This window comes from Copadichromis virginalis, linkage group LG7, assembly GCF_057382275.1.
Source record: "Copadichromis virginalis isolate Kocher_CV1m ecotype Utaka linkage group LG7, C_Virginalis_male_GT1.1, whole genome shotgun sequence".
Classification (NCBI taxonomy): Eukaryota; Metazoa; Chordata; class Actinopteri; order Cichliformes; family Cichlidae; genus Copadichromis; species Copadichromis virginalis.
In genome coordinates this window covers 31558609-31629866 of record NC_140624.1, presented here as the reverse complement: position 1 = coordinate 31629866, position 71258 = coordinate 31558609, and the positions used below count along the sequence as shown (strand labels likewise).

Below are 71258 nucleotides of genomic sequence, written 5' to 3'. Positions count from 1 at the left end.
GCTTTGAGGTAGGAGCCAAAAAGGGTGTAGTTTGTGGGTGTGATCACCCGTGTGTACACCTGTGAGCATGGACGCGCTTGTTTTTAAAAGGTTCCTTCATGTAATGATCTGCTAGAGGGTGTGGTGGGGCCACAGCCCCGTCCTTCAGGGCATGAAGCAGGTATGGAGGAGATCAAAACTCCAGACATCCAGAGGCCCCCAGAACACAAGAGACCAAGGAAGACCAACAGAGGGGCAGCCGCGCCACTGTCCCAGAAAGAGCTGAGGAGAGTCCCAGATGAGGGCTCACTCAGCAGCCGCGGAGCAGAAGCCAGGGGGAGTTGCAGTGACGTGCCCGTGAGCTCCGCCGGCAGCCAGCCGTGCCTGAGTGACTGAGCCCCAGGCCGAGAGGCCGGGGGCACCCCACCTCCGAAGTGGCCCGAGCGAGCCCCAGGCTCCAGGCCCCGATAAGCGGCCGCCAAGGAGTGAGCCGGTGTGTACCTGGACGCCCATCCCCAGACACAAAGAACCACCAACGCACCGATGTCTGAGGGAGTCCGCCATTGGCAGGGCAAGTGGTGGTGGGGGGAGATAGGCCTCCAAACCTTGGAGGGCCTGAGATGTCCCCAGAGAGGTGGCGTCTGATACCCAACCTGACATATAGACACAGACATACAGGCACACACAGACACAAACATCCATTCCCACCCTCATGCTCTCATATGCACTTACTCCACACTCAACCAACGTGGAGACAGATATAAAGAGACGCTGTACACACGATCACACTCCCCAAGCGTACTCTACGAACCGGGTCTAGGTACCCTTGCCCCTGGAGGGGGGAACTGCACCCAGACCCAGGTGGTGTTACCCTTTTCCCTGCTACCTGCCAGAAAGCAGCCGGTAAGCGCATAGTCCCTCCTGCTAGCCCTCAATGTCTACGTGTATTTAACATTGAGAGGTGGGCAACGACGCCAGGGGTGGGGTGTACACCCTGATGGTACTTTGGATTCCGTGTATCGTGCCCACCCCCAAGATCCTATATGTATGCGTAATGAGAGTGTGAGTAATGTGAATGTCTAAGTTGTGGGATAAAATTGAGGCAGAGGCAGCCAGAAGGGGACAGAGGGGGGAGTGGCCTCCTCTGCACCCTGGTGACATACCCTTACTCCAAGGTCCTGCATGTGTGGGTGGTTGTGGTGGAGCGGGAAGAGGGAGGCAGCTGGAGATGGGGAGGGAAGGAAGGGAGGGGCAAGTGACCCCTCCCTGGGGCCAGCTCCCCCGCTGACCCCAGTAGGCACCCCCATACTCTGCGACCCGCCAGGGAAAGGGGGCCCAGGCCCATCCAGACCGGGGCCCAGTGCAGCAGCGCCTCCCAGCCCCACAGAGCCCGGGACAGTCCACCCAACCCCACCACAGAGAAAACTGCACCCACCCCACCATCCACTTATCTTCCAGACTACATAAGACAATAGACGCCCAGGCTGAGATCTTCCTCCACCTCTCCTGTATCTCCCCCTCCTGCAGAGAGAGTTCCTGAGGAGAGGAAAGCTCCTGCAAGGTGTGACAATTTCCCCCACCAGTTGAAGAGCCCCCCAGGTGGCTCGATGCACCGGCGGCACCCTGCGCCAGGGCTGGGCCCCATGCACCCACCCGCCCACAACCCCGGCAACACACCAACCAGGACCCAAGCCCCGGAGGCCCGGCCAGGGCCCCAGCCCAGAGACGGAGCGCCCCCAGAACCTCACGCCCATCCCGGACCCACCCAGGGGCAGCCAGGCTACCAGGTCAGTAACCCACGTCCGTCAGCACAGACCCTCCCCTAGCCCCGCTGCACGCAGCCGCGAGGAAACAGTCACCTGAGAGCCAACAGAGCCAACAGTACTCAACTGTATCGAGTACTGTGAAATTAATATTTTTATGTATTAAAATTGCTACTCCCCTTTGTCTAGAATTATAACAAGCTGAGAACACATTAGGAAACTCAGGTGTTTTAAGTTCATTCGAACCTCTAAGAGGTCTGTGGGTCTCTTGTAAAAGGACAACATCTGCCTGTAGTTTTTTGAGTTGGTTAAATATTTTTAACCTCTTTTCTCTGGAGCCAGCTCCATTTATATTCCATGTAATGAACCTCAGTGTACCCATAGATGTTTGTGTATAACTAGGGATGTATGCTGTGTGCGTCGCTTAGACAGGTGGAGAGAATACGTCACTTGTTCATAAATAAAGAGAAGGAGAGAGAGAAAAAATGTGTGGCGAGATGCTCCCTGAGTCTGACTTTGTGTATGCATAGTTACTAATATAAGTAGGCTTGGCTTAAGTGTGTGTGTCCTAAACGACTGTGTGCGCTGTCTGACTGAAGTAAATGTGCTGCCGTTGAGCGCATGGTGCGTATGTGTCGAAATAAAGGATGTTTGTGGATGAGTGTCGAAGCAGGGCCCTGTTTCAGGAAGCCGGTTTAGTGGAAAAACTGAGTAAGTATACCCTGAGTTAACGAAAACTCTGGGTTTTCGGTTTCACAAAGCGAGTTCAGCTGAAGCCTCAGTGAGTCACTATGACGACACACTCCGTGAAGCTAACCTGCCCCCTAGCAGGTTTCCTACAACTAACCCTGACTGTCTCCGCCCCTTTGTCGGAAACCTGACAGTAGGAAGTGTCGGACATGGCGTGCCACTTCCTTGAAGAGCCAGTAGATCGTGAAGCCCAAATTCTCCGCAGAGCTCTCCGCCGGGAGAGAGTGATCAGAGCGCGTTTGGACATTTTATCATTTCCTGATGATTTTCTGTGCGAACGTTACCGTTTCTCAGCACAATCTATAATTTATTTGGATAACATCCTCAGGCCATATATTACGCATGTGACACATCGCGGACATGCTCTCAGTTCTGTACATATTATTTGTATTGCACTTCGGTTTCTTGCAAACGGGAGCTTTCTGTATAATATTGGTGACGCTGAGCACGTTTCCAAGGCTACCGTCTGTCGGGCAGTCAGGAATGTTACAGTTGCACTGAAACGTCTCCTGTACTCGTTTGTGGTGTTCCCCGGTCACAGACCCACAAGATTTATCAAAGAGGGATGCCACAAAATTGCAGGTATCAGGATGACCAAAACTTAATTCATGATGTGGTGATACTTGAACTACTACTTAAATTTTACATTTATTTTCAGGATTCCCAGGCGTGTATAGATGGCACTCACATTCCAGTCATTGCTCCTTTAGTAAATGAAGGAGACTATGTGAACAGGAAGTCTTTCCACAGCATTAATGTACAGGTACATAGTTCCCTGTAGCATTTCAAACTAACAAATTATTTTATCATAGTAATGGATGCTAATTTGTGTTCTCTGCACTGTGAAGATCATATATGATGCTGCCAACATTATCACAAATGTGGAAGCCAAGTGGCCAGGCTCTGTCCATGACTCACAAATATTCCGTGAATGTACACTGAGCACAAAATTTGGACATGGTGAGTTGAGAATACTTTAAAATATATAAAGACCAATTGCTTCAGGGACATTTGAACTGAAGTGTACCCTTCTGTCTTAGGAGAGTTCACTGGCTACTTGCTTGGTGATAGGGGGTATCCATGTTTACCCTATTTGCTTACCCCTTACTCTGACCCTGAACCGGGCCCACAGCAGCGATATAATCTGGCTAATTGCAGGACAAGAGCCAGAATTGAAATGACTATCGGAATGCTTAAGGCCCGGTTCCAGTGCCTGCAAGGACTCAGGGTCACCCCAGAAAGGGCATGTGACATTATTGTGGCATGTGTGATTCTTCACAACATTGCCACAATTAGAGGAGAACACTGTCCTTCTGAACCAAACATCAGCAGTGATCCAAACCATGAACATCCTGACCCTCCCACGGACATACAAGATGGAAGAGCAGTCAGAGACACCATATGTCACAATCATTTCTTTTGACCCATCACCTCAACATGTTGAAAGAAGAATAAACAGATTTTTTGTTCAACTGGCTTTATTGGTCGCCTGTATTTCCTGTACACAAAGTATTAAAAGATGTAAACCTCATAAAGTGTCTCTGTTGCTTCCTCCTCTGTAACAGCTGTCAATGTTTCTTCATTATTTTCCTGCAGTAAAGAAATAAACAACATTGCTGTTCTACTGTAAACTCATATAATCTGTGGAGTATTACTCACAACTGCATGTTGGTCTGGCTCAACAGGAGGCTGCACCAGATGCAGTACACCATCACCATCAACTGATAGAATATGAGGTTTATACAGGTCACTTATAACTTACAAGGGACCAAATGGCAATTAACAAACATACCAATCACCTTACACTTCATTGTCATTATGCTCTCAAAGACAACCAAGCCTGAGGGAAGGCAAAATCAGTAGGAAAATAACTTCACTACAAAATAATCCATTATGGTAAAGAGTTTATCAAATGAATGAGTAGCACTGCAAAGGTGACTGTGAAGAAAGGATGTATGCACATCATGTATTATTTTGAATTTACCCCCTATGTAGGCACTTGTGTCTTGCGGGGTTATTGACTCAGAGGATGTCCCCGCAGAGATGCCTTCGGCCACAGGGCGCCCACTGTTTTGGCTGAGGGCCAACTGCTCAGCCTCTGTGAGTGGTGGTGGTGGAGGACCCCCACCTGTTTTTCGGGCCTCCGCTTTTTTTCTGTTGGCTATAACGGGCCACATTTGAGCATACAGAGTAAGCAAATATGTACTTGTAATGTGCTCAGATAATTTCAATAAGTGCTTACAGAAAGAAAATTAATGTAGCCTCTAACTGCAATTGATTTACATGGGACAAACAGACCAAGCACTATGGCTCATAATACAATTACACCTTACCTGTTTGGACTATATTTTTAAATTTCATTTTTACTTGCTGCCAGGAACGTTTGGGGCCTGTTGGGTTGCACCTGCGCTCACATCACATCACAAAATAAAATGTATAAAATAACAAATAAAATAACATATGATAAAATAACGTGTTAAATGGGTGGAAATCCCTCGATCAATGTTTATATTAACACTCACGCATTGACTCTGTCGGCTATGTTTTGCCATGCATGCTCCCTGTCTTTCGCAGCTGTGGCTGTGTTACTTTTTTCCGCGGAATTTGCGTGTTATCGGCATATGCTGCCATCAGAATTTCGGCCGCAAGCGCTGTAAAATACATTGATCACGCCTTCTTTCCCTCCGTCTCCATGGTGACTCGCTTAATCTGTGCTCCGCTTATCAGGGCTTTATGTATCCTCGTCCGCGCGCTTCACTTGGGGTTAAAGCAACTCCGCGTTGACTGAACTAATTGTTATCAGCCTTTCTGAAACCGAATATTCCGAGTTGGACAGTTCGGGATTACTCAACCGTGAGTGTCGTTTTTCACTCTGAGTTTTCTAAACCGGCTTCCTGAAACAGGGCCCAGGTGATCGAGGCAGTGAAAGGAATAAAGAAAGAAACCAAGGACAGGGGTGAGCAGCATAAAACCAAGAGGGGGAAAAGAGAGAAAAAAAATGAGAAGAAAAAAAAAAAACAGAAACAAAACGTAAACATTCCAATTAAATCACTGACGGAGAGTGACGGTGTTAATTCTGCTATGAAATCACACTTTAAGATGCGATTTGATACTGGTAAGTTAAACAGATGTTAATGCAAGTTAGTGTGAGTGGATAGGGAAAGGGTGCAGCTGATTCTTATCTGGTGTGAGGTTAATACAGCCACGGAGTGATGTTGGGGTCGCGGTGGAGCTGTCCGTCCGCGTACAGCCGGTCCACAGCGATGACAGCGCGGGAGCCCTTCTGGATGAAGCCGCGTCGGATTGGGAAGAGGACCCTGCGTCGTTCCAAGATCTCTTTGGGGAACTGGTCGTTCACACTGAAGTCCGTTCCTTTTAATTCCCTGCCGCGGCTTTTCACATGTTGCTTTTGTTTGAAGTGGCCGAATTTGGCCACGATAGGACGTGGCCTCCCGGCCGTAGCCCGAATGGGGCCGAGGCGATGTACCCAATCAAAGACGATGTTCTTCACAGTGTCCTCCGGCAGCTTCAGGTGGGTTTTGATGAAGCTTTTTACCGTGGTCTCCGCGTCCTCTCCAGCGGCTTCTGGAATACCAGAAAATACCAGATTATCACGCATGCTACGAGCTTGTAGATCGATAACTGTTTCTTTTATTTTTTTATTTTCGTTATTGAGCTGGGTAACATTATCTGTGAGACATTTCACCGACTCCCTTAGCGTGGCATTTTCAGCAGCAAGCGTTTCCACCTGCTGCTGGCTGTACTCCAGGGATTCTCGCAAGCATTTAAATTCTCGGTGAAGAATCTCCACCAAGGACAGCCTTGCGTCGAAACTGGACAATCACTTGTCGATTGACTCCAGTATGTCGGCAATATCTTTGCCGGCTGGCGATGTTGAGCCGGGGGAATCTGCTGGGCGTTGTCTTTTCGACGACGGCGTCTCAGGTTTGGCCGGGGAAGCTGCACACTGGGTCTTCTTCATCACGAGATCCTGAAAGCACTGATCAATATAATCTTGGAGAGTCTCTAAACTCTCCCCGTTGTTATCCAGGGTGTTGGAGATTATTTACACAAATATTGTTAGTTATAAGACAGTTGATAAGTGTATTTGGTAATACTGAAGCTTAAATGAATTTGTTCAAATCTAAACTACCATTTGCTTTAATTTTCCGCCAAAATCTCCGGCGTCTGACGTCAGTTATAACATGAGTCGCTTACCTTGTCCGTCACTTACCTCTCCCTTCCGTCCTCTTACCTTGTCGCTCCTTTGTTTATTGTGCATAAATAGTGAATTGTCCTGACACAATATTGCGTTTCGCTTCTGTTATTACCATGGTACATTGACAAAAACATATACTTTTATTCACAGGATAAAACAGTTGCTTTGTATCACCAATTGTCCAGTGCGATTACAACATACAATATTATTGGCACTGCTACATTTCTGTTATGCTACCAGATATTATTTCCACTGCTAATTAATTACCGTTAAGCTCAAAGGTTATATTAATAAACGGTTAACGAATGTGTATTTATGACGACGATTTGTGAGACTGGTAAACTTATGATACGTACGATGGTCTTTCGTTCTACACGGTGCATTTCAAGGTCCTGCACCTGTCCGTCGGTAAACTGTACCTGGGCTTGTTGCAGTGACCTGAAGTTACTAAACTTCACGAGTGTATGCACTCACTCCAAGAACCGTATGATTATAAATATGAGCGTGGTGAAAGTTGGGCAGCACGCTAACGTCTTTTGTCCACTCTGTGTGCTCGTAAGGGTCTAAACCTTTCACTCCTTTGATTTTTTCCTTGTATCTTTTCTTTGTCTTTTCGTCGAGTCTGTCTTTGTACGGACCGGCATTGTTCTCCTTTTGTTTTGTACATTATTTTTTTGTGCGGCAAAGAAAAAACAAGAAGGTATTGGAACCGGAGAATGAACATTTTGCGGTGCCTCAAATGTTTGCATTTGATGCGGTACTTGGATTCAAAGGAGCTTGCCACTTCACAGACACTTCACATGCGAATGGCACAACATAGAAGAGCTACCTCCACAGGACAAGACTCAGCAGTCCATCTGCATCTTAAGGATAAAGGTCACTCTTTCGAGGATGCCAATGTTCACATTTTGGACAGAGAGGACATGGTTTGAAAGAGGAGTGAAAGAAGCCATCTATGTCCACTGTGAGCGACCATCTTTGAACAGAGGCGGGGGTTTACGACACCAACTCTCTGCCATCTATAATCCAGTTTTGAGATCCCTTCCCAGACACCTTAACGCCCACTCACATCCTGGGCCATCTGACCTCAGGAATTCGCATGATAAGGTGGGGCCAGGTTTCACAATGAACACACCAGAAACTCTGGCTGATTGGGACCCACACCCAGTTTCACACCTTGGCTCAGGCGATTAGAGGATCATCAGGGGGTCCTTTTGTCCCTCTGTGGGGGGATACTCCCACTAGGTTTATATCTGGGACTCTCCACCATTTGACCTTAGAACTGAAGAAGCTTCTCAGATGAGAGGTGAAACGTCTTCAAGTAACTTAAAGAAGTCCAGATGCTTTTCTTTGCAAGCTCCTTTGACTACGATGACCTGGATGACAGAACCTTCACAGGTACTTGGATTGTTTTGCCACGAGTTCCCGGCATGCAATGCGTGAAAATCACGTGATTGCTAAACAAGGGGGAGGGTGCATCTGGCCTCCTCGGCTGTAATTGGTCCAGCCCAGAGTTGATCATTTCCAATTGGCCAATCCAACACCTTTCATTATATATACCCTTCCTAAAATAAAAATAAAAATCCATCGGCCCATAAAAACAAAAAATCGCCAGCGACCCACCGGGCAAATGCCCGGTGGGTCGCTGGCCAGTCCAGCTATGATAGCTGTGTAAATGCACTTTACACTCCTGGCATGCAACGTGTGACAGCTCATCATTAATGCAGAGCTGGCTCCCTCTAGTGTTCATTACTCATGCCAAAATCAACACCGCAGGTCACACAGTCTTCATGGTGCTTTACTGTTTCTCTGGAAACCAACAACCAAGTTTCTGGCAGTAACCAGACACAATCAAAGCATCACATAAAGCACTTTGGAAGCTTATTGTTTTACTGGTTTACAGCATTGAATCAAAGGTAAGTTCTTGGTTCTTATAAACACAGATCAAAGGAAAATATCTCTCATCAAATTTTTCACTAACATAGGCTAAACATTAATGATCAGTCAGTCGGTTCTAAGGTCACTCTGGTGTGCAATACTTGTTCAATTCAATTCAGTTTTATTTACTCAGCACCAAATCACAACAACAGTCGCCTCAATGCTCTTATTAATGTAAGGCAGACCCTATAATAATACAGAGAAAAGCCCAACAATCATATGACCCCCTATGAGTAAGCACTTTGGCGACAGTGGGAAGGAAAAACTCCCTTTCAACAGGAAGAAACTTCCGGCAGAACCAGGCTCAGGGAGGGTGGGCATCTGTTGCGACCAGGTGGGGTGAGAGAAGGAAGACAGGATAAGACATGCTGTGGAAGCTCCAACATGACCAGTTTAGTTTCTGTAGTGATGGCAGAGCCAGTCTGACACATGAACTGAAATCAGCTGATCATAGTGACAGTGCAAGAACCAATAAACAGGATCGATAGGCAGGCAGACTAGTGATTCCAAGGAATCGTTAGTACTGGATCCAATTCCCATCGCTACGGTTGACTGTAGTTTCCATGGAAAATTCTCTGTAAACACTTTCCATTTAGTTTCCGAGTAAGGGCACTAAAACCGTAAACACAGAAGATTCCTTTCAGAGTAAAAGCTGCATCGTTTAAATGTATTGGTTGCAATGGTAAGGCAAAGCTTTTACTGTGAAGGTGAACACTACCAGTTTCTGGTTTCTGTCACACTCTTCACAATTTCACAACTGCTCAAAGAGGAGTTATCAAGTGTTTTTTAGAGACCTGCTAGTAACCAAAGCACTACATCAGTTTCAAACGAACGACTTCCGGAGCCCATTTGAAGCCAGTCAGGAAACACACATTTTTACATGGCAACCAGTGGTCGCCAGATGATCTCTGACGAGTCTCTAGGGTTGGGCGACTGAGGTGTTAGAAAATAAGGTAACTTGAGGGATACGTTTTGTCATAGGAGCAGTAACCTTTCCTCTTTGTGTCCTAAAGAGAAGCAGGAATGACTGGCCAGTAGTCTGTGTAATGAACAGACCACAAAGGTACAACAGTGCCTTAGAGGAGTGGTTTTCAAATATGAAGGGATTCAAATCTCATAGAAAAAATAATATTTTGCCAAATTTTTCCTTTTCTGTGTGGATAATACGTAGGGCTTGCATGATTTTTTTTTTTAAAAAGAGAGGCCTCTGTCTGCAGAGATGCAGTTGAATAATAAAGTATGAATAGTTTGAGCAAGGGGGAAAATCATGTGAAACTATGGCTCATGTGAAACTGTGGGGATAGACAACATAGGAAGAGAGGCGCCAGAATGTGTCCATATGTATCTGCACTGTGACCGCTTTCTGACCTGGCCTTAAGCAGGAAACAGGGAAATAAACAGGGCAATGTGACATTTTTCATTTCTGAGAATAGCAGGAGGAATGTGGAGCCAGGATATATGTAGGTAAGAGACAAGACAGCTGCACATACCAACGGTCATAGGATAGTGTGTATGGATTCAGTGATATAGTCACATGTGGGGGTCAGGTCAAAGGTGTTCTAAATTTATTGTGGGCTTAGAGTATAAATGTAACAGACTGAAGGAGCGTCCTTCAGATCTGCAGGAGCACTGTGCACATCTCCCCATGCGCATGTGTAAATAAGGAGGAACATGGGAAGTGAAGTATTCTGTCTCGTGTCTTACCAGGTCAGAATCAAAGGATCGGGAGCAACAGCTGGTCGCAACAGTCTGTTTAACCACATACAACCTTTTGATTTTGCACCTAAACAAATAAAAGAACGGGTGCTAATGTATACCTTTTACAGGTTTTGAACAAGTATGTGCCTCTTTGGTCCTCAGAAGGTACAAATCAATTCAGTTCAGAATCAGAAACCTTTATTGTCATTGAGCATCAGCTGTTAGAAGCAGCTCTTGGTAGCAGCATTTATAATACATAACAATAAAACCAATAAAAGGTAACAATAAAAACAAATTTAAAGAATACAAACTATCTAATCAATAAATTCAATTTTATTTATATGGAGCCAAATCAGAACAGCTGCCTCAAGGCCCAGTACATTGTAAGGTAAAGACCCTACAGTAATAAGAGAACCCCAACAATCAGACAACCCCCTTTGAGCAACAATGGAAATAAAAAACTCCCTTTTAACAGGAAGAAACCTCCAGCAGAACCAGGCTCAAGGAGGGGCAATCATCTGTCACAATCTGTTGGGGTGAGGATAGGAAGACAGCTCAAAGACATGCTGTAAAAGAGAGCCAGTGACTGGCTCATGTGACTGAAGCAAAACCCAGCCCTAACCCTAGCCGAAGACGATAATGAAGTTGATTAACTATGTTGTAGTTCAGGGGTGGGCAATTCCAGGCCCCGAGGGCCAGTGTCCTGCAGGTTTTAGATCTCACCTTGGGTCAACACACCTGAATCACATGATTAGTTTGTTACCAGGCCTCTGGAGAACTGCAGGAGCTAATTTAGCCATTTAAATCAGCTGTGTTGGTCCAAGGACACATCTAAAACCTGCAGGGACACCGGCCCTCGAGGCCTGGAGTTGCCCACCCCTGTTGTAGTTAATGATGTCTAAAGTTCCTGTGTAAAGTTTAAATGTGTTCACACATCTAGCAGCTATGCAGATGTCTTGGTAGTAATAAAATGTATGTGGACACACAGGAAATGGGACTGTGTGGTTACTCCTCTGTGGGTAAAGTGGGGCATGGCGGGGTTTCTGCAGAAGCCTATTGTAGTCATCTTTGGAAGATGGAGAGAAGGTACAACACATCAGGTCCTGGCTACCAACAGGCTCTAGTGGTCAGAAATTATCATGCAGTTCAGGAACATCCATGACCTCGCTGTAGTGACTCTGACCAAAGTGATGATGATCAAACACATGTTCATTCTGAAAAACAGAGAAAATGACCTCATGATAATGCAATATACAAGGAAACTAATAAAGAACTGAGTAGTACAGTTGTGTGGAGTATAGAGGTAGCATTAAGCAGCCAGACAGAAAGTAATTTATTGCACTCCTCGTTGCGTCCATAAACTGACCTGAAACACACAAGAAATATCAGCTAACAAAAGAAACAACAGTTCCCCGACAGATATCCTGATTCTCTTACAGATATGTCAATATGGGGTCACTAAAATTAATATTGAATCGGTGCGTGACGTTGCCTAAACAATGCTGGATTCTGTAGTTTGTGGTTCCCTCCCAAATCGGACCACAACTGACATGTTTAGCCGAATGCTCTCTTTGTGCTTGATGCTGTTGGGTGATAGAATGCATGAAAATAAATGCCAAACAAAGATTTGGAGACAAAAGAGGCAAATGTGCACTGCTTACCACACCCGGTGTCTGTAGCAGAGGATTGTGCAGATGGACAGAATAATAAAAACTGCTCCCAGGGCTATCAAGGTCAGCACTGTCAAGTAAGCTGGTGAAAATAATGAAACGCATCGAGTAAATCAAAGAAAATGATACAGTTGACAGTCTAATTAAAGAAAATAGTCTTCAAGATGAAAAAAGTAACCTACTCGATGGATTCAAAGTAACGGTGTTGGATGAAACTGCTGTTTGTGCGTTTATCATGAAGGTGTACGAACTGATGTTCAGGTTCTTTTCAATCAGGCTGGTAGCTCCAAGAGCGACTGTATCAAGACAGAGTGACCACCAATATTACAACATAAACACATCTTTATGATCTTCAGGCAACCAGCTAATCTTTCTGTGTAGAGAAACAAAATCAGGAGTCAAACCTTGCAGATTAAATATTTTTCTTCTAGAAATGTTCATAATCAATCAAAAGATAGATTGCTGTGTTTTTATGACTCCAGTGGGACCATGATTTACAAAATGAGCACCACATTTACTTCAGTAAGAGACTTTAATCAATCAACTGAGACCAAAAGCTCATCAGGTAAATGTTTACTGAAGTCACATCAGTTGAGAAGCAGCAACTTTTTCTTACTTTCATATGACCTGACTTTACTCAGACTGTATAAAAGATTTGACTCATCTGTATCTCATCAAACAGTTTTATTTAAAACCCTATGATTTTTAAAGAAAATACTTACCATCACCCTTCGTGCAGATTTTGACACTTTTGCTCCAGTCACCCCATTTCCAGAAATGCTGTGCTGTTCCACATCGGACCCTCACAACATAGTCCCAGTGTGGTATCAAGTCCTTGATGACTGCAGCTGTGAGGCCAACTCCAAAGTTTTCAGTCTGGAAACATTGCAAAGAAAGGAATTATGTTAGCTGACTTCAGTGGAGACTTTTACTTTGAAAAGCCAATACCTTAGCCTCCTTTTTAATCTACTCACTTTGGTATTAGAGTTTCCATCACTGACATCTACTTGGCATGTGATGTTGAGATTACTGTACTTCTTCACAGTCCAGCTCCATTTCAGACTGATGTTTCTGGGGTTCACAGTTGAAGCTGCCACTTTGTCTGGCGCGACCATGTGCACTGAAACAAGAGATCACAACAATCAGCCGATCTTAAGGATTAAAAATAATCATTTTAACCAAATTTTTTCCAAAGCTTTACCTCTTTTGGTCAGGTCCGCGTTGTCATGGATCTCGAGCTTTCCCAGCCGAGTAGTTGCTGTTAAGGTCCAGTTCCTCTCAGCTGCATCCAGCTTTACTTTTTGCGAGCATTTACCTGAACGTCCATTGATGCATGAGCTAAAATGTAAAAAATATACACCGCTATTACTAAATATTTACAACTAAATAAATACAGAGGCTAGCAGGACTGCACATTCACTAGGAAGCAAAGTAAGAGTACATTTTAAATTTGTCATTGACTGAACTCCTTATTGCTTAATCAATAATGTTTGGTGCTTTAAAGTTTAGTCTATAGATCCCAAAATGTTTTTGCTTTGATGGTCTTTTAAATCAGAGCATTTCTCTCAACTGCTTGAAACTACTTTTATAAATATTCAGGTTTTTGGGTTTTTTAAGAACTCTGGTGACGAGGTGTAATGTGTGCAGTTTTCACTGCAAATCATATAAAGTGAAATTAAAGAAGAATAGCCCTGAAAACAACTCCACTGTGATTTCATCAAGGACGTTCTCTTTGTAAACTCACTTTGACTTTTGAGCTATATGGCATTACATACTGTGAGAAGCATAACTACTGTTTATCCCATAATTAATCAATTTGTTTTTTGGACTATGTTTATTCTGGGCACTTTATTTTAGTTTTCAAATAATGTGTTAACCATCTCTGCGTGTGTGTGTGGCTTATACTTGGATATGCATAGAATTTACAAAGGAGAGTGGCGCACTTTAAAAGGGAATGTTTTGACAAGGCCTGATATGTTGTAGATTTTCACTCTAACTAAAAGTAGTAAACAGGGCAGCCTGTCTGTCTGTGATTGCATTGGAAGCACTTTGCTTCCTGAGTACTATTTTTTGAGGGTTTTTTTTTTCCCCCAATAAATCATCCTGCAACTGAAGTTGCATAGCGAGTGCTCATTTTTGTAACTTCTGACTACAGATCATCGAGATCATCTAAAAGTACTGTTCATCAACTTTTTGTTCTTCTGAATCTGAAACGGTCTGCAGTGATTCTTAACAAGGTGTCCAGTGAGGTGTCTTATTTTAAGATTCACACCCTCAGATGCTTCCATACAGGAGACTGTAGATATATTAGGGGTGGTTGGGTCTTATTATACCTTCCTTGGAGCTGATATGTTCTTTCCATTGCAGGATGTTCGTTTGCTGCCCTTCCTACGTTCCAAAAACAATCGATTGATTCCAGATCCCGGGTTTCACACTTAAGATCACTGTCATCAGGAGGATCTAAGTTTGTGGCAAATACCAGGAAAAACAGAAGCACATTTAAAAGAGAACCATTTATTTACAAGATCAATTTGAGAAACCACAATCTCAAATGCTACATCATACTTACAGCTGGCGTGAAAACTGGCTCCGTTGATGTTTCCTTTGGTTGTTTCACATATTACATCACTATAGTTTTCTGATTCTTGGTCCAGGTGAACAGTCAGGGAGTGCACATGTTCACTGATCTTTGTAGTTGTTACATTAGTGCCTTTGTAGTCATATAGAAACATTGTTTTAATACTTTCCCCGTCTGGCACCATGCAGCAGAATGTGGCTGTGCTGCCCACCTCCAATATTTGGTCTCTTGGGAGAACCAGTATTTCACCCTGGTCTGAAGAAGCACAGTGATAAGAATAAACGAGACTGTAAAGTGTTTAAGAATCAAAAAAGATCAAATGATTTTGAACTTAATATTAACCAGGTAGCGTCTTCTGCATCCATGGGCTTGATTGGTTGTTGTATTGGGACCTGAGCCGGACTGAATGGCGAGCACACTGCGATGGTAAATGGGAAGTCCATTTCCAGGAATGAGTAGATCCTATCTGTGCAGGTGCCACAACAACTTCACCCTACAACATTATCATAAACACATTAGAGGAACAGCTTTTTGTTTGGAGGCTACAGAAGTGAGGATTATAGTTACCCATAATAATCTCTTACATTGTGTTCAGGTTTGTCTGCAATGAGAAGCTGCAGCTCGTACACGAGCCCATCTCGTATCACAGAGCAAGAAGGGTCATCTTCCCACTTTAACAGGAAACTGTCGTAGTCAAGAGTCACATTCTGAGGTCCACAACGCAAAACACCTAAAGGAAGTGACCACAGGACATTTTATGGTTAAAGTGACCTGAACAATTCTTCACAGTCATCGTTGGGCTATTTGAACAGCAGTCAGTGAGGACACAGCCAGTGGTGCCAATAGTGTCGTCACTGCCCGGGCATCAAATACTGATGTTTTGTTAAAGACTGTCATATCTATCTGTGCTGGTGGATGAATGAACCTACTATAGCAATCCACTTCTTAGAGCTGATGTCATTAGACATTTTCAGGTTCAAACACTACTTCAGTTCTCGAATTCAAACAATGAGCCACCAACAAAAAATTGGATATCATATTTGAAGTGCATGTTGTGTTAGCCAGTGTTGAGCATCAAGCTATGAGGCAGAAAATTGTGGTGATCCCGTCATGTGCAATGTCCTGTAATGTAGTTATACCCATCAACTCCCATGGTAAAATATCCAACTTTAGAGCAGAAATAAACATGTTCACAACCTGATACAAAAGAGTTTTGGCCTCTGTAAACCCCTGTAATAAACAAAATAAAATCAGTTTACATTTGAGAAAAAAATACATTGTTAAAGTTTACAAAGCAGGCACTGGTGTACAAAGTTATCACAGCATGTCCAAAGGTCAAAACTGGAATGAGATGTATCATTGAAAAATAGAGGAGAGAGAGACACTGCAGCACAAGTCTGCCAGAGGCAGGAGGTAAAAGATTTCAAAGACTCAGAGAAAGACCAAGAAAAGCTTCTCTTCTGCAGAGAGGCCTTCAAGCCAGACATAAGTATGCTAAGGACACGTGGAGAAAATTACGCATAATAGAAGTATGTCCATTAGTAGATACGACGAAACGAGATCTCTTTGGCTAAATTCAATTCAATTCAGTTTTATTTATACAACGCCAAATCACAACAACAGTTGCCTCAAGGTGCTTTATATTGTAAAGTAGACCCTACAATAGTACATACAGAGAAAAACCCAGACTGTTTGGGGTGAGAGAAGGAAGACAGGATAAAGACATGCTGTGGAAGAGAGCCAGAGATTAATAATAAGTCTGATTCAATGCAGAGAGGTCTGTTAATACATATTGAGTAAGCAAGGTGACTGAAGAAGAAATATGCAATGTATCATGGGAATCCCCCAGCAGCCTTCGTCTATTGCAGCATAACTAAGGGAGGACAGGGTCACCTGGTCCAGCCCTAACTATATGCTTTAGCAAAAAGGAAAGTTTTAAGCCTGATCTTAAAAGTAGAGATAGTGTCTGTCTCCTGAATCCAAATTGAAAGCTGGTTCCACAGAAGAGGAGCCTGAAAACTGAAGGCTCTGCCTCCCATTCTACTTTTAAATACTCTAGGAACAACAAGCCTGCAGTGTGAGAGCGAAGGGCCTGATTATTTAAGACCTTGTCTGTGAGGAGCAGGATTTTGAATTCAATTCTGGATATAACAGGGAGCCAAAAAGGGGAAGCCAATACAGGAGAAATATGCTCTCTCTTTCTAGTCCCTGTCAGTACTCTTGCTGCAGCATTTTGAATTAGCTGAAGGCTTTTCAGGGAGTTTTTAGGACTTCCTGTTAATAATGAATTACAGTAGTCCAGCCTGGAAGTAATACATGCATGAACTAGTTTTTCAGCATCACTCTGAGACAGGATATTTCTCATTTTAGAGATGTTGCGCAAAAGAAATGCTGCTTATGTTTGGAGAAAGAAGAAGGAGGTTACAGCTCGAGAACACTGTCCTTCTCATACAGAAAAGACTCCCATGAAGATATCTAAAGATTAAAAGCAAAAAAGCAAAGAAGAAAAATCCATCAAGCAAGTCTTGATGCAAGCTTACTCTTCCAGGTAAGGAAATCCCAAAAAGTTGATTTTGTTTATCTGGATTGAAGCCCGAAGAAGTCACTTGGATGAGTAATGAAATATTTCTCCCACTGAAACGATACATCCAGATGAACAGGATCAACTTTTTGGGAATCCCACTGTAAAGTTGTGAGGTGAACTGAAGATGTGACCATTTGTGTCCACAATAGTAATAATAATAATAATAATAATATCCTAGAATTTTGCTCAAAAAAGCTGAAGCAGACTTCATGGGGCCTGTTAGTAAAATTAGCCACACAGCATTTTATATTTTTTGTCAGATATTTGAGTTACAAAAAAACCCCAAACCCACCAACAAGAGGTCCACAATTATCGAAGCTAAAGACCAACAGATAGCTCGCAATGAGGTCTGTGCCCATCTGCTAGTCAAAACGATGTTGAAAATGCAAACTTTAAACCTTTATAAAACATTTAAATGGGTTGGTTATAAAAAACGAATTATCAATTAAAAAATCACCCCCTGTGCAGTTGTTACAAAGGGGAAATTACAGACACTACTTATGCCTTGATTCTGCATCTCAGTGGCTAATGCTTCCTGAAAACTCTGGTGAGTGCAAAGTCAACATAACCTGGAGCTCCACTGCATGTCTTTGGCTTTTAGCATACATAGTAAAGATTCTTTGTGCAAACTCAGGTGTATACACAACTAAGAGCTGAAATCTGAAATCTTCTTTACTAAAAATATCCAATCCTTTTCATACCTGAAGACTATTACAGAGGACGACATACTTACCCTCTCCTTGTCCATCTTGCGTGCTTTGTCTGAAGAGTGAAAACAGTAGCAACCATGTGATCATGATCTTCTTCCTTTGAGGCAATGAGCATCAGCTAACAGGTGGCTGAAAAGCATATGAAGCAAGGTTCAGGTTTTTTTTGAAGAATCAGTACGCAAAATATCAGAGAGAAGAAGAAAGTTAGTGTCAGGTTACTCTGTGGAGCTGTGCTCCATTCACACACTCACTCTGCAGATCCATTTATATAGTAATGACTGTGAGAGCCAGGTGGACCACACACAGGAAGCTGTGTGTTCTCATAACTAGGACTCAGCTGCCAGTTGGGACACGCCTCACCCACTCTGCTGCTTTTACTGGGAACTGACCTTTTAGAAAAACATCAGTCAGAGGGAGTGAATCAGAGCCAACAAACAGAATCAATCCAAACTTCCTCATCGGATTCATCCCTCCATTACACCTGCTGGAACTAGTGTTCAGTACAGTTCTTGTGCAGTGTGGCATACCTCATCCTCTTCTACCCATTTCCTTCATAAAGAATGGCTTCTTGACAGCCACCCTTCCACTGAAACCATTTCTGATGAGTCTTCAGTGAACAGCAGATGAATCAGCTGAAGGGGCAGCTGCACCTCTCAGGTGTTTGCTGGATTTTTTTCCCCTAGTTCTTAAGGACATGACTTTCAGATTCTGGTCACCTGCTGTAGATAGCTTTGAGGTCTGTCACTTCTTCTGTTATCCACCACGAGACAAGATCTTGCTTGGAGTCCAAGACTGAGTGTGATTGATGGTCATTTGTAGGAGATGAAACTTTTATGTTATGTGTGTTTTTCTGGATTTTTGTTGATATTCTGTTTCTCTCCTTTAAAATTGGAGGCAGCTAATTTCTTTGTGTGTGAGCAAACTTACAAATTAAGCAGAGGATCAAATAATTATTTCACCCAGTGTACACACACACAGACACGCACACTTCTCAGTCCATACAAAGAGCCCTTCTAAGGTCTGAGTGACTGTGAGGGCGAAATCTGTGGAAAATGATGTGTTGTATGATGATGTATTTCTCATAACCTAATCTCTACTTTTCCAGTCATTTAAAAAGATTAATTATCTTTACACAGATTACAAAGAGGGTCTTCAGTCATGACTAACAGAAGAATTCCTTCCACTTCCCGCTTTCCACTGTGTTTTGGCAGCAAGTGACGGTTTAGAAATTTCAGAGAAATTCAAGCACGACAGTCAAAATGTGAGTTTGCAGTTTCCCTGTGAGTGTTTGGTTTTAGGGATGGGTTCAAGGTAGACAAAGAACAGGGTCTGAATGAACCGGAACTCAACTTCAGCTCCAGCATGAGCCGCACTGAGTCATTGGTTTACTCAAAGTCTTTTCATGTTTAATTCACTGTAATGTTTCGTCTGCTGGGAAATGTCACCTTCTGACTACAGCAATATAAAAACACAAGTGTCCTGCACAGTTCCCACCAGTCACACACGGCATGAGGCTCCTATGATTTCTGCATTTAAGAACCTTAAAGGTACTTATTGTAGTTGTGGTTGAGTTAAACTGAGTTTATTGACTCCAGAGGAGCCAAATTCGTGCTCATTTTATGCTTCATCTTTGGCCAAAAATTTGCTTCACGCCGTGTCCTGGAAACCCATCAGGAGCAGTTGTTTGATTCTGTTTGTGGGTGGCCGGTGCTTTTTGGTCAGCATGATTTGAAAGAATAATCATAGGTCACATATTAAATGTTCATGTCATACTAAATGTCCAGTTGGAATAACATTGGACTCTTTCTCATCCTATTTGTTGTTAGTGGCAAATATTTGGGGCTTTCCAGTGTGACTGTATTCACATGGGCAACACGAGGCCAAGCTTTGCTTCGCATTTGGTGTAACACATCAGACTGTTCATGCTTTCATGCTTATGTAGCTTTGGTTAAAGTGTTTTTTCCCCTAGTGCTAAACAAATTATTCACCATCACCGTCACATCATAAAAAGGGCTTGTTATATATTTTCCAACAGCAATTTTAGCACAGGGGAACTCCAGGCCTCGAGGGCCGGTGTCCTGCAGGACATGTCTTGAAGTTCTCCAGAGGCCTGGTAATGAACTAATTATTTAATTCACGTGGGTTAACCCAGGGTGATATCTAAAACCTGCAGGACACCGGCCCTTGAGGCCTGGAGTTCCCCACCCCTGTTTTAGCAGATTATGAGTCTACCTTCCGACTGTGGAGCCCATTTAAATTCAGTAAATATTATCACCTTCACAGGACCAAGTTGCTGCCACGTGATTGGCTGATTTGTGTTAAACAACTTAACTGGTATACCTAATGAAGTGGCTGTGAGTGTCCATGAACCATGGTGCTAAGAGAAAAAACAAACAAAAAAACCCCACATGTTACCATAAGAATAAAATAAAGAAAAATATACAAGAAACAAGTGCTTTGAACAATATTCATTTAATCATTCTTTTAACTTTGTATTTTTTACATTCACAATAATTACATCGTTCCCATCGTTTAAACTGGCCAACAAAATTCTGTTAGTCAAATGTGAACACACAACCTCATTTAGACTCCAGTAAACATGTTTTAGTGTAATCTTAAAGCCTAATCTTTAAGTGCTGCAGAACAAAGCAACATAACATATGGCCTTAAACCCAGTTAAGGCCATTTGCGATCTATGATTGTGGTGAACTTTTAGACTCTAGTCAAAAGTCAAGTTCACACAGTGTGGGAAAAGTCATCAAGAAGAGAAGGCAGTGTAGAGCAGGGTTGCAAAATGGCTTGCAGCTGTTACTGATTTCCAACAATGTGGTCTCTGGTGGGCTTGATCTAAACTTCTCTGGTTATGTTTTAAACTATGGAATAGTCCAAACATGTTATTTTCTAAAACTTTCTCCTATTTTTACAAGTTCAAGACTAAAAAAAGTAATAAAAACATTTTCACCCTGCGCAGCTTTGTGCATTACACAATGATGGAAGTCTAAGGCACACAAGTACAAACCAGACTGCTAGCTACAGATAACTAGAGATAACAGATAAATATTCTTATCAGACAACGAGCAGTCTTCATTAATGATTTTTTTTTCAAAGTACAGAAAATAATCTGTGTGATCAAGTTTTTAGGGCCCGAGCACTGAGAGTGCGAAGGCCCTATTGTATCTGCTCCGTTTGTTCTTCTTCTTCTTGTTATTATTATTATTATTATTATTCAGGAAAACAAGGGCGTTTTTCAGGGCCTAAACATGCTCAAAAACTCATGAAATTTTGCACACATGCCAGGTCTGGTGAAAAATTTTGTATTTTAATGGTTTTACATATGAGCACTGGGAAATGGCTCTAGAGCGCTACCTATGCCTTGTTAAATGCAGCCCTACAACCACATCGTTTGAGCTACATGTATGAAATCTGGCACACATGTGTATCATGCCGAGACAAACAAAAAAGTCTGTGGGCCCATTGACGCAAACCAAACAGGAAGTCCGCAATTTAGAAGTGAAGGTGACATTTTGGCTCTAATTTTTCCATTTCCACGCCTCAAACTTTTTTGAACTCCTTGGGATTTGGTCGTATAAGCTTCATCTTTGGTCAGTGCCAACTACACACCTGGGCCATGTTAAATTGTGGAGCTTTTGACTTTTCGCGATACGGTGAGCCCGTGGCGCCACGGCGAATTTCGATGACTCGCCATGAAAATCTTATAGCCTCTCATTTTGTCATACATTGTCCGATCTGGACCAAAGAGCACACATATGATAAGGCTCCACCCCTGAACATATTTCAACTGCCATATTTGACATCAGGGACAGCGCCACCTAGTGGAAACAGGAAATGTCATGTTTTACACTTTGGGGTACAGTACTGTGATGGGTGACATCTGCAGCCTCAAATTTCTCTAGGAAAGCCTTAAGGAGTTGGTCTTGGGTTACAGAGAAAACTGTGACTTTTCGCGAAAGGGTGTGACCCCAGCAGCATGGCGAACTTTGATGTCTCGCCATGAAGAAACAAATTAGTGTAACTCAATGAAATCCAGTCTGATCAGTACCAGACTTTACAGGCATGATGTCAGACCCGCCCTGAACAGATTGATGTGCCCATTGTCAGGAATACGGACAGCGCCACCTAGTGGCAACAGGAAATGTCATGGCTTTAATTTTGTTGTACTGATTTTCACAGGTTCATTGTGACCACCTCAAAAGCGGTGAATATCACCATCAGTCCTTCATGATGCTTCAGTGCAAAAATTGTGACTTTAAACTGAACGGCGCATCCTGGTGGCAACGCGGTTCACCATGAACAATGAAGTGGCTTTTGAGGGGCTTGGAAAGTTTAAAAAGTCTTGAAATTTGGGCCACACCTCCAACGTGATGAAGGCTTTGTTGTTATGTGATCATTTTCATTGAATAGCGCAAAATGGCTCCACAGCGCCCCCTACAAAATTTCAAAACATCAGCCCCTGCTCTGTGTTTTATGTCTGAAACCTGGTAAGCTTATAGGAGATATCAAGATGTACAAAAAAAGTCTCTTGGAGCAATATCCCAAATCCAACAGGAAGTCAGCCATTTTAAATTTAATGTGTAATTTCGGTGACATTTTCCCCTCTTTTCAGGCACCGTACTTTGACGAACTCCAAGTGATTTCATCATATTGAACCAATCTCCAGTGTGTGGAATCTAAAGACCTTTGTGATGTTAAATTGCGAAACTTTTTACGTTCAGGGAAACGGGGTGGTCATGGCGGCACGTGGAGTTTCAGTCACTCGCCAAAAAGCAGTAATCTGCTGTCACTCAAAAACACAATGTCCAATCTCTCCCGAAGGTCGCAGGTATGATGAGACTTGAGCTCGGAAATGTTTGGTATGCCACTTGTCAGTATTGGTTAGAGCGCCACCTCGTAGGATGACTATAATAATCATGATTGACCGAGATGAAAAGTAAGCTGGTGGTTAAATGCATGAATTCCATCAATGTGACATCAGATCGGACGTGCTGGTTTTAGGTGTTGGTCGTGGCTCGACGCGCCGTGGTGCGAGGGCCCTCATAACGCTGCTTGCAGCTTAAATTTTTTTTTTTTTTAAAGATTCAAAGAGTTTTGACTTGTTGGTTTTCGGTCTGATCAGGTGATCATGTGATGGTGAAATATCCAGTCAAAACCACCAAACAGTTAAATTTTCATGCTGTAAACATGTGCTTCACTCATTCTGTGATTTTTTATTTTATTTTATTTATTTTTTAGTAACATCATAAAATCATTAGAAATGTGGAGGACAGCAGTTCTTACTGATTCAGTCTCATTTAAAGTGCATCATAAATCAAACAAATCGACTGTCTCACTGCAGCATTTGTTTCATCTCCGGAAACGTTCGATTGGAGCCTCACAGTTTGGCTCTCGGCGCTTGCTCCAGCAGTGTCCTCATGTCCAGCAGCGCGTCCACCACTGCCTGAGCCAGCTGTGCTGCGGCTGTTTCTTTGCAGCTATTGAAAGCAGACACTGCAAAGTTGATGTGGTCGTTCATGGGGTTGTAGCACACACCGTACCCGTTGGGGACAACAGGGCCAAAGCACATGACGCAGTCGGTCTGGGATGGGACCTTTTTGAAGATATAAGAAGTAGAGGTTAGCTTGCAGGACGTTTAGATGTTTCAACTCATCTGGAGTTTGTGTTGCTCAAGTTACATAAAAAGAATTACATATACATGAAACCGCCAAGGTCGCAGGGTCACATTTTCTACTTGCATGTGTTGCTTCAGAATATTGTTGTATACCTGACTGGTAGACAGTCGATAGTGTAAGGCTTTAGTGTAGGCGGCGTCTTTCAAGACATCAGGGACGGAGAGGTTCTCTTCGATGGCCTGCATCTTCAGACCCAGCAGGTGTCTGTCGATGGCCTGACCACTGATTGCCTATGAAGGAGAGACAGAGCAAAAGCAATGATTTTTTTTTTTTTCCAGTGGATTCACTAAATATTCAGGTCCCTTCACTTTCTGCACCCATACTGTAGATGTGAGGCGAGAGTCACCTCTACTGTCACTGCAGAGATGTGCTCATTGCTGGACCTTTTACAGTCCCAGTGCTGTGAGCACTCACCATGTTAGTGTATGACTTGTGAGCCTTTACAGCCTTCTCCATGAGATCCACTTTCTCAGAGTTCTGTGTAAACAGGAAGAAGATGGAAAAATCAAACTTGCATTAAACTTGACTCACATTCATTTAACGAGTCTAGTTTAATAAAACCTGAATTTAAACAAGCCATTAAATCAAATAAAAACATTCATTCCTGGCCGCTGTATGATCAGTTTGGTGGCCGACCTGTTTGCTGGGATCGTCAAAGGCTCTGACGAAGGCGGCTGAGGCACGTGAAGCTGATCGTATCGTATCAGTACGACCGAGTCTGAACATCCGCAGGGAGGCGCTTTCATATGTGGCACAGCACTGCTGGTACATCCTGCAAGGAGAGAGGAGAGGATATTTTACCTCCAGGAACAAAAATGAGGAATTAAACTGCTCTGATGTTCAGTCACAGCTCCACTTCAGAAGACATAGTTAATTTAATTAAGATTTAAGATTTACAGAAGAATTTATATTTATATTAAATTCATATAAGAACGAAACTAAATAAAGATGACACTTGTAATCCTACCGATTACAGCAGTTTACAGAAGCATCCCAAAATCATCTCTCTGCTGAGAGATGCTTAAGAGGATCTTGCAGGACCTTTTTAAAAAAATAATAATTTTTTTTACATAACCTGGGTTTAGCTGCACTGAGATGATAAAGAAGGCTAGAAGACACACAGAGGAATAACAGGGAAAATCTTGTAAATTTTTAAATTAAAAGCCCCTACACAGACAGAGCAATGGCTCATATGATGTCCAACCTAGGGCTGGGTATCGTCACTGATTTCTAGAATCGATTCGTTTCCGATTCACAAGGTCCCGAATCCACAATTCGATTCAATTCAATTTGATTTAAATCTGGGAAATTTTGACAGTCAGAAATATTATAATTCAGATCAGTACATTTACATATTTTTGTATCTATAAAAAGGAAGCTGACACACGCAAGACTTTATCAAAGGTGTGAGCATCACAGCAGATGTCTTTGTGTCAAAGTAGCTGAAGATAAAACACAGAAAAACATGAAGGTGATTTTCCTGACCTGGGAATTTATAAAAATATTCTGCAGTACATCAAAAATGAAAGAAAACCATTAATCAACATATGAACGTTGCCTCTGAAGTTACAGCGGTTTTGTTAGAGACACGGCTGCATAATTTTAAAAAGTTTACATTTGTAGTTTGGATCTTCTTTTGCTGCTGGTTCGGTCAATATTGTTTGGAGAGAGATAAAACTAACAGCTTTATGATCAGCGCAAAAAGGGCGTGGACACAAAGCGCCAACAGATCAGAATCAGCAAGCTGTCGGCTTTCAACCCCGACCGTCAGCTGAGAAAGGCGACATCTCACTGATTCTGATCCGTCGGCGGGTCCGCGCTGTGTGTTTAAGTCTTTGTGCAGAATCCGTGTACCCGCTCTCATTTACTGTCTTAGCTGTTTGGTGGTTGTTGAAATTTTGTGATCTTTCACCTGAGATTCTGGCATTTCGGGAAAAATAAATTTATATTAAAAAAATCGATTTCACGTTATCCAAGTCAGAATCGATTTTAATCGATAAATCGATTATAAAAACCCACCCCTAGTCCAACCTCTGTGCTACAGTTAGAAAGCCAGGCACTAACACCAACCAGCGCCTCACCTGTAGTAGGCCAGCTGCAGCGCCATCTGGATGAAGGCATCGGGACTCATCTTGTGGGCTTTTGGGAAGTTTTTTCCAAAGTGTCCGAAAACCATCACCCTCATGTCCAGGTCCTGGGCTAGTCTGTAAGGGAAAGATGTCACATTTACACTGACTGTTAACACGTATGCAGTCAGCAAGTTTGGACAACATTGTTGTACCAGAGTATTTAGACTATGATTTTCAGTATCATCATATTAAGATGTTCTTCTTTCCTTTTCATAAGGAGATGATATATTTCCATTTGCCTTGTTGTGTGCTGCACAAAAGCCCCACCAGAGGGCAGTATGTACTTGTAAACAATCTGCTGAGCTCAGCGAGAAAAAAAACACAAGTTAAGAAAATCAAGAAAAAAAAAAAAAAAAGAAAAGAAAAAAATCACAACCCATATGTTAGCTTTTTCATATTCACATGTCAGTACTGAACAAGGTTATCTCTTTATGTTTGTTTTACACACAACTGCTCAAATCTATATCAAATTATACCTGGGTTAACACAAATATTGTCCTGAAAAAATAAAATATTGCCCAAACATGATACTCATCCCAAAAGCTGCCCTCACGTGTTCATGCTGTTCTTGGCCTCCTCGATGTCTTTCTTGATATCCGGCGTGATGTGGAAGTCTAATTTCCGCGGCATGGGTAAAGGCACCATGGGAGACCGCACCATCTCAGGCTTCCTCCTGTAAACACAAAGAGAAAACAAAACATACACAGACTCTGTGTTTACACCAGAAAAAGAAATCTGAATGAGTGGATGAGATGGAAATTGAGCTGCAGAGAGCAACTGAAACAAATGTAGTGCTTTCAAACATGTCCAATCACGCTGTGGTGAACATTCCCATACCAGAGGCTCTAAAGGGTTCCTCTATGAAAATAAACTGAAGATAATCTGTGACCTACTTACGTGTACTCTACAACGTGGTCGATCAGGGCTACGATGGGTGGACCTTCAGCCGGAGCGTGCTCGTAGTTTGCTCCACACGCCCCATCCTCTCCAACAATGAACTGGAAGAGAGAAGAAAAAACATTTAAGGAAAACACTGCACGTTTTCTCTATTGCTGAGGGATTTAACGGCCTTATTATATTATTATTACAGTAACCACAGTTCCAGTTTATCAAACATCAAAGCCCACTGAAGAGAGACCAAACCACCAGGGTGAGGAAACCAGGCCTTGCTGCAGGAGACAGGTTCAGAAACATCAAATGTCTTGATGCATGAAAACATGCATCCACTCATGTTTTTCAGCTAAAACTGTCCTGCAGTCTAAGATACAGCCACCTTCCTTCAGTTAAACTTGTTGTTTGTTAAGAGTTTGAGGGATTTAAAGGCTCTTCTGTAATACTGATGTTTCTCTTACAACACTTCAAGCTGAATTTAGGCTGAGTGAGAGAGAAACATCTGCATGTACAGACACCTTGGCGTGCAGGCTGTCTAATGAGGCTGTTGCTGTCTTTTGTGATCACTGTTGTATGCACGTGCAGGTCACCTGCAGCGTCTTGTCGAACCAGCGGTTGCCACTGTTCCACTGGCTGCCTCCTCCGTGCAGCATCTGGATGGCGGCACAGCTGCGGTAAAGCTCATTAGACACCCGAGGCATCGCTCCATCCAGACACAGTGTGAAGATGCTCCTCTGGATAGCCAGCACCGACTCTTTGTTGGTTTTATCTGCACACACAAAACAAAAAGTGACTAAACTGCTCCACAGACTAGCAGCTCTCATAACACAGTCAGCGTCCTGTTGGCTCACCTTTGATGAGGTTGAGGTAGGCTTTGCCCCACGAGTCTCGGTGCTGCGTGGTGAGGATGCCGACAGGCTCCGAGTTGGAGTTTGCTGAGGCACTGCAGATCCTCTCCAGCTGGACGCAGAGCTGATCTGCAGTCAGCGGAGTTCCGTCGCTGTTGTACACATCCAGCACAAAGAACTGGATCCAAGTGGAAGAAAGAGGTTAAGTCAGAAATCAGTCTGCCAGATGCAGATGCAACAAAAGCTGGTGTCCAGACCTGTGTCTAACACATTCTTTGAATAGTTCCTGATTTAAATTAGGAAGCAAAAGTGCTAGAGTGGTAACTTTGGGGGATTTGTTAATCTTTCTACTAGGATGACATACAAACATTCATCCATCACAAGTGATTAATATACTAATTTGTTTCTTAAAAACAAGCCCAGTCAAAGTTGGTTTTTTTTATGAATCAAAAATGCAAAAGATGAAGGAAATGATCCTGAAACTAGAAGAGCGCTCAGTTCCTCCTTTTATATGAATCACAAAAGGTTTATGTCTGTGGGTATAGATCTGCAAACCTATATAAATATTACTACTTTGGAAGAATGTATTAGGGGGTAATGCTAACTGCAGGCTAATAGCCTGGAACAAACCCTGGAATACTGTATGGCATTAGCTGAATATCGCCCCCTAATGGTGGATGCAGTGAAGAAAAAAAAACCCCAAAAAGGTCCCAGTGTTTAAAACTCTCAGCCTTAAAATTAATTACTAACAACAGCAAGCAGCTAGACTCTTAATAAATAGGATGGCTGACTGACTGACTGTGCTTTTCTATTGTTTCTAAAATGCGTAAAGCAGTGCCAGGACTGCTAAAGGCCATGCTCGCTCAGATGTGCCAACTACAAAGCAAGTTTAACATATCCAGGATCGCTTTACTCATCTAGTTTCATTTATTATCACCAGTCAGGATAGGTGATAAAGATAACACATCACTGTTCAATCAAGCTATGAGTGTGTTCACTCAAAATCTTAAAATCTGAAGCAGAGAAAATACATAGCCTATGCATTTTGATATTTCAGCCCCGGTGGTTTTAGATTAGATAAAACTTTATTAATCCCTCAAGTAGGTTCCTCCGGGAAATCCTTCTTTTTTTAAAAGAGCAAGTAAAAATTATATATATATTAAAAAAAAAGAAAAAAAGAATTCAAACTAATAACTACAGCGGTCCCCTTGTATAACGCCGTTCACCTTTCGTGTCCTCACTGATTTTTTGTGTGCAATTTTGACTCTGAAGTGTTGCACTGTATGTTTGTAAGTTTTCTCCCCAACAAACGCAACAATGTCGACGAAACATTTTGCACCGTCAAAGGCACCTTTGGTAGCACACAAAAGGCAGAGGAAGATGCTAACCATCGCACAAAAAGTTGGACTTCTGAACATCTGTTATTTCAAACATAGCCTGCCGGCCTGTTTCCGTGGCCAGAACACCACACAGGTTTCACGTGGCTGCTCCGTTCAGACCCATGAAAGTGCCGAGTGTACTCTGGAAAACTCGAGTTTACCGTGTTTGCTGATCTCTAACGTCAGGCTGCAGAAGGCGAGCTGCTTACCTGGAAGTTGTGCACTACGGTGATGTGTTTGGGGGGTCGTGAGCTCTTGGCGTGGTTCACCACCAAGTCTCTCTTCAGACCAGGGATCCGGCATGATGACAGCACCTCGTAGTACTGATTCATGCAGAGAGGCTTCCCTCCCAGGTACTCGACCGGAAGAGTTTCACTGAAAGAAAAATATTCTATCATTTACTGCATGCTTCGGTTTGACTGATTAAAACGTATTCAGGATCATGTTATCTCATTAAAATATAAAATTTCATCCCTGCTGAACATAACTGAATAAAAACCACATTTTAAAATACGTACTCACTTATCAATCATTGTCTTAAAGTCCAAAACGCCTGCTATCAGTTTAGCTGCAAACCTGAAGACAGATAGACAGAGATCAATATAATCTATTGAGTTTCAGTGACAGGAGCCCAGAGATTCACAGGGTATGCCAAAGAAAATGCTGAAAAAACATGAAACTTTGACAAGGGAAAAGAAAAAAGGAAAGGAGTAAAGGAAAGGAAAGATGAAATAAAAAGAAGGAAAAAATAGGGGAAAGGGAGGGAGAGGAAATGAGGAAGTGAGAGTGAGAACAAAAAGGAAATGAAGGATAAAAAAGTAGATGAAAAAGTAGACGAAAGAGTAGAAGAAGAAGAGGAAGATGATGCAAGCTTATGAGTGGGTGGAAGGAAGGAAGGAAGGAATGAAGGAAGGAAGGAAGGAAGGTTCAAAGATCCACATCTTTTATTTACTTCAATGACTGAACTGAATGTGTTTATGATGGACACATGGATTCAGACCTAACCCTAAACACCACATGTTCAGTGGCGTTCACATTTTAGTCTAAAAACATGACATTTAGTCAAAATCTATTTGTTGCATCTTTTTTTTTTTTTTTCAAAAAGCCAAAAAAAAAAAATGGACAAAATTAATTTGGTCCAACCAGATCCTGTAAAAACAAACAATTCAGTCATCATCAGGGAAATCAAGGTGCATGACTTTATACTGCAGGGAAAGAGACACCGAAAACCTGTTTGGGATTCAGAGCAATAAAGAGACTCTGACATTTGGAAGAAGCTGCATGTGATCACCTTATTTGTCCTTTCTTATCACTGAAGTTCATGCGAGGCAAAACCAACCCAGGACTTGAATGGACGACCACAGGCAAACGATAGTCGAGGTAAGCCACCTGAACCCACCACTGTGACAGCTAAAGAGAGACAAACACACAGATAGGCACTGAGTGGATCACACACCAAGAAGAAGGACACAAAATAACTTTGTTATCAGATTTTCCTTTAAAGAAGAAATATTAGATCTTACAGAAAGACCCCTTAGCCTCTTCCTCACCAACAACAAAAACTAAGATGAGGCAGGACGTCTGACATCAACACTGCATAAAAAAGGTTGAGAAGAAACTGCTCTAGACAGTCAGTTTTTTTCTACTCTTAGGTCTGTGTGATGTCATACAGGAATATCATTAATATGGTCAAATCAGGCACAGAAGTCACACCCTCCTGTTCTTTGAGAGGGGTCAGCCAATCAGAAGAAAGTTGGCTGTGAGGAGTGTGAGGAAGTGAAATCTGACTTATTTCACACAGAGGAAGAATTAAAAGCCCAAAGTAAGAAAAAGGGGTATTATTTTGAACTGAAATTCAAACAAAGCTACTCTAGCAGAGTCCACAAATGAGAGTATGGAGGTGGAAATAAGCACCATAAGTCTAGTTTAATATATTTAAAGGACCAGAGTGCCAAAAACAAGGTCCCCTTTTTGAGCTCACCCAGTTCTCAGTTTTGGATGCCCTCTTCTCCAGACCCCTTTGCAGCCTCTCTCCAAGCCCTCCAGCTCGCTGAAACTCCTCCAGCAGCCCTTTGGTGTGCTTCAGCTCGTCTGCCTCCACAATGGGCTCTAGGGCGGCAAGGTATCGCTCACAGGTCTGCTGCAAAGTGGGGACAGGCAGGCATGGCAGCCCCTTCTGGTGGGTGAAGTATCGGCCAGCGGCTCGAGTGGCTGATACTGGTTTGACCAAGAAACTGGTCTTCACAAAACCGCAGGTCTTCATCATCCCCACCTTTAACAGAGAAATAAGAGAAATGACATTAAGACAAAAGGTTTGACTGCCACAGCGGATCATCAGCCACTCCCACAGCACATCTCACCACCTCTCGCTGTCCTCATTCATGTCCTGCACCATCCTCCCATACTTCCCTGCCACTCCTGACTTCCTCATGCACTATAACATTTCCTCTCTTGGCACCCTATCATATGCTTTCTCTATAGCCACTTCTCCATAAACACTGTCAAAGCAAACCTCACATCTACAGTGCTCTTTTCTTGGCATGAAGTCACCCTCCTGCTTGCTGATCCTCAACTCTCTCCTTAACCCAGCTTCAACAACCTTTTCCCATAACTTCATGGTATGGATCACCAGCTTTATACCTCTGTAGTTATTACAGCTTTGCATATTAGTTTCATGGGGAAAACTAACATCACAGGATAATGAGCAGAGGGTCAACAGCAAACCTACAAAACCAGATTATGATTCAACCAAAGAGTATTTAATGTGTTTAAAAGGTGTGCACACATGCTAATCTCATCGGTTTATTGTATTTATGTTGTAGCATCTGCTTTTAATCCAACTTACACAGGCTTGGACTACATTAAAGGTATCTTTAAAGCTGCAGTCACGCTGGTGTTCCACTGTCTTTGAGCTAAATTCACCTTTCACCCACTTCTGTAATTGCCGGTGCGTTAAATATTAGCCACAGCTAACAGCTAACAGCTAACAAACAGAATTTTCCGCCTAGTAGCAGCAGCGAGCTAATTAACTTACTCTAGCTCAGAAAAAAATCGAGTCTCGGGTGAATTAATTAACGTGGATGTCATTAATTCTGTCAGAGTGTGAAAGCTGAACTCGGGGGGTGGGGGACACACAAACAAACCAACAGTCAGTCCGCTAAAGCTGCCGTTACTCACCACAGATCTGCTGCAAATGCCCCACATTCTGCAGTCGGAGGTAGAAACGCCCACAAAAACACAGAGAGCAGTCCAATGAAGCACAGAGTCCGGCCACCACGATCTTACACAGCTTTTTTTTTTTTTTTTATCCGTCAGGCGGGCGGTGCTGTAGCCTGACTGCACAGCCTCTCTGCAGCTGCTCAGTGCTTTATCTGCTAAAGTTACTCAGCTGGAAAAGAGCCGGGGTGGCCGGCTGCCCCAGATGCAATAAATAAGTGGCAGAGTAGCAGTTATGCGCACTTATAAGTACAAATTCGATGTAACCTCTTAGTTTCTCGTTTTACCTCCACTATACGAAAGCATTAAATGTACTTTAAGATAAAAGTTTGATTTTCAACAATTTGAGAAATCTTGGGGTGCCACTCAGTATGCGAACATGTGGGGGCAGTACTGAGCCATGAGTAATGAGTCTGCCGGAAAAACACACCACGAAGAAGACTGTCAGGCTCGCCATGGCGGAAACAGAGCAGCAGTCAGGTAAAGCTCGGCTTGATGCTCGTGCTCGGCGTCAGCAGTGTGTCGTGTGATGTTTATTTGACGCTTTCAAGGCAGTGACCTTTAGAAACGAGGCTTTAGGGTTTGATTTAAGGGCTGTTAGATGAACCTGGAAGCCAAGAGTTGTCCACACTCACTGACTGCAGGTTCTCCACCTGGGCTGGTTGTATTTGAACTCTGTGGCGCAAATACGGTGATGTTAGCAGACTTTAGCACAGTCTGACAGAGACACAGTCTCCTTACCTGGCTGTGTGTGAGGTGTCAGCTTGCACACAGTGAGTAAAAAGTACTCAGTACTTTCTGGCTGCTAACCGGAGTCAGCACATTGATTAGTGTCGTCTTTAAAGGGGACCTCGATTCCTGTGCTTGAATAAAGTTGTTGAAAACACACTGGAAAGATTATTAAATTACTTACTAATACTAGGTATTGAATGTCGGTGAACAGGCATATCCTTTCAAGCAGAGAAAAAGGTCTGCAGATGCAGTGTTTGCTTTCAGAGTATTGATGGAGAAGGTCAGAAGGAGCTTCACTGTGTCTTTGGATTTAGAGAAAGCTTATGATAATAGGGCGCTAAGAGAAGAACCGTGGTACTTCTGGGTTGAAGGTGGGTTTACATCAGCGGTCGTCTTTGAGCTTATTTGCAATTCAATTTTATTTATATAGCACCAAATCACAACAAAAGTCGCCTCAAGGCGCTTCATAGATACAGAGAAAAACCCAACAATCATATGACCCCCTATGAGCAAGCACTTTGGCGACAGTGGGAAGGAAAAACTCCCTTTTAACAGGAAGAAACCTCCGGCAGAACCAGGCTTAGGGAGGGGCGGGGCCATCTGCTGCGACCGGTTGGGGTGAGAGAAGGAAGACAGGATAAAAGACATGCTGTGGAAGAGAGACAGAGGTTAATAACAGATATGATTCAATGCAGAGAGGTCTATTAACACGGAGTGAGCGAGAAAGGTGACTGGAAAGGAAAAACTCAATGCATCATGGGAATCCCTGGCAGCCTACGTCTATTGCAGCATAACTAAGGGAGGATTCAGGGTCACCTGGTCCAGCCCTAACTATATGCTTTAGCAAAAAGGAAAGTTTTAAGCCTAATCTTAAAAGTAGAGATAGTGTCTGTCTCCCGAATCCAAACTGGAAGCTGGTTCCACAGAAGAGGGGCCTGAAAACTGAAGGCTCTGCCTCCCATTCTACTTTTAAATACTCTAGGAACAACAAGTAGGCCTGCAGTGCGAGAGCGAAGTGCTCTAATAGGGTGATATGGTACTACAAGGTCATTAAGATAAGATGGGGTCTGATTATTTAAGACCTGATGTTGATGCACAGGTCTCTGTGGACTATAATGTTTACAGGTGCAGGAGGGTCTGGAGAGAAGAGGAAGAATACATGTGTGCGAATAGGAGGGGCAGGTGTAACGATGATGCTGCAAGGAATAAAAGTAGTGAAGATGGATGAGTTTAAATACCTGGTTGTCAACCATACAAAGCACCAGACAACACTGAAGAGAGGTTGGAGACTGGTGTCGGAGATTTGTGATAGAAGGGTAGCAAAAAGAGTGAAAGTAAATATTAACAAGATAGTAGTAAGACCTGCTGTGATGTATGGTTAGGAGATGGTGACGATGACAAAAAAGAACAGGAGGCTGAGGTAGAGGTGGCAGAGATGAAGATGTTCAGATTTTGATTGGGGTTGACCAGAATGAACAGGTTCAGAAAGGAGAACATCAGAGGGACCGATCAGGTTTAACGTGTGGGAGACAAAGGATGTTAAACATGGAAGGAAAAGAAGCAGACCACAGAGAAGATTCGTGGATCAAACGAAGGAGGACGTGCAGAGGGTTGGTGTGACAGACGAGGATTCGATGGAGAAAGATGATCAGCTGTGGCAATCCCTAAAGGGAGCAGCTGAAAGAGCATTAACCATAGACTGTATATAAAAGATTAATGTAACTGTGATGTCACCCACTAGTTCAAAAATCTGTTTTTGATGCTTTGAGTTTAACTTTTTGGCTGTCACCAAACATAAGTGAGAAAGCGATTGATTTTTGACTCTAAATGGCGATAACATTTACTAAATAAACTTCATGTTTGTTTTGGTAACTGAGTCCATAACATCATCGGGAAAGTGTTTACTCAGATCATAAATCAAGACTGAAGTAGGCTTATTTTCTCATAAACGTCTATACAGTCTAATCTTTGCAACCTGGAGCCACCCCCTGCTGGACATTACAGAGAGTGCAGGTTTACATCTCAGACTGTATAGAAAAGATGGAAACACCCACTGGTTTTTGACTCAGCCTCATTGTTATTCGCCCCCATTTTAGGTTTTTGAGGCCAACGTGACCATATTAGGACAAGAGGGTGAAATTAGATGTTGACTCTAGGGGACTGGCTTGCTTATGGAGCCTCTAGTGGACATTAGAGGAACTGTAGCTTTTGGTGCATCACTTATCAGCTCGAGTGGTTGAAGTTTAGTTAAGAGCAGTGTGCAGCCGGAGCTTTTGGCTCATGGGGATTACTTATTTATGCACTGATGTCATGAAAATTCTCTGTTCTGAATTATTTTTTAGGATCCACTCCTGAAGATGAAGCCCCCGAGGAGGGGGCCAGCTTCACCTTTATGGTGCCCAAGAAAGAAATCAGCATGGTGCCTGACATGGGAAAGTGGAAGCGCTCTCAGGTTGGTTCCTCCCTGTGGGCGTGTGCACGCGTCTTCTTCGAGAGTTGTCTGTCATATTGAACGTGATATAACCATCGACTATGAAGGAAAAGTGTGGCTGTGAGTCGTTTCTGGAGGCTTTCGGCTGTCACATGGTGAAATTGGTGACAAAGATGGTGCTGTAGAGGGCACTCCACCAGAAACCGCCTTCTGATTGTTTTGGATGCTACCAGGTTGCCTCTGTTGCCTGTAATTTGTGAGGAAGATGTCATCTGCAACAAACTTGTTAGCAAGTATTCAGTGATTTTCCAGTTTTGGTCGCCTCCTTGGTTACTTTGCCAGCACTGAGGGCGCAAGCACTCGCCACTCAGACAAAATCTTCACATGAGTTCTGATATAGGAGGAGAAGATCTCAAAATTGGAAGCAAAGGATTTTTCCCAGAGTGTTTGAAGAGAAGTCCTCCTCATGAAAAATATCGGCAGCTGTGGCAATCTGCTAGCAACCAGATCCATCACCAGGTGGTTTCCCTAATAAAATCTGACAAGGAGCACATGTTTTTTTTCCCCAATGACATGGTTGCTGGTGGGGGGCCCTACTGACTGACTTTAGTAATCAATTCTCCAAACTTCAGCAAACACTCAATAAACCTGTTAGAGGATACTAATTTTTCGTTGCCACCAGTGGTTGCCAGTAGAGCAGGGCGATATGACCAAAAATATTTATCACAATATACATTTGAAAATTTGTGATAACGATATAACTGACGATATAATCGACACTAGACAAAATACTTTACAACTCCACAACTTTATTAGTGCAAAAACCCCATCAATGTATTTTCACTTAAACAAGCTGCTGTTTTTTTTTTTTTATGTGCATTAAAGTTGTGCAAATTCCTTGCTGACAGTTTAACCAAAAGGTTGCGTATGGGAAAGGAATTACTGCTGTACCATGTGTGAAACAAAAAATAAATAAATAAATAAATAAATAAAAGACATTTCCAGTGGAAACTGGCCGACAGATCCTCAGCATAACCATGTATACTATCCACAAAACTTAAAAAGAGGTTATACACACACAATATGGTAATATTATGTTGAAGCACAGTACGTATCCCTCCGCGAGGCTCCTGCCTACGATAGCCGTAATGCTCCGACAATCCATCAAGCGGTGCGTGTTTGTAGCTTAGCAAAGTCGTACTAAAACATTTGACAGATTTTCGAGCGCCGTGTACGACATAAAACCGTTTCGAGGTCAGTAAACAAAACCAGAATTCATACATAAGGCACACGGGATTATAAGGGGACCTGTTGATTTTCAGAAAAATCAAAGGATTGATTTTAAGTGTGCCGTATTTTCCAAACAACACGGTAATAACGACGGCCTGCTAGCATGCTCTACCAAAAATAGTGCTTTGTTGCGTATCTGACGGGCGAAAGCTAAACCAGTTCCACACCACTGAAGTTGCAGCATTTTTACAAACTAATTCTGGTTCATCTGTTTCATTCAATGATCCGCTTTCGCTCTTCTCATTCTGCATCGCAGCCATATGCGTATGTAAACAAAGGCACTGCTCATGCGCGTTTTACCCATATTCTATCGCGATATTTCATTTTCCTATCGTTGCCCAAAATTACACTGGTATTACCGTGAACGGTATGATATAGCCCAGCCCTAGTTGCCAGATGGTTGCAGACTGTTCTCTAGGCTTGTGTGACTGACCTTACGTTGTCACCTTGTTTGTCACATTGCCAAAATGGAGGACAAGTTAACATCAAATGTTTAGCAGTCACATGTATGCCATACTGCTGGAACACTGGTCTGATGTGTGTTTTTAACTTGCCTCTCTGCTTTCAGGCCTACGCTGACTACATAGGCTTTATTCTGACGCTGAACGAAGGTGTGAAGGGAAAGAAGCTCACATGTGAATATAAAGTGTCTGAGGTACGTGATCTGCTGGTTTTTGTATACTAAACCAGCAGATCTGCTGCGTAGCAAGAGAAACGCAGCAGAGCAGAGCATCAGCTGTCATTTAACGCCTGTCAGGTTAAACTTTGTCTGTAGAGAATATTTGGTGCATTTTAAAGTGCCAAGCTGATAGTTTGGTGATGTTAACCAGAAAATGTGGCCTCGTGCATGTGTCACATATAACCACACTACAAGTAAGAGCAACAAAAATGAAGAAAGCATTAAAATAAAGAATTTCGATTTTAGAGAAACCAACAGGCTTGAGCTGGTTTGTTATCTGCCCCGACTCACGATGGTCCTGCTGCAGTCACTGCCTTGTTACTTTTCCCAGACGGTGGAGAAGCTCATGGATCTTCTGGGAACTCTGGACCGATGGATAAATGAGACGCCTCCCGTCGACCAGCCGTCACGCTTCGGAAATAAGGCGTACAGAACCTGGTTCGCCAAACTAGATCAGGTCGGTACGCTCACACATGTTCTAACACACATCCATGCACATGGGCTGTGGCTAGCAGTTAATTTATTTGTATGTTTTGTTTGTAGGAAGCAGAGGCACTGGTGTCGGTGGTCCTCCCTGCTGATAAACGTGCAGCAGCTCCAGAGATTGCTGTCTATCTCAAAGAGTCTGTGGGAAACTCCACCAGGATAGACTACGGCACAGGTAACAGTGCTCTATGTCACTCCAGTTATCAGTTAGCTTTGATTGGTTATGTTGCTACCGGATCTTTATTTCCTCCACAAATCAAAAAAAAGTTGTTGCTCCACCTGAACTTGTTGCAGCTGTTGTTGTTGTTCTTTAGTAGTTTTGCATCGTCTCATCAGTGCTGGCCCAAAGCATTGCTCTGGTCTACAGCAGCAGTAAACTCAGACCTGGTGCTGTAGTCAGATGCCGAAAAGTGATCTCAGCGGTGCGTTTGAGTGCAGCTCACACACTTTGCAGACTAATCCTGCAGCTGTTTAATGTTCGTTTGTCTCTTCAGGTCATGAAGCAGCTTTCGCAGCGTTCCTCTGCTGTCTCTGTAAGGTTGGAGCGCTCAGGGTGGATGATCAGCTCGCTATCGTCTTTAAGGTGTTCAACAGGTGAGCTGTCACACTAAACTGCAGTATGCTGTTAATGCAATGGTAAATGTTCAGGTTTAAAAATCTGATTTTGTTACAAACTTTAATTTACCAAAAAGCACTGCTCCCTGTTTATTAGTGGTGCAACGGATCACGGTTGATCCATAATCCAAACCGATCCCACGTGATCCGAAGATTTGAAAAAGAAGAAAAAAAAGTATGCGTATGGTGCGCGTGGTGGGTCTGTCAAGCGATAGTTATGGTCAGTGCTAGCGGTCCAAGTGGAGGAGCAGAGGAGTTTGCGGTATTTAAGCAGCCCTTTGTTGCCCAGTCCGACCGGGCTAAAGCTATTACAAAGGCTATTGGGTGTTTAGCTGCAGATGGGAGGCCGTATTCAGTTGTCCAAAACAAGGGGTTTAAACTATGATGAACGTGCTCGAGCCACGCTATGATATGTCGTTGCGCGTCAACTTTAGTGGCAAGATTGTTCCAAGCATGTATGAGCAGGAAAAGTTTAAAGTTATGGCTGAACTGTCCCAGGCAACTTCTGTTGCTCTAACTACTACAAATGGGTGGACCTCCAGGGCAACGGACAGCTACGTGACCGTGACCGCTCATAATGAGCGGTATGTATTATTGTAGGGTCTACCTTACAATATAAAGCACCTTGAGGCGACTGTTGTTGTGATTTGGCGCTTTATAAATAAAATTGAATTGAATTGAGTGGTAGATACAAAGACTGTACTGCCCTATATTGTATCATTTTTAATTTTTTTTTTAATAATTGCGTGGAATGAGTCTTGAGTTGAATGTTTTTAACAGGAAAAAAAATACTTCAATAAGTAAATGTTAAATTTGTCTTTTTTCTTTTTTTGCTGATCCGAAATTGATCCGATCCGAACCGTGAGATTTTTGATCCGTTGCACCACTGTTTATTATACTCCCCACGCACTTCTCTTCTTTTTTTTAAACTCTCCCTGCTTTTATTACACTCTCCGTAGTTTTTGCTCTCTTTCTCTTTCTAATAACATTATTTCTGACGTTATTACAGACCTGTGCCAGAATGAAACAGTCGCTGCTGAGACTGATCCCTACTACATGCACGTGAACATTGTCCTGATTGTGTTTTCAGGTATCTCGAAGTGATGCGGAAACTGCAGAAGACCTACAGAATGGAGCCGGCTGGGAGTCAGGGTGTCTGGGGGCTGGATGACTTCCAGTTTCTCCCCTTCATCTGGGGCAGCTCCCAGTTTATAGGTAAGAGCCATCAGGTGTTTTTGTGGAGGGAAGCACATGAGATTTCCTCTACATCTTTAGACCAGTCTGCTTGTTAAGTCTAAACTGAGCACTCCTTCATTTCCTCCATTTCCAAAAAAAAAAAAAATCCTTTAAAGTAATCAATTTGTTCAGCTCATTCATGATTATTTACAAGCTGAGATAGAAGTGAGAAGAAATTTTTCATCTAAGGATGACATAACTGGTGGCTTCGAGGGAAGAAGCTACCTGATCCATGTACCTTATTCCAGGAAAGGTGTCTTTTCTCCTGTGGAACTTAACATATGATGCAAACCTCAAAGATTATAACTTATTGGCCACCACTAGAGGGAACTGTGAGGTGCCTCATAGATGCTCTAGATTAGGACAAACTGCGGTGTCAGTAAAAGGAAATAAATACTCAAACAGTTTTCCAGTGGCAATAAAGGAGCGGTCTACTATTCCCACATTTAAGACTCAGCTGAAACCTTGTACCTTTGACCATCTTACTTCTATCTGATGGTTTTTTGTCTTATTTGATTGGTGTAATGTTTTTATGTGAGATGACAGATGTAAATTAGCAGTTTTAGTTTATGTCAATTAGATAAAGAGAAAAGAAAATAATCCTCAATTTTGGTGTCAGACAGTGTCTCATTGAGGTTGGCTGAGTGGGCAGCTGTTGTCAGAAGGTCTTTGTATTTTCATTCGTTTTTATTTGCTTTATGTGGGTTTGCTCATTTCTGTTCACTTTTAGCATAAAAGTATTATGTTTTAGTGTCATTTTTAAGTTTCATGGATAGTTTTGCTTGTTATGGTGACGATGGCAGTATTTGTCAGATTGTAAGATTTAAGTAGTTCAGGACAACACAGTATGAGTAAATTTCTCAAACCTAAGCTGAACTATACATATAGGTGTGTGTGTATATATACACACACACACACACACACACACACACACACACACACTTATTTGTTTATTTATTTTTATTTTCTACATTTTGAAAATGTGAAGGCTTTTTAAGTTTGCATACATGTCGTGCAGTGACTGTCCCTGTACACTAGGGGTCCTCAGTCCATTATCGATCAGAGGCAGACATACCAGCCTAACTGCAGCTGCTAACAGTAAACATATTATATCTGGGTCAGTGCGTGAAAAATCAGTGACTCCCACATGAATCAGCTGATTTTTTTCATGTACAGTAACTTTATTTAATGAAGCAGTTTTACCCTCATACTTTAAATATTCTCACAGTTACATGCCTTCAAAGTGTACATATGCAAGTTGAAATTTGGTACTTTTAAATTATTTTACCACGACTGTGCTCTCATAACTTAACTCGTAACCCCCAACTACATTAAACTTTAAGAAAAAACAAAAAAAACAAAAAAAAAAACCACCACTCATAACCCAGTTTAAAAATAATGCAAACACTTGCAAGACTTGCATTATTTACTTCAACGTGTGAAGGTTGAAGCTCACTTTAATATCAAAGCCTGATTCTATAAACGCAGGCAATGATTTTAAGTGTAAATAAAAATCGTATAAACCCCTATTTTATTCAAATTAGAACACAGAAACCACTTCAGGTGTTTGAGAAAACTGACATTTTTAAGAAAAATAGGAGCTTATTTGGAATTTGATTTTAGCAACATGGCTCAAAGGTTTATCAGAAGCAAAGGTGGGCAGAAGATGATGCAAAACACTGCATCTACTAACTGAAACAGATTTAAAAAAAATGTTCCTCTCGCTCTGTTCAAAAGCCTGCACCTCTGATGGTATGTGGGTTCATCATCAGTGGAAAGGCACCATCAGTGCTGAAAGGTATATACAAGCTTTAGAGCATCATATGCACCGTCCAGACATCTTTTTCAGGAAGGGCCTTCCATATTTCAGCAGGACGCTACTAAACTTTTCCAGCTCCATATTTTTGTACTTGGACTCTTTTATAGTAGCTTTGCATGATCATCAGTTTAAAATAATCCTTCTTTATCTTATCCTGGACCTTGAAGCAGCCCTTCAAGTCACCCTTTGTCTGTATAACAAATTGGTACCTCCTCCTAGTTTAAGCCCACCTTTATTCTGATTGGCTGTCCCTCGTAAACATAAGTGGGTGGGCCTTCTGTGCCTGAAATGAATATGAAATTAAGAAGGGAAGTAGCCTTTTTTCCCCCTCTTTTCTTTAAAAACACTTAAAATGAACTAAAACTGCTGTACTTCAGGTGCATAGTGACACGCGTTGTTGAGCATGTGCACTTACGGTCCAAATCTCCTCCTCAGATCACCCAACACTGGAGCCTCGGCACTTTGTCGACGAGCGGGTGGTGAACGAGCACCATCAGGACTACATGTTTCTAGAGTGCATCAAGTTCATCAATGAGGTGGGGAAATCAAACTCCAGCAAACGTCCACCTGTGTCATTTTACTCACCTGGGTGACCCACTGGTTAGAGGAAATATTAACAGCCTGAGGTCCTCTAGGTTGTGCCCCACAAAATTTAATTTTAGGTTTTTTTACTTCAGTTTGTTCTGCCTCATTTGGTACTAGGGCTGCCACGATTAGTCGACTAGTGACGATTACGTCGACTATTAAAATCGTTGACGACTAATTTAATAGTCGACGCGTCGGTTGACGCTTTGTAAGATCCCGAAAGGCGCAGGAATAAGTGGTAGTATTTAAGAGTGTAATAACGGACTGAAACAGAAGATGGCAGCACTACATGTCCTGGGATACCAGCTGCTGTTAAACCCCGAAGAAGAAGAAGCAGTGTCCGGTTTCATAGCTGTGTCCAAATTTAGCGGCCGCATCCTTTGGATGCCGCATTTGTAGGCCAATTACGTTACAGCGACACGATGAAGCCTGTCCAAATTTCGAAGACTCCCCCAAACGTGGCTGAAAAATGAGTCCTTCATTTCCCCAGATTTGAAGAATGGGTCGGGTGTATCCTTCGTGGCCCAACCTATCTTAGAGTTCATAAAGCGGCCCAGCCAATTCCAGTTTTCAACAATGGCGGCAGCTACTTAGTTTTAATATTACTCTTATTATTCTTTCTGGGTCACAAAATAAACGTTTAATATATTTTCAGGCGAGAATGTAGCTGTGTAAATCTCAAATATCTGCTCAGTTTATCAAGACATCACATATTTGCAAAAGTGCTCCGACGTTTTCGGAGATGTCTCTTACCCACCTGCTCAATAGCTAGAGGGTTCAAGGCTCACTAGAGCCGGCGAGAACAGTGATCTCCCGGCACATTATTTTCAAACCCCCTACTCAGGTTAAACATGATATATAAGTCACTCAGATAATTTAAAAATGTAATTGTTTGGCTTTTTTCAGTGTTTTATTTGTTCCTCAGTAAATTGGTTTGGCTGAGATTAAAGTTATAGTTTTTACACAGCTGAATAAACGTCAAACAGAACTGATTAAACAGAAGTGTGAAATGGTCGAGAATTTACTCCAGTGTCCTGTTAAATTTTACATAGAAAGAACAGACGGCTGAGTTTATTAAACTCCACCGAGACAATCTGCAAATTTCATTTAAAAGTTTAATAAACTATCATCTTGTCTTTATTTTCAGTTAGCACATACCTTAAACACTTCAAGCTGTAAGCTAATCATAGCTATATAAGAGGAGACGCATGCTGGTGCAATAAGCTGTACGTTTTACGCCCAGTGGATGCATGATCTGATTAGTCGACTATCAAACTAATCGTTTGTGGCAGCCCTATTTGGTACAACCTTGTTTTGTTAACCTGCTTCAGTTCAACGTTTTTGGGATGTGTTTATTTATTGGGACATATTTTTATGACCCATCCTACACCCCTGTTAAAACTAAATGTTATTACTTTTAAACAGGGTTATATGACAGATCATAATTTTCTTTTTCTTTTCTTTTCTGGTTGCCTGACTATATTTAGAGGTACTTCACAGGAATTTCTACTCTTCTCTTGTAACAGAAATAAAGCAAAGTTTGAATATTTGCCTCCCACAGCAAATAGGGGGAAGACTCCAACCAACAGCTGGTATCAAATTACGGAAACATGTTTTCAGAACTTACCATTACAAACAGTTTAGTTCACTTTTCTCTCTCAATCTAAAAGCCTCGACTCTGAGCTCCAGCTCCTCCATTTCTGATTGTTGCCTGATGGGAAATATTTTAACTTTTACAAAAAATTTTGAATTGAGGTCAGTTAATTTCATAGCATCAACTTTGTGTATAATCTTGCCATGCAAGATAGAAATTGTGGTCAATATGATAGCTGCATGATGTAAGTCTCCTGATCAACCACATCCTAACGATTCTGGAGGCTGTTTGAGAAAACAGAATTTAATGTCACGTTCAAGAAACCAGTTTGAGGTCCTTTAACATTTGTTTCATGGTGTGTTATGCTTGTGGTAGTGGGTATCATAGGATGGCTACACGGTGGTCAAAATTTCCAATTTCGTGTTGACCAGGCACCATTTTTCATTTTCTGTTGTCCAGTTTCGGTGAGCCTGTGCAGGTCTTACCTGCCATGAGTGGCGTAGGAGTGGTGTGGCCTTCTGCTGCTTTAGCCCATCTGCTTCATGTTATGCATTCAGATGATCTTCTGCACACCTTGGTTGTAATTTGAGTTAGCTGCCTTCCAGTCACTTTTCCTGCTCATTCTGATGCTCGGTTTGAACTTCAGCAGGTCGTCTTCAGCATGTCTGCCTGCTTAAATGCACAGACTTGGTGCCATGTGATTGGCTGATTCGGTTAACGACCATCTGAGCAGGTGTGCCTAATAAATTGACCAGTGAATTCATATTCTATACTGTTAGCAGTGTACAACTAAGCATTTTAGATGTAACATATGTTTGTAGATGTATTGTCACCGTCCTGTAGATACACACGTGTTTTGAAGCAGTTTGTCTGCATTCAATCAGATTTTATTTTCATGAATAGGAGCAGCTGAAAAAACCCTTTAATCACATTTAAGCTGGTTTAACAGAAGAGTCATATTGTTTATTTTGTTTTTGTGATTGTGATTTATTTCAGATCAAAAGCAATAAAAAGCTAAAAAATAAGCAAAAACCTTTTAAGAGGGAAAGAAACATTGGAAAACTAGTGTTTCAAGAATTGGCCTTTTTGTAGATGTAGAGGTTAAGCGAGCCTGTAAATGACCTTTGTTAGCAGGACGTCAGCTCCCAGCTTTTATTTTTGTTTCTTCACCTTCACTGTTTGGCTCAACAGTCTCCTCGCTCTGCATCACAATAGGACGTGGGTTTGTCCACGTGTGCGCTGCTGCCATCTAATGGACAGCATGACCACTGTAAATGCATTTAAGATTTTTATAAACCACTTCATCAGAGGGGGTTTAATCTCATTTCTGATTGGTATACAATCTGTGTGTGTCGTGAGACATTGCATGTAGATTTAGCTGTTAGAAGTAAATAGTTGGACCACAGATGAATGTGGTTTTGTCCAGGAAAAGGAAGATGAAGAGGGAGGAGGTGGGAGAAAGGAGGCAGATGGATTTTGTTGGGAACATGCCAGAGCAGGAACCGTTTGCTTTGTTTGGGGTTTTTGGAGGAAAAGGAGGGGAGGGAAGTAGATGAGGGCGTCGGTGGAGTGACTACATCCTTTTCCTCCTTCCCTCTCCTCCCTGACCTCTCCCTCCTCCTCTTCCTCCTCCTCTTCCTCACGGTCATGGAAGGATGCTGCCGCTGTGTCCGCGGAGCTCGTCAGCTGGCTCACAGCTTGTTTTTTCAAGCTTTTGTTTTCTTCTTTATCACTTTTCTTCGACTTTGGTTAGTTTTTATGTGAAACTTAAAGCAGGTAGTGTGTTGATTAGATACTAGCCTACACAACAAGCACGAGGCTGATTCTGTATGTTTGTGGCTGTCTTTGGTTGTTTGTCAAAGTTGTATTAAAGCAACAGATCTTCCTCTGTGGAAACTACCAGAATATTCCCATTAAAATATGTATTGTGTCTCAGTGTTAAAAAGGTTTTGAGATTGAGGGGGAAAAAAGAAAGTCTTTCCAGCCGCACCACACTTACCTCAGCAACACCATAGCATGTCATTGCAAAGGAAGAATAAATGTTTTCTTCTGTATGATGGCATCACACAGGCACAGATAAAAAAATCAAACAATTTCACCCACCAAAACTGGAGCTCAGACTTCTTGAAGATTCTGTTAGTGCGAATCTCCAAAGATGCCAACACCACAAACACAAACTGATCGAGAAATTCAACTCAGGGGCTCCAGTTAGCTGAAGTGAAACAGACTAAGAGACAATCCATAAGTTTTTAGACAATGGCGCAATTTTTCTAGTTTTGCCTGTGTGCACCACCACAGTGGTTTATAAACCAAGCAGTCCAAATGTGATTGAAGTGTAGACTTTAATTGAGGAGCTCTAACACAAGTATTACATCCTTATTATTGTAGGTTCTTTGCCTTACAGTATAAAGCAGCTTTAGGTGACTGTTGTTGTCTGTTTGGTGCTATATAAATAAAATAAAATTGAGTTGAATCGGCAGCACATGGACGTAACTTCGCTGTCTGAAAAAGGAAGTCCCTGCCGAAATACTTAAAACCTGCATTCAGTCTGAAGGCCACCAGACGGTAGTTGATACAGATACTCTTCCTTTTGAAAAGTAATTGGACAGTTCACCAGGAAATAGTGTCATAATTGAATTAAGCAGATTAAAGATCTGAAGCTGATTTCAACTGAACTGGTAGCTTTTCGCATGAACTTTCAATATGAGGTCCAAGAAGATGTTGATGGAAGTGAGGGAGGCCCATCATTGGGCTGTGAAACCAAAACAAACCTGTCAGAGAGGAAGAAGAAACTCTAGCTGTGGCCATATCAACAGTCTGGTACACTTAAAAATAAGGAAAGCACCAACCAGCTCAGCAACATCTAAAACCCTGAAAGATCACAAGATGATTTTTTTTTTTTGTTGCCTGTCCCGTTTGGCTCTTTTGCCATCAGAATTGTTGTCTAAAGGCAAAGAAAGATGCCCAACGGATTTACTTTACCAAATTGACCATCCCAGCCTTGCCGTAATGGTCCATTTGATTCACCTTTTATTGTTTATTTTATTTTCACTTACTGAATACGGGACAGACTTGACTGGGGGAAAGAAGGGGAGAAAGAAAGAGGGAAAGAGAAACAGCTGAGAAGAGGGACGGGGGAGAAGGGCAAAAGACAAAAACCAACAGAACGGGCAGAGAAGAAAAAAATGCATATATCAATCACCTGGATCACCTGCTGAGAAAGAAAAAAGAAAACAAGCAGAAGAGAACAAGAGTAATAGAATAAACAACATCACAATGATATATGGGAATATGACAGTAAATACTAAATGTTAAACATTATTGTGCAGCACATAAGATCAACAGAACACAGTGTGCTTTGAGGTAGCATCCAAAAAGGGTGTAGTTTGTGGGTGTGATCACCCGTGTGTACACCTGTGAGCATGGACGCGCTTGGTTTTTTTTTTTGTTTGTTTTTTTTTAAAAGGTTCCTTCGTGTAATGGTCTGCTAGAGGGTGTGTGGGGGGGGGGCACAGCCCCGTCCTCCAGGGCATGAAGCAGGTATGGAGGAGATCAAAACTCCAGACATCCAGAGGCCCCCAGAACACAAGAGACCAAGGAAGACCAACAGAGGGGCAGCCGCGCCACTGTCCCAGAAAGAGCTGAGGAGAGTCCCAGATGAGGGCTCACTCAGCAGCCGCGGAGCAGAAGCCAGGGGGAGTTGCAGTGACGCGCCCGTGAGCTCCGCCGGCAGCCAGCCGTGCCTGAGTGACCGAGCCCTAGGCCGAGAGGCCGGGGGCACCCCACCTCCGAAGTGGCCCGAGCGAGCCCCAGGCTCCAGGCCCCGATAAGCGCCCGCCAAGGAGTGAGCCGGTGTGTACCTGGACGCCCATCCCCGGACACAAAGAACCACCAACGCACCGATGTCTGAGAGAGTCCGCCACTGGCAGGGGAAGTGGTGGTAGGGGGAGAAAGGCCTCCAAACCTTGGAGGGCCTGAGATGTCCCCAGAGAGGTGGCGTCTGATACCCAACCTGACATATAGACACAGACATACAGGCACACACAGACACAAACATCCATTCCCACCCTCATGCTCTCATATACACTTACTCCACACTCAACCAACGTGGAGACAGACATAAAGAGACGCTGTACACACGATCACACTCCCCAAGCGTACTCTACAAACCGGGTCTAGGTACCCTTGCCCCTGGAGGGGGGAACTGCACCCAGACCCAGGTGGTGTTACCCTTTTCCCTGCGGTGGGGGGAGGCAGACCGCCCCGACTCTGCAGCAGGAGGAAGGCCCCACACTCCAGACCGCAGTCGGACGGCCAACTCCTCCTCCTAGCCCCCCTGCTCCAGCAGGCCGCAGAGAATGGGGGTGAGAGAAGACTCCAAACCTCCCTCCACCCACTCATTGTAGTGTTGATGCATGTGTGTTCTAAAGTGCATTTAAAACCCAGGAGGGCATGGAGCTACCTGCCAGAGAGCAGCAGGTAAGCGCATAGTCCCTCCTGCTAGCCCTCAATGTCTGCGTGTATTTAACATTGAGAGGTGGGCAACGACGCCAGGGGTGGGGTGTACACCCTGATGGTACTTTGGATTCCGTGTATCGTGCCCACCCCCAAGATCCTATATGTATGTGTAATGAGAGTGTGAGTAATGTGAATGTCTAAGTTGTGGGATAAAATTGAGGCAGAGGCAGCCAGAAGGGGACGGGGGACGGGGGGGGGGGGATAGCCTCCTCTGCACCCTGGTGACATACCCCTACTCCAAGGTCCTGCATGTGTGGGTGGTTGTGGTGGAGCGGGAAGAGGGAGGCAGCTGGAGATGGGGAGGCAAGTGCCCACCCGCCCACAACCCCGGCAACACACCAACCAGGACCCAAGCCCCCCAGCCCAGAGACGGAGCGCCCCCAGAACCTCACGCCCATCCCGGACCCACCCAGGGGCAGCCAGGCTACCAGGTCAGTAACCCACGTCCGTCAGCACAGACCCTCCCCTAGCCCCGCTGCACGCAGCCGCGAGGAAACAGTCACCTGAGAGCCAACAGAGCCCCTAACCGGACATGACCGCTACCCCGGGTTGAGCCCCCCAAGGAAGATGCCTCCGGGGAACCCCCCGACGCCCTAAGCCTGTCCCTACCCCCACACCAATCACAACAGTGAAGGCGGGACCAAACTATGACCCCCCACCCCCACTAGGTGATGGAGCTGATCAAAGGAGCCCAGAGCAATTGATCTGATGTGGTGGCAGAGGCTGTATCAAGACTAATGTAATCTAATAGATAATTTCTATATTGGTTAGAATTAAGATTATTTTTATTTTTCCAGTTCATGAGGACTGTTTTCTTGGCTATGCATAGGGCAGTGAAAACCATATGGGCGATATTCTTTTCTGAAGTGACATTATCTAAGCTGCCCAACAAACACACTAGGGGGGAAGTTGGAATGTTACATTTCAGACACTTCGATAAGTCTTCACATATCTCGCGCCAAAACTTCTGAACTGGTGGACAGAACCAAAGAGCGTAGATATAATTGTCCGGTGAATTGGTTTGGCAGTGTGAGCAGTTGTTGGTAGATGTAAAGCCCATCTTGAACATCCGATGACCTGTATAGTGCACTCTATGTAATATTTTGTATTGAATTAATTGAAGACTGGGATTTCTAATTAGATGAAAGGTTTTTAAGCAAATCTGAGACAGAAGTTTAGGTCTAAGTTAACTGATAAATCCGCTTCCCATTTTGCAATAGGAAGTGATATTGATTCATCTGTTTTAGAAAGCATTCTGTATATTTTGGAAAGTAATTTGGGGGTTTTAAGAGTAAGAAATTGAACCACACTTGGTGGTGTTTGTAGTTCAACTTGACCCGGTTTAAATTTCTTTTTTACTATGGATTTAATTTGTTGATATTCTAAAAATCTTTTCTTGTTGATCCCATATTGTGTAACTAGTCCGTCAAATGAAATAAATTCTGTTCCTTCTAGTATATGTTCTAAATATTTGATTCCTTTACCACTCCAATCTGAAACGTTTATCATATTATTGTTTTGTAATATGTCAGGGTTGTTCCAGATAGGTGTACGTTTGCATGGGATTAATGAAGACGCCGTCAATTTTAGAAACTCCCACCATGCTGTCAGAGAAGAGCTGATGTTGATGCTTTTAAAGCATCATGGATGTTTGAGCTGATAAATGGTAGATCTGAAAATCTCTAGATTATTGCAAAGTGCTTGTTCTACATCTAGCCAAGGTTCATCTAAGAGGGTATGTTTTAGCCATCCTGAGATAAACTGAAGCCTGTTGGCTAAGAAGTAGTGCTGAAAGTTAGGCAGTTCTAGTCCTCCTTCATCCTTGGTCTTTTGTAGTGTTTTTAAGCTTATACGTGGGGGTTTATTTTTCCAAAGGAATTTGGACATACATGAATCTAGAGATCTGAACCAATCTTGTGGCGGTTTAGTTGGGATCATTGAGAATAAATAATTTATTTTTGGTAAGACCATCATTTTTATAGCGGCAACCCTTCCCATGAGTGATATGGGTAGACATTTCCATCTAGCCAGATCATCTTCTACCTTCTTTAAAAGTGGGATATGGTTTAATTTAGTTAGATCTGCAAGCTTGGGAGAAACATTAATACCTAAATATTTTATATTTCCCAATTGCAGTGGTGTAGAAGAGGAATTATGGAGGGAGCAATTAATCGGTAGAACTGTAGATTTTGACCAGTCAATTGAGTAATCTGATATTCTTGCAAAAGAGTTTATCAATTCAATCACCCCAGAGATATTGGTTTGTGAATTTTGGAGAAAGAGTAACACATCATCCGCATAAAGGCTGATTTTATGTTCCACGTTCTTGCATGCCCTTAATTACTGAATTCTGTCTAATTGCTGCTGCTAGTGGTTCAATAAAAATTGCAAACAGTGAAGGGGAGAGTGGGCATCCCTGCCTGGTGCCCCTCAAGAGACAGAAGCTGGAGGATGTCTGGTCATTTGTTCTAACACAAGCTGTTGGGGAATTATATAATATTTTTAACCAGTTTATGAAAGAGGATCCAAAACCAAATTTGTGTAAAGTTGCAAATAGAAATTTCCAGTTAACTCTGTCAAATTCTTTTTCTGCGTCTAAAGAGAATATTGTATTTTCGATGTTTTTACTGTATGAGCAGTCTATCAAATTAAGTAATCTACGTGTATTTGTTGATGAGTGCCTACCTTTTATGAAACCAGTTTGGTCAGGATGAATTAAGAGGGGGGTTATTTTCTCCAGTCTCTTTGAGAGAGCTTTGCAGATTATTTTAAGGTCTACATTTATAAGGGATATTGGACGATAGCTTGAGGGATATACAGGGTCTTTGCCTGGTTTTAGCAGGAGATTAATGTTTGCAGAATTCATATTTGATGGAAGTCTGCCCTTTTCTTTAATTTCCAACAACGTTCTGTAGAAAACTGGTGCTAGAATTGACCAGAATTCTTTGTAGAATTCTGCAGGAAAGCCATCTGGACCTGGAGCCTTATTATTGGGCATACTTATCAGAGCTTCCTGGAGTTCACCTGGTGTCAGTGGTGAATCCAGTGCCATTGCTTGAGTGTCCAATAATTTTGGAAGAGTTATGTTGTCCAAAAACTGATCAATTTCTTTTTTAGATGGGTTTATTTGTGGTGAATACAACGTTTTATAGAAATCCCTGAAAATGTTGTTTATTTGTATCGGATCATATATTGTGTTCCCAGATGAATCTTGAACAGCACATATAGTTGTTTTTATTTATTTATTTATTTTTAGCTGGTTTGCTAGAAATTGACCGGATTTATTACCTTGTTCATAATTTTGTAGGCGTAGTCTTTGTACTAAGAATTTTGTTTTTTTTATCAATTATCTCATTTAATTCTAGTTTTGTTTTGCGTATTTTGTTCAATGTTTCCTGATCTTGGTGGGACGCGTAGGCTTCTTCTAGTGATTTGATGTTTTTTTTCTAATTCCTGAATATTTTTGTTTTCTTTTTTCTTTTTATGTGATGAGAAAGAACTTATTTTACCTCTCATCACAGCTTTCCCTGCTTCCCATAGAACAGAAGCTGATGTTTCGGGAGTGTCATTATAGTCCAAATATGAAGTCCACTCTTTTTTAAAATATTTAATAAAGTCTTCATCTTTAAGTAGTGATATATTAAATCTCCAGTTTTTTCTTGGCATAGTATTATTCTTGTGCATTAGTGTTAAAGATACAGGACCATGATCGCTGACAGCTATAGGGTGAATCTCAGTGTCTGAAATGTCGTTCAGCAGTGAGCTGCTGACCAAAAAATAATCCAGACGAGAGTAGGAGTGATGGACATGTGAGAAAAAAGTATATTCCTTACTGGTGGGGTGAAGGGAGCGCCATGCATCGCAAAGACCAAAGTCGCTCATATACAGTTTGATTATATTTATGGACTGCCAATTACGCTGAGTTCCCGCTGTATTGAGCCTATCCATGTCTTCATTTAGTCCAAGTCACAAGATGATTTAAAGCTGATGATCACAGAATCGTTTTCATTGTTAGTAAAAACAACTTCACAGCATCTACCAACTCAAGATTGGTATCGAAGAGGTCGGCGTCTACACTCGAGAGACACCCTAATAAGGAGTGTAAACCCAAGGTTTACAACAAAGAGCAAACCACCGGTTATACTCAAGAACAGGAAGTTAATGTTGAACCTTCAAAATATGCCCAAAAACCAATGAGAGAAGTCACAGTGTCTTTATCCACCTTTGTTTTGAAGTTGCACCATTATGCGGGTCAAAAACTTTTATTTTGAAAGGAAATATTCAGTAAAACCCTTCAAAGTAAACACTTTCCATTAGATTTAAGACAGGATTAGCTTGGGATTGCCTGTGTGTCCATAAAATAATGCAAGGTTTCTTTCCAGCTTACTCTTTGTGTCTATAAATACACTTTAAACACACTTTGTTTTTCTTTGTAAACAGTCTGAGATACACACGATAACACACATCTTCAGCGCCCTTTCCTTTCTTGGATGTGTTACTGGCCTAATTCAGTCTCGACTGCCGGCGTGTTTGTCCTCATTTGTTTACTGTTGCCTGTAAGCATACACTCCACTCCATACCCGAGGATTTTCCTCCCATTCACACACATGTGGATACTTCAGACTCTTTTTTTTTTTTTCTTTTTTTTTTCATTTAAACACAAGGCTCTCGTGTGTGTGAGAGTGTGTGTGTGTGTGTGTGTGCGTCCTAAACATGAGTCACTTCCTTCCCCACATGCTCTTGTGAATCACTCCTTCCTCCAGGGAATACGGGCTGTCTCCACCCCCTCCTCCATGCCCTTCCCCCCCCCATGTGTTCTCATGCGAGGCCCTGGAAAGTGTCTGGAGCTGTGTGAGGAGCCGGGGGTTGGATGAGGGGGATGGAAAGAAGGAAAAAAAGAAAAAAAGGAGGGGGTTGTTAGATTGATTCCCCTCAGGGTCTGGGTTTGGGTTCCTCGGCCCTCCTGGGAGAAAATGGTGGGAAAGCCGTTGATGCGCCTCACTTTTTAATTTATGCATTTAGAAATTCATACATTTGTTTTTGTTTGTGTGTTTCTGAGCTTATGCAGAATGTATTAATTTTGAGGTGATTGCTGGATGAACAATCAGCCTTTTGTTCTTTTTAACATTCATCAAATCACTAAAAGCCCCATAATCAATGTAGCAATAATTATTATTATTAAAAAAAAGCTTGTAATCAGAAGCTTTCTGCATGTCTTTATTGTTAAAAGTGTGACTGAAAGCTCATTATTCATTCGTGTAACAGAGAGACATAAAAGTTAACTGTGAAATGAAAACTAATTATATTATGATTTATATCTCATGTAATGTTTGGTATCATAGCTGAAAAGGAACAATCCACCTGTTAAGTGATGACATATCAGCTCTGTTTCCGGCTCATTCCCAGTCTCTTTGGCTTCTTTTTAGCACCATTCATGTGCAGCACATCTTTTAAGCTCAGTTTTTAATAATTCACAGTGTAGCTACAAATCATGGGTTTGCAGTGTTTTGGTCAACAAAATGTTGGAAATCAGGAAATCATGGCAAATAGAAACTGTGGGCTCTCAGCCTGCCAGCTGTTGGTCAGTTTCTTGTAGTAGCCCTCTCTCGTTTGGAGTTTTTTGGAGTCTTTTTTCACAGGCCTCAAATCTTAGACTTGGTTCTAGATTAGGCTTTGGCACAGACTTGAAAATGAGGATTAAACGAATTGTGTGAATTGGATCTGGCAGAAAACCTACCAAATGGTATCACTCCATTCCTTAGGTGCCTGCTCTGGTTTGCATCTCTGTGTAGAACGATTCAACATGCAGCAAGATAACGTGCTCAACCACACCTCCCAACTTGACTCAAAAATGACTCAAAGACTAAAGAAGACCGAGAGGTTGTCACACTTCCTCTCAAGTCCCATGACCTTGACCCTACTGGACCCTAATCGAGACTGATATCACAGGAGCTTTAGGATCTTCCGTGGAGTCCAAACAACTCGAGTGGTGCTGCCATTGAAGCTAAAGCGAGAGAAACAAAAACTCACAGATTCAGCCTTTGACTGCTGATATTTGTTAAGATGATACCATTTATAATGAAACAGTTTGTTGTCATGTTTTGGACTCCACAGTTTCTATCTTAAATCAGCATTTTATGAATTCAAACATTATCTTCATGTTTCTCTGCATGGAATTAAGAAAGGAGGGTGACAGCTTAAAAAAAGTCTCATGAAACCCTGATTAGAGGTTAATCAGTTATTTATAATTGCAAAACAGTTTCTCTTCAAACTCTGAAATGTCACATTTGAAACTCTAATTACTAACCTTTTGGTGTTAGCAGTGGATCACATGACTGTGTGTCATGGAAGAAGACCCTGCAGTTGTTTGTGTCTTTCAGCTCATTGTTTTGGTTGTAAGGTTTGCAGCGTAGTCTTTACAGCTTTATCAGCTGCTGATTTTCAGCCAATAAACATTTAACTGATGTCTTATCACCTGTTGAAGTTGTGTGCGCTTTTACTCATCTGATCGGAGTCTTTCGTACCTTAAACAGTTAATCACATGTCGTTGGTTCTATACATCCAATCAGAACAGTTCTTCATTAGAAATGGAAAGTAGAATTTTCTTTTTGGCATCAAGAGATTGCATCAGTTTCTTTAAGGCGGAAGTTCAGCTAATTTGATCTTTTTCTTTTTCTCCCTAACTCGATCCTTTGTTCATAGCTTGTCACTCTTTGGAATGCTGTCAGTAGCTTCACGTGACTGCCAACCATAGACTGTCTGCAAAAGGTGGACATGACCCTTTGGTTTCTGGAATCCATGTTTTGGAGCCTTGGTGTTAGCATTTTGGCAACCTTGTTGTTTGCGTCTTTGTGTTTAGAGCCAGAACTGATTGTAGTTAGATGAGATGGTGACATGCTAAGATATTAGCTAACTTAAGACTTTAAACTTTAATTATTTGATCTTTTTCACATTGCTTACATATTTATTGTCAGTAAAGGACTGTATGTCCAGTTTAGTGACTCCCAGCACATGATATGATATCATCATCAAGCACTTTTCTACACCTTAATACTTTCTGTCAAACATTCACACTCTGGAAAACTTCAGTATTTTGCTCAAGGATACTTTGGTACGCAAGGGATCGAACCACAAACCTTCTGATTAATAGATGACCTGCTCTACCTCCTTAGCTATAGCCATACAAAGTGTTCCTCCAACTTCATAATGAGTGTTGTTCCTAGATCGTTAATGGAACTGACCAATCACCTTTCTTTTGACATTGCTTCAAAATGGCCTTGCCCCCAACAACCCCTGTGGTTTCAAAGATGTGCCATCATCTGGTCAAAGTGATTGAACACTCACCAAAGCCTCTTACGCCAGTCTGTTTGTACCATACACATCATGTGTTGTCCCTATCTCGCCTTTACAGGTCTATAAATAATTTTGGGCAAATGTTGACTTTTTAGTCTTTTAAGGTCTGCAGGAGTTTACACATTTAGAGTTTTCACTGTGTAAAAGAAAAGAAGTAATGGCCGTGGAAACCTTTCCTACCAAGTAAATGGGTTATATTTGGAATCCTCTGCATCTGATTCAGTTTAAAATGGCCAAAGCTCCATCAGTGGAGAAACTCTAGCCTTATAAAAGCTACCTTTACCACCCACAGGGGGGCTGTTTGAAGCTCTAAGACAGATTTTGGAGTAAAAAGGTTGAAATACTATCTTTTAAAAAAGTATTTAGGCATTGCGATGAAGTGGATTAAGGAGATGTAGAATTTAAACTGTGTCTCTCTTTGTGTGCAGATGAAGACGGGTCCGTTTGCTGAACACTCCAACCAGCTGTGGAACATCAGTGCCGTTCCCTCCTGGTCCAAAGTCAACCAGGGCCTGATCAGAATGTACAAAGCTGAGGTACGCCTGCTCTCCCCCCCCATCCCCCACCCCCCAGTCTCACTGACCATTCATCAGTCTGACAAACAGCTTGCTGTAGAATCCAAATCCAAAACACAGAGAGAACAATTCAAATCAGAAGTTTACAGATCAGATAAACAGGGGCAATTCTAGGATCAAACCTCATATTTTCATGCACATGGTGCCTTGCAATTAATATTAATGTAATATGCTTCTTGCAAACACATTCAGTCCTTTTCACCTTTGCAAACCTAAATTGAACTAGATAAACATTTAAATGTTTGTCTTAAAATGTAGTGTCTAAGAATGACTGGGAATAAATAATCACAGTTCTTAATATAATTTACTGGTTTTAACGTGAGAATTTTAGTTGTGAACCTGAAGCAAAAGCTCAATAACTTTGACCATAATTTTCCAAACTAAGTAAAAGAACAATTTGTAGGAAAGCGAATAATAGCTTTTTTTCAGTCCCTTGTACTCCAAGCAATTAAAAAAGCTCATAATGCCACATTAAACATCTGGACAAAATACAAACGAATACTAGAGTTGCTATAACCTGTAACCTGTCTCCAGTAGAGAAGTTGGGCAATGCTTTGTTTTGTTTTTTCAGGGGTGATGTTATCAAAGTTAGGGTTGCTCGAGCCCTGCCAAAAGGGTCTAAACTCGTCAATCCATGTAAAGCACTTTACTTCATTTATTCTAGTGTGTTTGTACCACTCATACCTGTCTTTTTTTATACTGCAAAGGGAGCTGTATCTCTCAGGTGGACCAGTTTATGTGAAATGGATGGTGTGACAGGTATACTGCAGGGTATATTCCTCCAGTTTAAAGTCTTCACTGTGGAAGCAGAATTAACTGCTGTGTGGTGTTGAACTGAAAATCTGCAGCCATGCTAACAGATCACATCTACTGTTTCAATTTTTTCCACATTTTGAATCCTAATTGTAACACATTCATACACGCAGTTGCAGTAATTTTGGTTGTAATAAAGCAATAATACACAAATACTAGCTCTCAAACATCTTAGGTTGCCTGTCAATACATTTAACCCCACAGCAGCCATATTATTGGTGAAAATAGTGGGCATAGACCATATAATGCTTTTTAAATAAGTGAACTATAAAAAAAATATATAACTGTATAGTTATTAGGAAAGATGGAAATAAGTTATAAAGATCTAAAGTGTTTTTTGCAGCAGACTGTAAAAATGTTTATTTCTGGTGTGCAGTTGGACATTTTAAATTGGGAGTCTATGGGTATGGACTCGCTGTGGGAGCCTCAAGTGGATTTTAGAGGAACTGCAGCCGCCATGTTTGTTTCTTCCCAAGTGGGATCTTTTTGAATGTGTGGTCTTCCAAACTGAAAGTCACGGCTGATTTCTTGAAAGATTTAAGTGACGTCTGAAGCTCTTTTCTTTTCTCCTGCTGCACTGCTGTAGCTTTTGTGGTTTCGTGAACCCAGTTAGGCAACATGCAGTCAAAAAACTGAAATGCACACAAAAAAAACATTCTTCTGTAAACTGGATTTCTTGTAATTCTTCACCCGGACTCAGGAAACTGCGTTTTCTTGTTTATGTGACATTTAAAAAGTCAAGTTAACGCCGATTGAGACCAGAAAATGCCCAGACTGGCTGTGCTTTTAGGGAGCGGAGGAGCGAGGCAGGAAAGGGTTAAGAGAGAATGGAATTACGTGTGTGTGTGTGTGTGTGTGTGTGTGTGTGTGTGTGTGTGTGTGTGGGCGGTTGGGGGGGTTGTCTAAGCCCGTTCTCCCCGCCTGCATGCCCACATCCTGTGTTTTCCAGAGCAGCCTGTGAGTCTTCCCAAAGAGCTGAGGGGCCAAGCTGTCTGCCTTCCCCTCCTCCTCCTCCTCCTCTGCCGTTCCCTTCATTAAATCCTCCCCTCCCTCTGTCCCGACCTTCCTCCGAGCCTGGAGCAACCATCAGCAGACTTGCATTCCTCTCTCCCTTTTCCTGGCCCCACACAGGGTTTCGAGCAGAGAGCCGGAGTAGACCTAGAAAGAGCCGAATTCACCATTTTTAGTCTGAGAGGAGTTCATTCTGGGGCCTCGCTGGCTGTTTTGAAGCATCTGAATTTGTGAAATAAAACACAAACACAGGAAAAACAATGCTAGAGGGACTAGAGGAGTGTGTATTGTAATAGTTTAAATAAAGAAACTGCCAGGATCCTAGTTGCCAGTGATTTTTAGCCCTTTTACAAGTGACATATTTATTTTTCCCCATAATCTTCTGAAATCAGGCAAAAAATTAAGTCTGGAAGGTAGAAAACGCTTTAAAAAACACAGGCCATACTTTTTGTTAGATCACAGTGAGTGTGTAATTTGCTAAAAGAGGTACTTTCAAGTCAAACTGAAGGAAGGTCATGCATTTGCTGAGGAGTGTTTCCTGAAGGTGATTAATAAACATGTTAAAGAGCAACTATTCTACCTTTGCTGTCACATTGATATTAAAATAGGCTACTCAGACACTCGTTTTCACCCAGTGGACCTCTATGCTGTCACAGAGAGAGGAGGTTGCCCATATACCCTTATATGGGCAACTTGAGCACAAAAGACCCAGGCCCTTCTGATTACTAGGACCAGCCAATAAAAAGCTAAAATGGCTAAATGCTACCACTCACTGTTCAAAAATGAGTCCACAATAAAAAAAAATAGCTGTATTGGTGTATGTGATGCTAACAATGGAAATTCCAGCAATGCTCACACAGCGCCCACGTGCTAGTCAAAGCCGCTGTGACCTGAAACATACGTAACTTTAAGCCTTAATGAAATGTAAACAGGTAAGTTATTTTAAAAAATCCACCCCCTGTACATTTATGACAGGTTAAACTATCCATAGAGGCCAAAACTCTTTTATTTCTGCTGTAAAGTTGTCCCTTTTAACATGGGAGTCTATGAGGACTGAGTGACCAGTAAAGCCAGCCTCTGGTGGATGTTAGAGGAACTGCAGCCTTTGGCACTTGATGTTTCAGGTCTGGAGTTTACTGCCTGGGTTATTATAAAGCGATCAGGGTGCTGTTAAATTGCTCTCTGATTAAATTAGACGGTGGGTGGGTGAGTAAGCGACTCTGGCGAGTGTTCTTGAGCAGCGGTGCGGCTCGCTGATGTGTTTTTAATCGTTCCTGGAGGACAGCGGAGCTCTCTGAAGATTGGGAAAAGAAACGTAAACAGCCCTTGATTGCAGGAAAAATAGAAGTTATCACCACATAAAATGGTCAGCAGTTAATTAGAGAACAAAATGAACCACTGTAGGTTAACTGCTGTGATGGTTTATCAAAGTAACTTCTCAGTAGCGTTAATTGCATGTGTGTTATTGTCCTGCTAACGGTCTGTGACAGATAACCTACACAGGCTTTTAATGCTGTGTGTGAAGAGTTGGGCTGTGATCAATGACCGTTTGATGCTTTTACAAGTTAAACATTGATTGAATATCTGTTTAGACAAAAGGTCTGTGAGGCGTGTTTTTCCACCCCAGTTCTGCCCACATGATCGTGACCGATAGTGTCACGGCACAGACAGCCCGAACGCTCCTCCCATCCCTCCACCGCCGCTCCCCCCCAAAAAAACAGGTCCGTGTGTGCACACAAAGAGCCTCCTCTGGGCTCCTCCACAACTGTTCTGAACGGAGTCGGCATGAAAGACCGGTGGAAAGAGTTCAGGTCGGGGCGAGCCATTTGCTGTGGCTGGTCTGTGTGTGTGTGTGTGTGTGTGTGTGTGTGTGTGTATATATATATATATATATGTATATATGTATAAATAAAAATTTTAGGGGTGCAACGATACACAAAATTCACGGTTCGGTTCAGTTCAATACTTTGGTGTCACGGTTCGATATTCTTTCAATACAAAAAAAATGTTCATGCCTTTTTAATTTGTCATTTATTAAAATTATAAATATATATTTTAACTCAAAAGCACAGTTTTTAAATTTACTGTTGCTGAAACAACAAAGGGATAAAATAATAAATCTGTCTGATCGAGAAATCACTCCTCTTTGGAAAAGAGAGTTTATTACAGAGAAATGTCTCTTTCCAAAATAAAAGCTATACTATACGCTTCTTCTGGGCTATATTCTCAGCAGCATATTAAACATATCAGGTCCCCATAAGGAGAATCATGTGCTAACGGCTGTCTAAATGACTTGGGTAGTTTGTAGCATGCATGCTTGTTGTTTTTGTCTGCTTTCACTTGTCTTTGCACTAGGATGATGTCGGCGTAAAGGTACAATCTGAAACGACGTTAATGCCACAACACGGCAAATCATCGATTAAAATCGATTCTGGCTTGGATAACGTGATATCGATTCATTAAAATCCTGAATCGATTTTTTTATATAAATGTATTTTGCCCAAAATTCCAGAATCTCAGGTGAAACGTCTCAAAATTTTGAGAACCACCAAACATTTTAAACAGTAAATGAGAGCAGGTACACGGCTTCTGCACAAAGACGTAAACACAAAGCACGGACCGCGGATCAGAATCGGTGAGATGTGGCTTTCTCACCCGACGGCACGGACACGGTCGGGGCTGAAAGCCGACAGCTCGCTGATTCTGATGTTTCGGCGGGTCCACGCTTTGTGTTTACGCCCTTTTTGCGCTGATTATAAAGCTGTTAGTTTTATCTCTCTCCAAACAATATTGACCGAACCAGCAGCAAAAGAAGATCCAAACTAAGCTTCACATAAACATCGTCATGGACTCCCTCTGACTTTTGCTGTTTTGCTTCCACCACAATAAAATCACACTTCATGCACAGCTCTCTCTCTCTCTTTCTCAGTGTACTTCAAGAACAGTTTCCTGTCTATCCCCGAAATCTGTTTTCTGCATTATTCGCTTGCTTGTTACGCACAAGCCTATGGTGTTTACAGCGCTGTCGGCCAATGTTTTTTTTTCCTTTTACTCACTTCCGAAAAGAAAACCTAATTTCTGCCATTCAATAGGCTTCTGAACAAATTTAAACTTTTTAAAATTATACAAAATGCAAAACGCTCAGCTGTGTCTCTAATAAAACCGCTGTAACTTCAGAGGCAACGTTCATATGTTGATTAATGGTTTTCTTTCGTTTTTGATGTACTGCAGATTATTTTTATAAAATCCCAGGCCAGGAAAATCACCTTCATGCTTTTCTGTGTTTTATCTTCAGCTACTTTGACACAAAGACATCTGCTGTGATGCTCACACCTTTGATAAAGTCTTGCGTGTGTCAGCTTCCTTTTTATAGATACAAAAATATGTAATTGTACTGATCTGAATTATAATATTTCTGACTGTCTGAGGCAAAATTTCCCAGATTCAAATCGAATTGAATCGAATCGTGGATCGAATCAATTCAGGACCTTGTGAATCGGAATCAAATTGATTCTAGAAATCAGTGACGATACCCAGCCCTACTAAACACTGTTTCAAATTAGCTAAAAAATGGCAGTCAGCCACTTAATTACGTAGTTCTCTATTTCTGATATCTGCTGACATTAATTTTACAAGTTTTTGGTCCTCGCGTGGTTCATATTTCCTTTACATTTCCTTTACATGCGTACTCTTTCCTCACTTTCTCATCGTCTTGAGTTCGCCTGTATTTTATTGTCCCCTTTAAATCATGTTTTTCATTCACACTTGTTCTCCAGTTTCTCTGCACTTGTGTATTAGTTTCAAATGTGTGTTCGCTGTCACACAGAAAGTACACATTCTGACAGTATTTCAGAGTAACCCTGAGATCACAGTTAGCCATTTTACTTTTTTTACATCTGTTTGCTGACTCGTGTTTCTCTTCCCCTTAACCTGTCATATACATCTTTGTCTTAGTTTCTCAAATATATTTTGTATATTTTCTTCCCACAGTAGTTCCACTTGTGATATTATCTTGAGTTCACCTGGACCTTATTATCCCCTTTTAGATTATTTGTTTTCATTTACGTCTGCCATACGATTCATCTACACTTTTGTTCTTTTGTTGTTTCAGCTGTCACAAAAAATGTTCAAATGGACAAATTTAGATACTTTTGATATTATATTTCAGATCACAGTTAGCTTGCTACTTCTCTGAAGCAAACTGAGATATTAAGTCTTTTTTCCTGCCTGTTTCCCCTTTGTTTTCAGTGTTTGGAAAAGTTCCCCGTGATCCAGCACTTCAAGTTCGGTAGCTTGCTGTCCATCCAGCCGGCAAAGCCTTGACTCTCATGCGAGGAAACGCGATGGAAAAGACCAAAATCCCAACTCGTTGGAACCTGCAGTTTCCCTTCCTCTGGCGTCCTCACGTGCAAATCCGACAGTAGCAAAAGACAACCACATGTAGTGTGACACCTCATCCCCTCATGGGCACGCGTGTGGTCATGAAAGCTTGCAGATATCCATAACTTTAATGCAAAGGTGGAAGAAGAGCTTTGTGAATCTGGAGCATCACATTTTTGTCATGTTATTTAAGTGATGGATAGAGTTTGAGGGACTTTTGTTTTGTTATCAGGTTTGCTCATTGGTGCTTTATATTTAAATTTGACACTGGAGTGGATAAAAATATGACTTCTTCATAATCTTCTGCCATAGTTCCATCTTCGGTTTTACTGCTTTTTCAACCAAATGTTTGCATTTGTTTTCTTTTTTGCAGATGTACCAATAATTAAATTTCCCATTTTGCCCAAACTTCTCATTCATAATTTGACATGAAAAATGTACTCTATATTTTATACTTTAAGAAATGTATTGTGGGAAAAGTAACGGATTAGATTTGACTGTCTTTGCATGAAAGCTTTCTTTTTCATTAGTTTTCTGTCCCTCGCTGTCACCGTCAGTAGTGTAAACCGGTGTCTTCTTCCAATCCCGGCCCAGTCTGAATCCATTTATTTCATCTGACATCAGCTCCAATAGTAAATACTGTAAATTGACAAACCATGAATAAATTCCTGTGGTTGTTCTGTGCAGCTTTTTCCTGAAAACGCTCACCACAAACAAAAGATTTATGATTTCTCTCTCCTGCTTTACATTTTACGTGTTCTAAAGCCGTTTTAATTTAATAAAAGAGAAGCTATTTTTGTGACCCCCAAAACTTGATTTCATACATTTCACCTCTCTGTGCACTTGATTTGTCTTCATATTTTCAGTGTAACATTAAAGCCACTATATAAAGTCCTGTGCACAAGTCTTGAGCCACCCTTCATTTCTTAATTTCTGGGGGGAAAGTATGAAATGCATTTATTGAAACGTGCCATTTACCATTTTATTGAAACGTGCAAACACCCTTAACTCTCTTAATCAAGCTGCCCATAATTGCACTAGGTAATCTTCAGAAATAGTTCTTTTTCAAGGACGTTCCAAGGTCTTTGTGGGATGCTGGCTGACACTTTCTGTGACTATGATCCCGCCCTACCTCTGCGAAGGTCTGTGCTCTGAGGAGATCAGTCAATGACTGATCATTTCCCACTGTGTTTTTCTGTCAGCGTATGCTTTTGCTGCATTGGCAGTGTGTTTGGGATCACTGTCATGCTGACAAACGAAGGTGCGGCCAATCAGATGCTTTCCAGGTGGTATTACATTTTGTATCAAAATCTGACTGTACTTGTCTGCTATCAATTTTGACAAGCTCTCCAACAACATTGGCTGAAATGCAGTCCAAACCATGACAGAGCCTCCACTGTGTTTTACAGATGGCTGTAGTTAGTCACTGTTGTACTTCAGTGCATACTGACGGTGATTTGAACCAAAACTGAAATTTGGATTCATCACTCCATCAGACCGGTTTTCACTGATTTTCAGTCCAGTTATTATGTGATGTGGCTCATATCTCAGCCCTGTCTCCCTTTCTCAGTAATGGCTTCTTGGTGGCCATTCTTCCACTGGGACCATTTCTGACGAGGGTTCAGTGAATGGTAGATGGATCAACTGAAGCTCCAGAATGCGTTCCATGTCAAAGTAGACCAAGTTTTCTACTACTAGCTCTTTGAGAATCGCCTTGTTGATGAAAAAATACGCCCACCTTTTATAGAGTACGGTGAGTTCAAGGGACGTGTTATTAGACGATGAGGTCGACAGACACATGTATGCATGTGCTTTTGGAACCTAAATGTTGAGAGGTACGTCTCAGGAGCAATAAATGTTTTTCATTTTTTCATTACTACATCTTTTTTTTAGTTTTTTAGTTTTATGTCTGCTTTCACTCGTTTTAATCTCTTTTCTTTCCCCTCATTTAGTTGCTGAAGTTGACGTTTTCAATAATAAATTTTATTAAAAAGTGGCTTTCAAAACACCCAAGGACACTGTACAGAGCAAATACTCCAGGCATAAAAACAGGAAATAAACACAATAATAGAAGAAAGTTTAAGAGCATGGAGAAGTTATATAGAGTAGGCTATGTTGAGCAGGTGGGTTTTGAGGGACTAAAAAAAACTTTTTCCAGCTACTTTTATAACTTCTTGTTTCAGGTCTTCTTTCAGGTGCTTCACTGTGGTCACTTTGCATCTTTTTGTCATTTATTGCTCTTTTTTTAGATTTTGTTTTCTGGCTTTTTGCTGTTGATTTTATCTTTGTAATCATTTTTGTGTGTTTGGAATGATTTTACCCTTCATCTCAGTAATTTTAAATGTTTTTGTGATTATTTTATGTTAATTTTTTATTGTTTTGTGTCTCCCTTCATTAGTTTATGTCAGTTTGCTGTCATTTGCTCATCATACAGCTTTGTGGATCTTTTAATCTCTTTTTAGTCATTTCTGCATCTGCTTGGGTCTTTTTTTGTCGTCTTTGCAGTTGGTTTGCTCCATTTGATGTGTCTACAACTGTTTCAGATTGGGATGTTTTCATTTGAATCTCTGTTCATGTCTGTTTTGGTAGTTTTATATCTCTTTTAATTCTTTTATCCCTGCCGCATCATTTTGCATCTCCTTGTAGTCGTTTTACTTCCCTTAAAACATCTCGTCATCTATTGCTCCACTTCACTCCTTTCTTTGCTTGTTTTTATTTGTGTCTCTTCAGGAGAGTGCACATCTTCACAGACACTACACCTCTCATTATGACCATCATATGTCAATTTTGGGGTGTTTTTACATCTTTTTTGTCACCATTTTATGTCTAAATTGTTTATCTTACATTTTTGTGGTGATTTCAGCATCTTCAGTGTCATTTAATATCTCTTTAGAGTCATTTTGTCTTCTCTGTGCAGTGATTTATTATTGTCTCTTTCATTTCCAGCTATTTTATGTCTCTGAGATTCTTCTTAAACCTCATCTCAGTGATTTGACTTCTCTCTGTGGATTCTTTATGTCTGCTTCTGGTTCATTTATGTTTTTCTCCAGCTGTTTGTCATCTGTGTTTTTGTGGTTCGATGTCTTTTTTTGTAATTTTAAATCTCACTGAGATCATTTTTTTCTCTTATGTCATTTCATATCTTATTTTAGTTGTTTTATGCCTGTGCTTGTTTTCCTTCCCAGTGGTTTTTATGTGTCTTTGCAGTATTTTTAGCTTTATGTCATGTCAGTCATTCTTTGCATCTCTGTGTTTGTCATTTTGTAGTTTTATTTTTGTAGTTTTCTGTTTCTTTCTGGTTGTTTTATCCTTCTCGCTTCAATTTTTAAAAAAACTGTAGTTAATTTCTGATAGTTGTTTTTTGTTTATTGTCTCTTTTCAGACTTTCTTTGTCTTTTGCAGTTGTTTTCCCTCATTTTGCAGCTGTCTTTGTGGATTATTTCGCATCACTCCTCAGTCATCCAAGGCTATTTTTTTGGCTATTTTCTTTTTCTTCGTGGTTGTCTTCTGGCTCTTTTTCTTTTGTATCTCTGAATTGTTTTACTCCTCATCTGCGTTGTCATTTAACATCTCTCTGTAGTCATTTTCGTGAATTTTAGTCTTGGTTTAGTTTTTTTTACATGTCCTTTCACTTCTTTGATGTCTCTGCTTTTGAACATTTTACATCTTTGTGGACTTTTTTTTGTAGTTATTTTACACCTCTTTTTATTCTTTGTTTTGGCTGTTATCAGTCACCGTGGTACTTTTACATTTGATTATTTTCTGTTCCAAGACATTTGAATCAAACGAGTGTTTCTCCCCTCTGCGGAGAGAGGCCGAGTCTCGCTGACTCAGATATTGACTTCTCGTACAGTGCGAGTCATAAAGCAGGAGGAGTGAGAGGTCACAAATTCTCTTAAATCGCTCGTTCACGTGACCGAAGGCGCGGTCTGCTGGTGCGAGCGGTTCCTGTGTGCGTTTTACACGTCCTGCTTGTGACCCACAGATGAACTGAGCAGTGAGGCAGATGGATTCTGAAACGAGGGGGAAAGTGTTGAATATTGCATGAGTCGGTCTACTTTACACTGCTCCTTCATGCAGGCGAAGATTTTTAGTTTTCAGATGTGGCTATCAGGAGTAAAAGAGAGCTCTGACAACTGTGAAGGTCCTTTATTTGAGAAAAGTGGGAAAAAAAGCAAAGTCCTGGAAATCCCCTGACTTCCAGGACTGCAGAGCTGAGAGTAAAACACGACAAGTCTAAAGGCGAAGCAGCGGCTTCAGACTAAATGCTGTTCAACCAGAAAAGCAGCTCTCCTTTCACATTTGTTCAACTGCCGTAAGCTAAAAGCTCCACACATGAGTCAGTGTAGTATGACGAGCCCTGCTCCCTGACTCACAGTCATAAACTCCCTCTAACTCACGAGTCCCAGGTCTTTGTGTTGACTTAGTTTGAGAACTTTAGGTGCTAGAGAAAGGTTCAGGACTTTTTGAGATTATAGTTCTGAACATTTCTCAGATTTCTCCCCAGCGTTACGACCTCTGCATACAGCAGGGGTATATTTCCAATTGAAGTAAGACTTTGGGCATTCCTCTGTCTTTAGACTCTCAAGTATCTGCAGTCTGAGGTGTGAGGGTTATTTTTATATGTGTTGATCACTACATAGAAGTATCTTGCTACGTAGTACAGGCCTCTGATCAGAGTGTAAACACAGTCAACAAAGGGGCTGAATGTTCCCGGAACTTTTGGAGAACATCTGCAACTGATGCAACATCGTCGAGCTGGCCTGGGATGACGTGAAGAGGTGGAAGAAATGTGCCAAGTTTTCCTACATTCTCAGAAAAAAACAGTCCGTTGTACAACAACAACAACAACAACAACCTGGTTTGGTTTTTATTTGCTCTTCTTTATTAGACTCGTATTTGAAAATCTGCCCTTTCATCTGTCTCTTCAGGTTCTCAGTAAATTTTGTCCCTCCCTGGTGGGGCTAAGAACTAAAGCCCCAAAAATAAATGTGTGGTAAAGAGTGATGTTTGTGTGGGACACTGAAGATTTGAGAAGAAATCAGTGTTCACTTGACACTTTATTAGGTTCGTCAGGCTTCAGAAGATGGTACGCTGTGGTCATGGACATGGTCAGCAACAATACTCAGGCAGACTGCAGGGTTTCAATGATGCTCAGTCATTAGTGAGGAGTCCAAAGTATGCCACACCATTACTCATCAGACCAGACAACATTTTTTCAGTCTTTTGTTGTCCAGTGTTTTGTGAGCCTCTGTGAATCATAGACTCAGTTTTCTGTTTTTAAAGGACCAGTGTGGTCCTCTGCTGCCAGAACAAGGTTTGACATATTGCACATTGAGAGATGGTCTTCTGCATGCCTTAGTTGTCATGACTGGTTATTCAATTCAATTCAATTTTATTTATATAGCGCCAAATCACAACAAAAGTCGCCTCAAGGCGCTTCATAGATACAGAGAAAGACCCAACAATCATATGACCCCCTATGAGCAAGCACTTTGGCGACAGTGGGAAGGAAAAACTCCCTTTTAACAGGAAGAAACCTCCGGTAGAACCAGGCTCAGGGAGGGGCGGCATCTGCTGCGACCGGTTGGGGTGAGAGAAGGAAGACAGGATAAAAGACATGCTGTGGAAGAGAGACGGAGGGTAATAACAGATATGATTCAATGCAGAGAGGTCTATTAACACGGAGTGAGTCAATCTATCTAAGTTATCTAAGTTATTGCTGCCTTCTTATCAACTTAAAGCAGTCTAGCCTTTCTCCTCTGACCTCACACACCAGCAAGGCATTTTCACTCAGACCTGCTGCTAACTGGATATTTTCTCCTTTCTGAAGTGTTCTCTATAAACCCGAGAGATGTTTATGTGGGCAAATCTCAGCAGGTCAGCACTTTGTGAAATACTCAGACCAGCCTGTCTGGCACCAACAACCGTGCCATGTTCAACGTCACTTCAATCACCTTTCGGATGCTCAGTTTGAACTTCAACAGGTCATCGTCACCATGTCTATAAACCTAGGTTACTGTCATGTGATTGGATGATTAGATATTTGCACTAACAATCAGTCGAATAGGTGTACCTAACATAGTGGCCATTGATCAAACTATGAAAACTAAATGACGATAAAAACTTTTGAAAATGCTCCACAGTCTCTATAAAGCTGGTCACATGACCTGAAATGTAATTTGTGATTTGTAGGATTTTATGCGTTACATCCTGTACTTTACAGTAAAACTACATGATGGTTCCTGCATTATATTAAATTAAACTTCTCATATAGCTTTTGAGTTGTAACTTCAAGACTTTAGAAATATGTGCAAGCAGAAAATTAAAAAGGTATTATATTGCATTCATACATTGTCTTCCACTTATCCGAAGTTGGGTTGTGGTAGCAGCCAGCTACGCAAGATGTTCCAGATGTCCTTCTCCCCAGCCACACTTTCCAATTTCTGCTGGAGGATCCCAACGGATTTCCAGACAGAGATGAGATATATAATCTCTCCACTGGGTTCAGGGTCTATCTCAGTTAGGTGTGCCCAGAAAACCTCTGGAGGCATCCTAACCACCTCAACTGGCTCCTTTCGACATGTAAAATCGACAGATAAAGAGTGATTCAGGAAACCCCAGTGAAGATTCAGAGCTCAAGAATCTCACCCATAAGTGACAAACTGGGGCCCTCTCCTGACTGAGGCCTTTGACATTTTATTAAAAAGTCCAACTTTACAGGAGAAATAACCATTTTTACAGCCTGCTACAGAAACAACTTTGGACTCTGCTGATGATGCAGTCGCTTTGACCATCCTTTATATACAGTCTATGTGAAAAAGGTCATACGTGCCAGTATAACCCAGAGTTTTAAGCATGTTAATAAACTCTGTGCCTGGCCCTCTCCCAGTGGGGCAGACATAGAAAGTATGGCCCTTACTGAAAATGATTTATAGCAATAATACTGAGCTGCCTGACTTTTGTACTGAAACATGAACTGCTCCACAGAAAAAGCCACCATTTTTGAAAAAAAAAAGAAAGAAAGAAAAGAAAAGCCAGGCATACACTCCCCTGTTTGTTCCTGTTAGCAGCCTGAACACGTTGCTCAACACCGCATGTGGTCTGTTAAACCAACCTTCTGTTCTCTGCTCATGGGTTTGTGAACAAACTGATACTCTTACTGTTGTTTTACACTCACACATGTAGAGACAGAGAAATTTCATGAATCCAGAGAGATGTTTGCCTACTTTCTGTCGTCTTTAGGTGAAGCATCAGAATTATTTTACCTGGAAACATGGAGAGCTTTATGAACCACTGTCTCAATTGATCGTTCAGAAGTTTAAGTGCAGCTTGGTGAATTCTTTTGGAGCAGAAATGTGAAGCAAAGAAAGGCTGGATTTCATGGCCTCATTAGGAGGAATGTTTGGAATGGGACAGCTGCATCGACCCGTTCTGACATGTTTGGGCTTGAAATGTGGTCGAGCATGGAGGCAGTTTCTGAAATGGGATGCAGCTGCAGACTTAAGTTGGGGTAGAGTGGCGGTGGAAAGAAACCAAATATTCAAGTAACCTATTGTTCTTAATTTTAAAGCCTTTGTCTTCCAGTTTGAATCGTCTCTCGAATTCCACTGCACTGCAAAGTGAAATATTTCGCTTTTATTCAGCTTTCTAGTTTGTAATAATTTAGAAAAAAATCAGAATTTTAATGGACAGTAACTTTATTCTTCCACTTGGGGACATAAATTAATTAATTCTATGTGTCAGAAATGTGTCGATGAGCTAATAATGTTGGTGTGATGACATTTTAATAATACATGTATTCTAATAACATTTGTGGGTTATACTCATTTCTAGTATGTATGTCATATTTAATGATTTGTTACTTACTTTTTTTTATCCATATAATACAAATCAATACAATACAATACAGTTTTATTTATATAGCATATTGAAAAAGCCAAAGGCACACCAAAGGGCTTCACAATAATGCAGAGAATCAAAACAACAAAATAAAGCGCAAGATGCGTATTTCTGCACATAAGTGCATTAATAAATCAACTGTTAATTCCACTTCTGAGATTTCGCTCTTGCAAACAGGAAATAAACCTTAATTTTTTTAGTTTCAATTATTTTGTCATTTATACCAGCAATTTCTGTAATCTTTTTGTAAATGTATGCATTTTTGTGTCATTTTTAATGTATTTTGCTTATTTACATCTAATGTTATGTACATGTCCTTTATTTTTATATATACTTTATTTATTTATTTTCTTATTTCTGTTATGGGTACTTTATTTACCATAACTGTGTCTTTATAAAGTTTTGATTGGATAAAACTGTCATTTTTAAATGATGTCACAACCTGGTTTTTAGTGTAGAATAACATCCAGCAGACTATCTGACACTGAAACGAGGACGTGACCTGTTTGTTTTTGTTTTAATGTCAAAATGTGACTCTCTCATCAATATGCATCATTAAGTATGCACAGGAGGTGTGGTCTGCTTTTTCATTCTAATTTATGATAATGAGGGCGGGGTCCAGTTGTCTTACAGTGAATGCAAAACAAAGTGGTCCACCCTGGTATGTAAATACAGGGGTGGTCTGTATGTAAATACAGACATGGTTGATTTATTTATTTTTAATTTCTCAATATGTAGGTAAGAGGGTATCGCTCTGTTTACTTTTTTAATATAAATATTTAACTGGCCATTGATTATTTTGATGACAGAAAAGTTATTTTATTTACTTCTTTTTTAAAAAGTCCCCTGAAAAAACCCCACTGTGATGACACCCATTCACCTCCTATATTTGAGTGGAGACAAAAGTCTCAGAAAACATCCCCAAACCTTAACAAATAAATCACAACTCTTTATTAAACACATTAGGCTGGTTTAAGCCATTATTATCCAACATATTCCAGTTGATTCATGTAAATAAGCAAATATCCTCAAACATATAAGTTAGTCATGGAGTTCTGCAGGGTTTTGTACCGGGACCTATAATTTTTATGTTAGGTATGCTTCCCTTTGGCAATATTATCAGAAAACATAGATTTTCATTGCTTTTCAGATGATACCCAGACTCAAATAATTTAGTTAACTACAGATGTTATATGAGAC

At 41.7% G+C, this 71258-nt stretch overlaps 3 protein-coding genes and 1 long non-coding RNA gene across 4 annotated transcripts; 2 read left to right on the top strand and 2 right to left on the bottom strand.

The window, feature by feature from the left end:
- Positions 1-2434: 2434 nt before the first annotated feature.
- On the top strand, positions 2435-3968 carry LOC146705391 (uncharacterized). Its single transcript, XR_014921354.1, has 2 exons — positions 2435-3074; positions 3151-3968. It is a non-coding gene; the product is annotated as an uncharacterized LOC146705391 (long non-coding RNA).
- Positions 3969-11075: 7107 nt separating this feature from the next.
- LOC146705390 (leukemia inhibitory factor receptor-like) lies at positions 11076-18012 on the bottom strand. The gene is made up of 11 exons (XM_085463039.1): positions 17913-18012; positions 15180-15325; positions 14938-15088; positions 14587-14850; positions 14351-14477; positions 13219-13355; positions 12992-13137; positions 12740-12893; positions 12200-12313; positions 12009-12099; positions 11076-11561 (listed from the first exon to the last, which is right to left on the bottom strand). Coding segments are annotated over exons 1-11 (1395 nt in total). The 5' UTR covers positions 17977-18012; the 3' UTR covers positions 11076-11560.
- A 5079-nt stretch (positions 18013-23091) lies between these two features.
- On the bottom strand, positions 23092-32219 carry crata (carnitine O-acetyltransferase a). Its single transcript, XM_085463035.1, has 14 exons — positions 32001-32219; positions 30805-31095; positions 30115-30233; positions 29346-29399; positions 29033-29198; positions 27448-27622; positions 27187-27365; positions 26603-26703; positions 26259-26378; positions 25658-25780; positions 24213-24348; positions 23991-24053; positions 23669-23806; positions 23092-23494 (listed from the first exon to the last, which is right to left on the bottom strand). The coding sequence occupies exons 1-14, from the start codon at positions 32025-32027 to the stop codon at positions 23279-23281; spliced, it is 1908 nt and encodes a 635-aa protein (XP_085319161.1). The 5' UTR covers positions 32028-32219; the 3' UTR covers positions 23092-23278.
- A 212-nt stretch (positions 32220-32431) lies between these two features.
- Positions 32432-62840, top strand: ptpa (protein phosphatase 2 phosphatase activator). Its single transcript, XM_085463036.1, has 10 exons — positions 32432-32519; positions 35114-35223; positions 37061-37147; positions 37503-37628; positions 37715-37832; positions 38152-38251; positions 39363-39487; positions 41763-41863; positions 55806-55913; positions 62025-62840. Exons 1-10 carry the CDS (start codon positions 32447-32449, stop codon positions 62097-62099), a joined length of 1023 nt encoding a protein of 340 aa, XP_085319162.1. The 5' UTR covers positions 32432-32446; the 3' UTR covers positions 62100-62840.
- Positions 62841-71258: the final 8418 nt, after the last annotated feature.

What these genes read in the sequence shown, in the direction of transcription:
- LOC146705390 (XM_085463039.1), bottom strand. Translation starts at nt 17,976, where the DNA reads ATGATCACATGGTTGCTACTGTTTTCACTCTTCAGACAAAGCACGCAA. An exon ending in CAGACAAACCTGAACACAAT is followed by an intron (nt 15,089 to 15,179) that starts GTAAGAGATTAT and finishes ATAATGTTGTAG; the next exon opens with GGTGAAGTTGTTGTGGCACC. An exon ending in GATGCAGAAGACGCTACCTG is followed by an intron (nt 14,851 to 14,937) that starts GTTAATATTAAG and finishes GTGCTTCTTCAG; the next exon opens with ACCAGGGTGAAATACTGGTT.
- crata (XM_085463035.1), bottom strand. Translation starts at nt 32,027, where the DNA reads ATGTGGGGCATTTGCAGCAGATCTGTG. An exon ending in GATAAGAAAGGACAAATAAG is followed by an intron (nt 29,400 to 30,114) that starts GTGATCACATGC and finishes ATCTGTCTTCAG; the next exon opens with GTTTGCAGCTAAACTGATAG. An exon ending in TTGACGATCCCAGCAAACAG is followed by an intron (nt 24,054 to 24,212) that starts GTCGGCCACCAA and finishes CTGTTTACACAG; the next exon opens with AACTCTGAGAAAGTGGATCT.
- ptpa (XM_085463036.1), top strand. Translation starts at nt 32,447, where the DNA reads ATGAGTCTGCCGGAAAAACACACCACGAAGAAGACTGTCAGGCTCGCC. An exon ending in GGAAACAGAGCAGCAGTCAG is followed by an intron (nt 32,520 to 35,113) that starts GTAAAGCTCGGC and finishes ATTATTTTTTAG; the next exon opens with GATCCACTCCTGAAGATGAA. An exon ending in GAAAGTGGAAGCGCTCTCAG is followed by an intron (nt 35,224 to 37,060) that starts GTTGGTTCCTCC and finishes CTCTGCTTTCAG; the next exon opens with GCCTACGCTGACTACATAGG.